This window comes from Amblyomma mixtum, chromosome 3, assembly GCF_055824585.1.
Source record: "Amblyomma mixtum isolate Tamu chromosome 3, ASM5582458v1, whole genome shotgun sequence".
In the NCBI taxonomy this organism is placed as follows: domain Eukaryota; kingdom Metazoa; phylum Arthropoda; class Arachnida; order Ixodida; family Ixodidae; genus Amblyomma; species Amblyomma mixtum.
In genome coordinates, this window is record NC_143014.1 from 159,112,446 (window position 1) to 159,184,534 (window position 72,089).

Genomic DNA, 72,089 nt, shown 5'->3' on the forward strand with positions numbered 1-72,089 from the left:
TACCGAACGAAACATTTACTCGGTAGAGTAGCAGTACACAGGTTTCAAAAGTAACTGTGTACTGAATGTTGAGAAATGTGTTTTGTTTATTTAAGAATACCTCCAAAACACAAGTTAAATTTCAATGTAAACAAAGTGACGCATTATCGAGGCTTTACTTCCTCAGGGAAAGCAATGGGTCGCGCGACCAAAACTCCGCTTTGCTTCGAAGTGCTCTTTTTAAAATTAGACTGAAGCTCTTCTGAAAGACATCTCCGCCGATGCTGAAAAGCCACTACACGTAGGCGGTATGCGGCACGGCAGGGTAGCATTTGATGAAATGACTGAAGGAAAGATACACTTTAAATCCATGTTCTGGTGTACGTTTCTAGTATGGTAATAAAGGTAGACGCGCATGGATTGCCTTTGAACCGGGCTGTGGGAGTTGCCACCATGCTCTGCTTTTTTTTTCGTTTTCTTTCTTTATATTTCTTTAACGGTGTTTTAAATTGTTTTAATTCGCCATTCTCGTTAAATTCATTTTTACTCCTACATTTATTACATTATCTGACCTCTGGTTTTGAGCCACTAATCTTCCAATCGCTTTTTGCTAACTTCCACCGCAGATTCATTCACATGACCATTGTTATCTCTAAAACCTAGGGTCTCAATTAGAATGGCTGTGCACCCATCGATATCCGGGTGGATACCACCAAATTTGAAAATAAGACGTTTAATTGTTTGTAGACATTTACCATACATTTCACATGTGTCACCTTCTTTGTTATACTTCTTTTTGTAGCTGCGAGTTCTAAGATACGCTGATCTAACTTCAAAGATACGGGTACTGCCTCTTGAGTTATCATAGAACGATTCCTTCCTGACTTGTCTTTTCCAATTTCGGTATAGTTCTACACTATGCTTCTTTTCCATTGAATTAATCTAGGTTTTACCTTCTGCGTTTTTTACCTGTCGTTTGGAGCTCTTTGTTTCTCCGTCGTTGTGCCCTGCATACTTGTTAGTTTCCTGGACCTTTTCCGCCATTGTAAGTCAGTGCTCTTTCTGTATAAGTATTTAAATACCTTAGCTGCCCACCTGTTACCGTCCAATTTCCTCAGACGTTCTTCATATAATATGAGCTCCCCGTGCTTCCAACGATGCCTAGCTCGTATCTCCCTGTGACTGCCTCGTTTGTAGTCTTGCCTTGGGCACCTAGTGCTAATCTTCCAAGAGCTTTCTGATTTATTTCTAATCTCGACTGAACTTCTGCCCTTAGGCACAAATCCTCATTCCCGAAAGTAACTCCTGGCTTCATTTTTTCTTTCCAAATGCCACTCTGTACTTCATAATTGCTGTACCCCCATAATGCCCTTCATTCCTGCACGTCAGCGCCCTCCCTGTTGTCTCTGGTCGACTTGTCGAAAGCAAAAAAATCATTGACTTGTGCTAGATTTTTGAACTATTCCACTGAGTGTGGCAGAAGTAAACTGCGACAACCAAGCAACTCTTTCTCTCATCCTCTCGGCCACTGCCTAGTGCTGAGTACCCGAGAAAGCAAGAAAGAAGGACGGCGCTGGCATGCAGAGATCTGTCAATCATCGCGTCCTAAAAGCTGCTGGAAACAACCAAAGAAACAGCGTAAATGCGCTTAACAAGTTGGTAAATGTTTTCTGAAAGTAGCATCTGCACGTGGTCATTAAAATTAGGAAGCCGAGAACAAGAACAAAAATTACGAGGAACTTTAGCGGCTAAAGTGGTGAAAGGCGAAAGCCTGAGTGCTGCATTCTGCTACGCGATTGTTCACTGCACATTTTGTTGGTGCATTAATTAACTGCCAATTACTGACGCTTAAGCTTCGCCTTTAGTAGTGGAACGCGACAGCGTGTTGTAGCGCTGCCACGGAGTCCAAGGAACGCCACCACCCGTTCCGCGCGATGCGTTGCCCTTTGAACGCAACGCTTTTTGAGGAAAGGAAATGGGGCTGTAATTCTCTGTCATCTCGGTGGACACCTGAGCCGCACCGTACAGGAAGGGAGGAAGTGTGAGTGAAAGAAGAAATAGGGGCCGTAATGAAGAAAATGAAAATTGTATTTGAGGAAAGGAAATTACGCAGTAACTGTCTCACATATGTCAGTAGACACTAGTCGAAAATTGCATTTGAGGAAAGGAAGTTGCGCAGTAACTGCCTCACATATTTCGGTGGACACCCGTCAAAATTCGCGCGTGGTGACGTCACGACAATTTGGACCAATCTGAAACGCGGACAAATACGCCTTGCTCGTCGGTAAATTGGTTTTTGAGGAAAGGAAATGTATCTGTCTCTCATATCTCGGTGGGCACCTAAACCTCGTCGTAACGGGAAGGGAGGAAGATGGGAGTGAACGAAGACACTGTATACACTAGACGCACCTTTGTTCATTCCAAACCATCGCGCTGGCATGGCGGAGTGTTAGCGTGCTCGACTCGCACTCCGGAGACCGGGGTTCGATTCCCAAGCTCGGCTAATTTCCTACTCGGTTTTATTGATTTATCTGGTCTGACTGGAAAGGTTAATGAGACTAATTGGTTAAGTAAGCAATTAACTAAACTCAGTCAAACTTACTTGGAGCATCACTATACGATCCCATTAATCGGTTGCATGGTTAGTAGCCAAAGTACAATTGGCCCCGTTTGAAATTCGCGCACAGTGACGTCACGACCGTTTCAACCAATTGAAAAGCGTGACATTTCTGTCGGCAGCTCCTGCTTACAACGATGAGGCATTAAAGGCTTCCGCCTTAATAAAAGCTCCGGTTACATTTTGTCAAGCGGCTCACCTAGCTGCAGCAGGGCGAGATTCTGAGCTGGTATAAATAACGTTGCAGTAGCTGCTTCAGAATACCCGTTTCACTCTGATGTGCTTGGTGCATAAGGGTCCGGATTGCTTTTCTTGCCTCGGTGTTTTTCTGAGTGAGTTCAAGTCGAGCGCTTAGCCGTGGTGAGGTTTCTGGCTGGGCCTAACATGCCTCGTAGGCGATCACTGAGGCTACGCCAGTTGTTTTGCGTCAGCTATGTAGAGCAGGTCTATGCCTTGGAAGTGGTCTCTGCTATGTGCAGTTTTATTTTGCGGCAAAGCTTTTGCCGCCTTTATACTCCTAGTAGACCCTTTCTCTCTTCCCAAACAGGTTCATGTCTACGTCTGGTGCTTTGACCATGGTGTTCATTGCCTTGGTGGTGCTTCGGAGGTCAATTTGATGTTTTTGGATCCATTCTGTGAGAGAAGAGGCAGGCCTCGCCTAGTCCGCTATCGCTTTGATTGGTCGTAAGACGTTGCAGGCTGTTAGGCGGACCCTGCGTTTCCGTTTTTTAGAAGCGGTGATCGCAAACTGAATTTATAAGACGTGATCGCTTCAAAGTGTTTCATCTAAGTTCTTCCAGGTGCATACTGCGGGCGTTCGTGCTGACGTGAGGTCTCAGCATGTGTTTCTGCTTATACTGTTGGGGCCCGAGTGGGTCAGTCTTGCTCCGTGAGGATGGGTGTAGGAATGTAGGGCTATTGCGAGTGCTAGTTGTCGGCCGTTCTGCTGGGTAGTCCCAGGGAGGATCGGCGCATGACTTCCCCCCGACGTGACGGGTGTGTTGCGTATGGCGGTTCATCTGCAAGCTGCGTGGCACAACAGGAGAAGGTGATCGTGTAAAGAGGAAGACGCTTAGCAGACGGAGCAAGAGAACCGATGCGCGGCGCGAGGCGAGAAGAAGACGATCGGCAGCTGAGGCAGACGTTTTTCATGAATACATTTTTCAAAATTCACGTTTAATCCTATGAAAATTTTCTTATGTATACCAATACACCTTGGCCAATCCCCCCACGTGGGTATGTTTTTTTTTTTTTTTATTCGAGCTGTTTGCCATCAGACATAATGAAAAAGGAGAGAAAGTTATAAAAAGGAGTGCAAACAAACCTCGCTTAAAAAGCGGCACAAGTTCGTGATATAGCGATTATCTAGAGTCCACTTGGTATAGTCGTCTGCAACGTCCCATCGCAGGCCAACCTTTCTTAATAAACGTCGTCTCACGGAAGCTGTAGCCGGGCAAGTCCACAGCAAGTGTTTTTCATCACACAGGTCGGGCGCAGCACCACAATGGGGACACTTGTCTGTCACTTCGTAACGTTTGTCACGCCACCGATGACGCACACTGTGCCATTATAAAGAGGTGAAGAAGAAGAAGAAGAAGCAGAACCGACGCGCGGCAAAAGCATCAACTGTTCCGGGACCGGACCTGCCCTTGCCCGCTCTAACCGGCCTTAACAACCAGTCATCTCTTGCCACTAAAGGCCGCTACATCTTGGTGGAGGCTGCGGGATTCCGTCCTGGAGCTACGTAACCGTACCATCACTACCCCCATGCCTGCCAACGCCAACCAGCCAGCCAGCTCCTCGCCGGCACCCGTTGCTTGCCATGGTGCGCTCCGCCAGCGCGACCCTGCCGTCTTCAGCGGAACGGACGATCACGACGTGGAGGACTGGTTGTCCTCTTACGACAGGGTGAGCGCTCATAACCGTTGGGACGACACTATGAAACTCACCAACGTCATCTTCTACCTAACCGGCGTCGCCCACCTTTGGTTCCAAAACCACGAATAGGACTTCACCACCTGGACCGAATTTAAAACCAGCTTCACCGACATCTTCGGCCGTCCGGCAGTACGCAAACTTCGCGCCGAGCAGCGTCTTCGCGTTCGCGCACAGCAGAGTGGTGAATCATACACCAGCTACATAGAAGATGTCGTCAATCTTTGCAAGCGCGTCAATGCGTCCATGGCGGAGGCCGAAAAAGTTAAACACGTCCTGAAAGGAATCGAAGACGACGCTTTCAATATGCTAGTGGGCAAAAACGTCACATCTCTCACCGATATATTCGACCACTGCCAAAGCTACGACGAGCTCCGCCGACAGCGTGTTTTCACTCGGCAGCCCTCTGCACAGACCGACACAGTAACTAGCCTGAGCATGACGACAGAGGACAGCTCGCTACTGCTCCAGATCAAGCAGTTTGTCCGTGAGGAGGTTGCGCGGCAGCTTTCGCTTCTTCCTACCGTTCCGAGTCCATCTAACCTAACTCCGACACTCCAGCACGTGATCCGGGAGCAAGTGTCCGAGGCCCTGCCGCCGGTTTCCTCCCAGTCTCCCGTCGCTGCGCCACTAACCTACGCCGAAGCAGTCAGGAGTCCCCGCCCAGACACATTCGTGTCGTACCAACATCCACCGCAGTCGACCCCATTTCGTCCTGCCCGGCCACCACCGCAACGTTTCCGTCCATGGCGCACACCAGACAACCTACCCATTTGTTATGCCTGCGGCATTCCTGGCCACGTGATGCGTCACTGCCGCCGCCAAGTTTCCTCCCCTGCTGCGCATACCGACCCTCGAGGTTACGCCTACGCCCCTCCCCAGCCTTTTCACCGCACTTCGCCTTCTCAGACCACTGGTTCCTCCGATTACAGACCCTCTATTCGCCGCCGCTCTCCATCTCCGCGTCGCCGCTCGGTTTCCCCGATGCGCCGTCGTCCCTCTTCCCCTTCGGAAAACTAGTGCCCGCAGTTCCGGAGGCAAGAACTGCGTGCTCGTCGCCAAGCTCAAGACCTCGACGTTCTCCGGCCAATCTGATCACCGTTTCTGTGGAGGGAACCGATGCTTTCGCGCTTGTTGACACCGGTGCTGCTGTATCTGTACTCAGTGCAAAATTGTGCCGCCAGTTACGAAAAGTGATGACTCCGCTATCTGGTTTTATGCTTCGCGCCGCTAATTCGCAAATTATCGCGCCTATGGGGGCCTGTGCAGCTCGAGTTACTATTCAGGACGTTCTGTACGTTGTTGAATTCATCGTCTTCGCATCGCCGTCTCACGACGTCATCTTAGGCTGGGACTTTCTCTCGCGACATGAAGCTGTCATCGACTGCACTCGTTCCGAAGTCGCCCTTCTTCCATTCGGCGACGCATCGGTGAGCGCTTCCACTAACCCGTGCTCCAAGTTGACTGTGGCTGATGACGTCGTGATCCCGCCGTGCTCTGCTGTGCTCGTCTCTGTTCATTGCGACTCTGCATCCAACGGCCCTGTCATCTTCATCCCGTCCGACTCCTTCGCTTCTCGCCACTGTCTACCCCTGCCATTCGCCGTCCTTACCGTCTCAGCCGGCTGCAGCGCCTTGCCCCTGTCAAATCCATTCCTGTGCCCCTCTAATCTTCTTCGCGGTGAATGCCTGGGACGTGTCCAGCCTTTCGCCTCCATCGTCGCCTGGGACCCTTATGAGGATGACCCCTGCCGCATGCAAGTGTCTTCACTTACTTCTTCCCCACCGTCTCCTGATCCCGCTCCCGAAGCCGTCTTTGAGCGCCCAATCGACGCGAATCTTTCGCCACCGCAGAAGACCCAGCTTGCGGCCCTGCTAAATAAGTTTCGGTCATCGTTTGACTTCTCCAACCACCGTTTGGGCCGCACCTCAGCTGTTACCCATCGGATCGACACTGGCGCCCATACGCCGTTGCGCCAACGCCCATATCGCGTCTCGGCCACCGAACGCCAAGTTGTCGACGCCCAGGTAAATGACATGCTACAGAGGGGCGTCATACAACCATCGCACAGTCCTTGGGCTTCCCCCGTCGTCCTTGTCACCAAAAAAGATGGCTCTATCCGCTTTTGCGTTGACTACCGGCGCCTGAACAAAATTACCCGCAAAGACGTCTACCCGCTGCCCCGCATTGATGACGCACTTGACTGCTTGCAGGGAGCTGAATTCTTTTCTTCTTTAGATCTACGTTCGGGTTATTGGCAAGTCCCGATGGCCGACGCTGACCGCTCCAAGACAGCCTTTGTGACGCCTGACGGGCTCTATGAATTCAACGTCATGCCCTTCGGACTATGCAATGCCCCTGCCACTTTTGAGCAGATGATGGACACGATACTGCGCGGCCTGAAATGGAAAACATGCTTATGTTACTTGGACGATATCGTTGTTTTCTGCCCAGATTTCCAGACGCACCTCGTTCGCCTGGAGCAAGTTTTGGGATGCCTCGCGGCAGCCGGGCTTCAACTCAATTTAAAGAAATGTCGCTTCGCTGCTCGTCAGTTGACGATTCTGGGCCACGTCGTGTCGAAACAGGGTGTCCTTCCTGACCCAGCAAAGCTTCGTGCTGTCTCTGAGTTTCCGAAGCCCTCTACGATGAAAGAACTTCGCAGTTTCATCGGCTTATGTTCTTACTTCCGGCGCTTTATCCGAAATTTCACTTTTATCATCGCACCCCTGACTGCCCTTCTTCGTGGCAGTAGCGACCTATCAAGCTGGAGTCCTGCCTGTGACGACGCGTTCATCACGTTGCGCCGTCTACTTACCTCTCCCCCCATACTGCGCCACTTTGACCCTGCTTCTCCAACTGAAATCCTCACAGATGCCAGTGGCGTTGGTATCGGTGCTGTTCTTGCTCAACGCAAACCGGGGTATGCGGAGTATGTTGTTGCATACGCGAGCCGCACCCTGACGAAGCCAGAGCAAAACTACTCAGTAACTGAAAAAGAGTGCTTGGCGATTGCTTGGGCGATCGGGAAATTTCGGCCTTACGTGTACGGCCGGCCTTTCGCGGTCGTCACGGACCACCATTCCCTATGTTGGCTGTCCTCCCTAAAAGACCCAAATGGCCGCCTCGCCCGATGGGCCTTGCGCCTTCAAGAGTACGATATTCGTGTGATCTATCGCTCTGGCAGGAAGCATAACGACGCCGACGCTCTGTCTCGTTCACCTCTAGCCAATGAACGTGCCTCTCCTCCCGCCATCGACTGCGCCTCCTTGTCATTGGACGATATGCCCAACGAGCAGTCTAAGGACCCTTGGATCACTTCTCTTGTACGTTATCTTTCAGACCGTTCTGTCGTGCCGGTACCGCGCGCAATCTGCCGTCAGGCTGCCCACTTCACTATTCATGATGGGATTTTGTACCGCCGGAATTACCTCTCTGATGGGCGCAAATGGCTCCTAGTGATCCCTGGACATTTACGCTCAGAAATATGCGCAGCCTTTCATAGCGACCCGCAAGCTGGTCACGGCGGTGCTTTTAAGACCTACAACCGGCTTCGCCTCCGCTATTACTGGCGCGGCATGCATAACTACGTACGAAAATTCGTCCGTTCCTGCCCCGATTGCCAGCGCCGCAAGCTCGGTCATCACCATTCGACCGGCCCTATGCAGCCTTTGCCTTGCCCATCCAGGCCATTTGACCGAGTTGGCATTGACCTGTATGGACCACTTCCCTACACTGCTACAGGAAACCGCTGGGTCATCGTCGCTGCAGACCACCTGACACGGTACGCCGAAACAGCCGCCCTCCCAGCTGCTACGGCGCGGGATGTTGCAGCCTTCCTCTTGCACCATTTCATACTTCGGCACGGAGCCCCGCGTGAACTGTTGAGCGACCGTGGGCGGGTGTTTCTGTCAGACGTAGTTTCCTCTCTTCTGCAGCAATGCAACATTACTCGCCGCACCACTACTGCCTATCATCCCCAGACGAACGGCTTGACAGAACGTTTCAATCGAACATTAGGCGACATGTTGTCAATGTACGTCGCGGCAGACCATTCTAACTGGGACGTCGTCCTCCCCTTCGTCACATATGCCTACAACACCGCTACGCAGAGCACTACTGGTTTCTCACCATTCTTCCTTCTATACGGCCGTGAACCATCCTCGCCGCTCGACACTATTCTTCCGTACCATCCTGATTCGTCGGAATCCACAACCGTATCTGAAGCCTCCAGACACGCTGAAGAGTGCCGCCAGCTCGCCTGGTCATTCACGTCTGACGACCAAGGGCGCCAGAAATACCGTTTCGACCACTCCCATGGCACAGACACTTTTCAGCCGCAATCCCTTGTTTGGCTCCGTGTGCCTTCTGCTGCACCAGGTCTCTCTACCAAGTTGCTGCCAAACTACCACGGACTCTACCGTGTCCTTGAGCGCACTTCTCCCGTCACTTACATCGTTGAGCCCGTGACGCCATCACCCGATCTCCGACGACGTGGGCGCGAGACCGTTCACGTTTCGCGTTTGAAGCCGTATTACGACCCCTGCGTCCTGTTGACTCCCTAAATCGCCAGGATGGCTCTTTTTTTCCCCGGGGGCAAATGTAAAGAGGAAGACGCTTAGCAGACGGAGCAAGAGAACCGATGCGCGGCGCGAGGCGAGAAGAAGACGATCGGCAGCTGAGGCAGCAGAACCGACGCGCGGCAAAAGCATCAACTGTTCCGGGACCGGACCTGCCCTTGCCCGCTCTAACCGGCCTTAACAACCAGTCGTCTATTGCCAATAAAGGCCGCTACAATCGCTATTCTTTTTTAGCTAAGGAAACGAAATAAACGCCATCTGCCACAGCTGCGTGACATCAGGAGAGAGTTCTGCGTAGATCAACCTCGTCTTGCATGAGAGCATGCAGTTGAAAACGTGGAGGTGGGTATTTAGGAGCACTGGTGGGCAAGGAAAGTTCTAGCGAACGTAATAATCAAGGAATACGTCAGCATGTAATTTACCAATACAAAATGCACACTAACTGCAGCCCCAGAAGTGTTGATTAGCCCGGTGTAATTAATACGAGCGATTGCGACAGCTACGTGCTTTGTGGGCGCTTAGTTTAACAACCATCGCGAAAAACGAGCTTCCACGTAGCACACCATTTGTTTCTGAAAAATCCTGAGCACCCGGTACAATTCATTGCTTCCGCGCATCGTTTTAGTAACAATATAAAAAACGGCGTACTAGAAGAGAGATAAGGACGAAAAAGTCAACACAAGCCATTATCAGGTAAGTCTCATTAAGCCTGAGGACATCATCATCATCATCATCAGGTAAGTCTGCAGGCAGTTTCACCCCACGTTTGCCGCAGGATTGTCCTTTCAATACTAATCGAGATAGAGATGAACGTTGGGTGGGGGATGTGTAGGTGGTGCACCCTGCTTTCGCCCGCCACTTAAATTCAAAGAAACCGGTGTCATTCATCTACATAGAACGCTTGGCCTGAAAGTATATTCCCGTGTTTTGAGCGAAAAATATGTTCCCCGATACATGCACATATCAGAGACTGCGACTGCCAGCAGGTCATGCCTTAGCAAGCTGCAGTACGATTTGCGAGAGCACCAACTGAGGAAAAAATGTTCAGGAGAGGAACTAGTTTTGTAAGAAAGACGCTGAGCAAGAAGAAACATAGTGGACGAGAAAACAATCTAAAAGGCATAAGCGCAAAGAAGAAGTGGTATGTAAGATTCATCGTCCCGAAACGGCGTGTGCGCTATGATGAAAATGATTTTTGCCAGCCAAAAAAAAGACGTGCATACAAGGAATAACAACACAGGACAATGGCGGTAACCGCCACGTGCCTGGCTGTTACTGAGCGATCTGTATTCAATAAAATTTTCAATTGTTATTCCAGCCTTTGTCCTGTGTTCTCCCTTGCGATCTCGTCTTTTTTTTTTTTTTTGGCTGACAAAAACCTTCGCAAAATGCCAACAGGACAACCGTTCGGCCTTGCGTGCGCAATGAGGGACGCCGTAGTGGAGCTCTTCGGAGTAATTAAAACCACTCTTTAACGTGCACTGACATTGCAACAGATTCGATCCCATGACCTTGGGCACAACAGTCGAACGCCGAAGCCATTGAGCCATCTCAGCTGGTCAGGGAATGATTATCAGAACGTAGCGGCCCCAAGTCATCAATGACGATAAAGCTGTCACTGTTACTTCTGAGTCCGCCGAAATGGAAAAGGCTGAATTGTTTTTCCGCCATGAAACCAGACGAAGGTAAGTTATCGCGCACCCGTACTTAATAAGGCAATGAATTGCAACTGCACTTTTTTTTTCTTGTATGAGTGCCCAAATAAGGGTGCAATGTAAAACAAAAGCATTTCTTTTTTCTTTTCGCAGCACAAGAAAAAGAAATCAAAAGCCGTTGAGGGACGGGGGTTGGGGGAGAAAGGCGTAGCAGGAGCAATGAGCGCTCCTCAAACACTTCCGATTCTAGCTTATGTCCTAGTCAGAATTTCCGAAGTCTACTTTTCAGTAAAAAAAAAAAGCCTGCATTAGTCTTGAAATTCCAGCGGCGGGTACGTGAAAAGAGAACGGAGAGGAGAGAAAAAATGCATTGCAAAGACTAAGCGGCCGCAGAAGGGAACAATCTTCTATGTATAAATATGACCACGGCCATACTTTCTTGTCCCCCCCCCCCTTATGTAATGCCCAAACCAGGGCCCTTAAGGGATAATAAATGATGATGATGACCCCAAAGGTAAACGGTGATCACACAACATAGTTTCTTTTTCAAGATTAAAGGGAAAAGATCCTACGCCACTATGTTAGGTATTGTGTGAGAATGCATCGTTAGAATTTGAGACTCCATGCAAATTAAAGCGCACGTTCTGATCAGTCAACTAAAACTTTTAAGAATTGTGATAAATTAAGAAGCGCGGTAATAACGGGCGTAACTGAATAAAATAACGCTAGGATATTGTAGCATAAGAGAGGCCATAATGAGCAGCTGAAGAGTCAGTCAAGCAACTTCAGAGAGGAGAAACCTTGCCTAAACCTAGACGACATTTATTGTAAAAAGCAAATGGCGCGACAAAAGACAGAAAAGACGAAGCGCCATCAGACAGTAGTTGGAAATCCTGGTTAAGAAAACAGGTGTCCTAAAAGGCCACTTCTTGTTCAAAACATAAATAACTTGGCAGATAAATTTTTTCCAGCTGAGCACGCAACACAATATTTGCGGATAAATGTCAGTTGTAGAGTGCTGTAAGTGCACGTTTCTGGAGCTTCGATAATTGCGCCAGCTCCGATCTGCGCACCGTTTTCAACGCGAGAAACAACTCGAGCGCGTGCGTGAGCCTATAGCGCGCTGGCGAAGCAATGAGTCGAAGTCGGGTTTATCGGCGGAATCCGATAATATATAGGTCAGAATCTTCACTCATAACTCTATGTACAAGTAGGTTGAATTCAACGAGTATAAAATGCATCTTTGTAAGGACCATGAATGGTGTCACGTTCGCGATAAAAACGAGCGTAGGGGCAACGTTCCGATACGCAGGCGCTCCTCGCTTTTCCCATCGCGGTGCCTGCTTCCTACCAGCGAGTGGTAAATAGGACACGAACCCGAGCTAGGCGTCACGTTCGATGAGATGAGCCCTGACTTAGCCTCCGCACACGGACACGCATGGAGGTAGCTCTGTTCCACCGATGCGAGGAGCTATCTTTCCAAGCAGAGTACGACCCGAAAGACACAGGCACGAAAAAAAAGAAAAGAACCGCTACAAGTCCGAACGCACGTTCTATTTTCAAACGTTATCAACCGCGAGTTCACGCGGAGACAGCCGATGAATACTGGTGGGGTAGGCAAATGTCATCCGCCTCGGGGCAGCCCGACGCTCCAGCGCGCAGTGACGACCGGAGCGGGCGCGCTGGCTCCTTTCTCGTTTCCCATGAGCGCCGGGTGGACAACAAGAGCTCGGAAGTGCCGGGGCTTCGGTTGCTGCATCAACGAGGAACAACAAATTAATTCAGTCCGCCTCTGCTAGCGAGCGAGTTGTGCACTGCACGAAACGCGTGCCCAGAGAGACAAATTGAGGCCAAGGTGGGCCAACCTGGCGGCGCGACACAGCGGGGCGCTAAATTGATGAAAAGAAGTTTGACAAGCGGGAGGCCACCCTTGGGGCCGTTTTTCGTCCAGCCGCCGTTCGTTTGCTCCTGCTGCGTTGGGTCCCTGTTTTTGTTTTCATATTTGGTTTCGTTTGGAAAGAGGAATAACACCCTTTGCGTCACAGAGTGGGAAAACAACAGACGACATCACAGCAACAGCAGGAGCAGCGAGACAGATAACGGCGAAGATGCAATCGGACAGGCGCTGTATACGAATTCAGGCGGCCAGATGTAAACAGTGCGACTACCACCGCCGCGGACCTCTAAGGATTCGATTACTGGCCGCGCGAGGATCCGTCCAGGGGCATCCATTGACCCAGTTCGCCAGCCGCGAGCGACACGCGATGAGCTCGGAGCCCCAACGAGAACACGGAATGCGTCGTTGCGCGGCGGCCGCGGTGCCGCAATTAGCAGGCCCGCTGGCTGCGCGTTCACTGATGGCGAGCGGCGGCGGCGGCGCACGCGCACAGGGACTGGCAGCGCGCTTGTGTAACTACAGTAGTGGGCCAATCCGAGAACACGCCTTATTCAAGAAGGATGATATATCTGCTTCGCTTTCGTGGGGGCCTACGCCCTGGAGGAGAAATTACTGATGGTGGCTCCGGCGAGCAAAATATGAACAGAGGAGAGAGAGAGCGGCGGGGAGGGAGGGGCGAAAAACGGGCCCGCGCAGACCGGCTCGCCTGGCGTGTGTGATGCGCCGTAAGGCATGTCCTGGTGTGCTCGTGCAAGGTGCTGAGGGGAGTGCTGCAGACGGGTTCGTATCTCGGCCTCGAATCTGCCGAAAACTGAGAGTCCCCACACACGGGCGTACGTGCAGCCACGCTGCCAGCAGCTACGCACGCGCTCGCCTTTCATTTATTTCTCTTTTGCTCCCTTTCTGCGCATTGTGTGTGCGTGCGTGCGTGCGTCCCACAGGTTTCATATTCTCTGGCGGGCCCGATGCGCGCTAAGTGGAAGGGTATCTGGAGCGTTCTGCGATTAGAGTCCTCGGTGGCCCGTTTGGAGCATTGTGCAGCCTCGATGAAGCGGAGAGTGGGGGCCAGCCAGAGCCGCACAAACAATAAAGCGCGATGAACGAGATCGAGGGCGAGGGTGCGCGCGGCCCGATGCTGCCGCGGAGGCCGCGCGAGAGAAGCGCCCAATCTGGGCAGGATTCTTTACACGTCTCGCGGCAGTTTCTTGGCCAAAGTACGACGAACTTGAATCGAAACAGATCGAGGTGCGCTGCCGCGTCGCCACTGGAGGTCGAGGTTAGTGGGAGAGGAGGAATAAAAATTGTGTAACAAAGTCGGACGCGGTGTCCCGTCGCTGCTGGGTGCGCAGAGGAGAGAGAGGAGCCGAGGTATAAAAGCGGCGGGGATCCGGCCTGTTGCGCATCATTTGAACTTGTGGGATTCTTGAATAGGGGATTGCCGCCGCCGATCGCTCCTGCTCAGACATGCACGTCCTGGTGAGTAGTCGTGGTCCACGGCGCCGAGTGGGCGCCGCTCGACCAGTGGTTGCTTTCACCTCAGCGGCTGTATCGACGTAGGGACCTCTGTCTCCTAATCGACTCGGATTGATTCGGCGTTTCGACTGTCGCATTTCTTTTGCGCAATGAGAATTGTCCCAGTCATGACCTAGACGAGGACAACTCTTTTTGCTCGCGTCGCGGTCGAAATTTGATTCTAAGTGGGTGCTGTAGCAAAGTGGGCGGGGTGTTTATTCCTGTTTCTCTCAAAGGCGGTGGCGTTTAGTCTGTTTAGATAAGCTGGCGTCTGTATTGAAACCGTTACGTTCGATTAGAGGCCGTGATGTGTATCTTGTGACCGCTGTCACGCTGTTCCGTTTCTTTCCTGTTGAAAAGATGTGTAATCACCCGCTTTTAAACTGTCCTTTGACACTCTGACATCGTGACTCTGTGACATGATAAGCAAAGCTGTTCACTTTCGCACTGCTGGCAAATATTATACACGCCATTTGAGTTTTCCCTAACCTGAGGAAGACTGGGCTGTCAACACACTTTACCTATTTGCAAAAAGAGTTCGCGGTTGGCACACTATTGGCGTTACCTGCCACATTTTAAGTTTTTTGCCGCTTACGGGTGTACAAGTGTGCCTGTCGGTGACTTTGCAACTTGAAAGCATGCCGGCCGTAAAAAAAAAAAATCATTTGCATTGATGCTTTTCACAGTCTGCGCGCGCTTAAATCATTCAAACGAAATCATACGATAGAACGATAGACGGCGCGTTTTGAGAACGAGGGGAGAGGGGCTGAAATTTGCTGGCGAACAATCGTGTTTACTACCTTGTCATGGACTAGACTATAAGCTCGTTTGCATAGGTGAGCTGGGCACGTGTTAGCAGGCTCCGCTTTCGCCCGCAGCCTGATTCAAAAGTTTTTCAGAATAAGGCAAACGCGTCACGTGGCCGGCGCACGCGAAAACTTATATTCTGCTTCTTAAGCTCTCGCTAGTTCTCACTCTCGAAACTGCTGGCAGATGATGTCCAGCATAGTTTTATTTAATCTTCTCCGGGCCAGTGCGTGCTAAAGAGACAGTGACACCAAGTTTTGTTCAGGCAAAAATGTTATCCCTAAGTTTACTGAGGTGTTTTTTCGTAAATGTCACTGTTATAATATAGCCATCGAGATATCTTGCCAGTGTTTACTGCTAACGAGCAGGCTACGCAACGTAGACCTTTGAGGGTGCGATTATCTACCCATTCCGGCCTCTGAGATCGCTAGTAAGACAGACTTGAATCGGAAGCAGCAGGTAGCGCTTACGGGAGCGCACTTGTTTTATTACTTGAAGTCACTTAGCAAAGCAGTCAGGATGACATTCCTAATTTCCTTGTAGCTTTCACCCCGTGATTTTACGTAAGGTGACCTAAACGTGAACTAAAGTGCCTCCACATAAGTTTTTTACTTCAATAGAAATTCACTACCCTTTCAATACGACGAATCTATATACTATGCGATGAAACAAAGTTAAATTTAGGCTTGCTGCAGATGAGTGCAGTCGTGCCAGCAGGCTGTAGAAACGGAAAAATTACTTGCTTTAACATAAACAACAATGTGGAAATAGTTGCGCAGACTGCTTTACTTAACCGACGGTTAATTTGTGTCGTATTTCCAACGCAGGCCAAGGCCGCTCTGCTGTGGGCAACATTAAGCCTTAGTCTAGCCGGTACACCTCGACTCGGCAGCAGAGCCTTGGTGCTTTTCAAGAATCTTCCCAACCAGAAGCAGACACAGCAGAACCACCACCAGCAGCAGCAAGTTCCGGGAAATGGCTTTGGGCCGCACATGGTCCATCCCATATACCCGGTGAATCCCATGTTCCCCAGAGGTCCAGTATTTCCCCCTCCGCCTCCCTACTTGCAGCCCATGCATCCGTTCCTGCCTTACGGACCGCACATGCAGCCAATACAGCCAATCCAGATGTTCCCCATCCACGGGCCGGGCCTACTCTCGGCGCCCGTTCCGTTGCCCGGTCCCCTCCACCCCATGGTGACCCCTATCCAGATACACAGCCTAGCAGGAAACACGGGCGGAAATGTGGCGGCGGGCCTCGCGGCAACGCTACCCGTGAACCTAGCCAATGCTATAGCCGGAGGAGGCACCATTTCGGCGGGCCCCACGTACCTGATACAAGAGCTGAGGCATCACAATTCGCCATCGACCACCACTAAGAGCCAGTCCAGCTCCAATTCGGGAAGCAGCAACCTGAACCTGCAGTCGCCAGAAAAGATCCTCTTCCTCAAGGACATCAAGTCATTCAGCGGTCCAGCTCCGGCGGCAAAGAACAACAAGAAATTGGTGCTGCCGACACAGCAGGACTCGTTCAAGAATCTTGGCCCCGAGATCCTGCCTCCCATCGTACTCAACGCTAACACGCTCGCCCAGCTGGGTCTCGGTGGCCTGTCCGGGCCAGTCACAGGCGGCTTCCTGCCCGACGGTGGGCCAGACACCTTGCCGCTCAAGGGCGGGAACGCCATCTGGTGACAAACTTAGGCCGAAGTAGGGGCATAGGGACTTCGTCGGGCAGCAAGTATGTGTGTCTAGTCTTGTCCCTGTCGCGTCCATGCAGTGTTTGTCTACTCGTCGATAGGTATTTATGGCATACCCTGAGGTGTCAGCTCACCGGGCCAAGCTAAATTTTGGGCTAAACTCACACAGGGAATGTCCGTGTGTTGCTAATGAGCAACTGATGTACAATAATTTAAGGATGTCTTATTGTCTGCACCGTCATTCTTTTCTACGAAAGTGGAAACGTACCGCGTACAGCGTGCGCAACAACGTGTCTCATCAGTGTAAGAGTAACAGTCGATATTGCGTGTTGCTTTCTGTGCAGGCGTAATTCCGTGTTTCTGTGTAAGCGTCATACTTATGTCCCGTCCTCATTGTTGAGACGTGTAGCGCAGGTCCTTGTCCTTCCCCAGACTCCCTCCTGAGAATAAGAGAAAAATATAAAAAAAATATTTTGGTAACTCGTTAACACGTCCCCAAGACCAAAATGCTTAATGTATATAAAAGAAATCTACTCATTCTTCATAAAGACATTGCGTAAAGAGCTGGACTCTAAAATTTTTTTACATTCAGCGTTGAAGAACTCGGTCGCTTATTAAGAGCTACTTTATAACAGGGTGTATATATTACTATGTTGTAAATAAAGGCTGGTTTTTAAGCAAGAACTCCTGTTGCCGATTGTGAACAACCCATTTGCGTGCACCAGACACGGCGTGGCCATTCCGCACAAGGTACGTCTTTCCTTTCTATTATACTTGCATGTTGTTACATTCGCGATTTTTAGGAAGCGTTTGATGGAGATAAAGGTATGTGACGGCTAGAAGAGGAGACCTCAGTGCCACAAACATTATAAATGACGGTATATTTAAAGCCCCCCCCCCCGCCCCCCCGGGAGGTATTATGTCAACAGGGAAAAAGTCAGTGCAGTGTTACCGTAAAATTATAGTAACTTCTGCGGCGTAAGGTAGTTGACAATATGCAATATATAATAAACGCGAAAGGTTAAATGAAAAAAAAAAACTCAAAGGATCTTCAGGACATCAACGTTCGCTCGAGACCTTAGGGAAACCTCAAAACTGTGTTGTACTTTACTAAAATTTATAGTGCTATACTAGATACAGAAAAAATGACACCTTGTGCTCATCATTTTGTTGGCGTTCATGAAGGAACTGGAAGACAAGCGCTGTCGCGAGAAAACATCCTGGAGGAGGGCATTTCAATTCGCATCTGGCTGATGCAGGGTGCCCTTTTCATGTGAGCAAAGCGTAAACAAATGCAAAAAGGAGGAGCAATGAAAAGCTGCGAAAATGAAATTGAAACTACGAAGTTGTCACTAAACAAAATTCGTTACTTTGTATTTCTTACCAATGCTGTAAGTGAGACAGGTTCAATTATCAAAATATTACAGCGAAAGCTGTAATAGCGTTGTTCAAAGCAGTTTAGTACAAGCCATTAGGAGGTACAACCGCAGCCGTGTGACATGTTATGTGTTATTTAGGTCGACACCCCCGCCACCACACAGCACGATTGAGGTGTCCACTGACCCAATGAGTTAGTTATGCGACTTTCACTTGTAGAACGCCGCAGATGGTTTAGACTGCGAGTAGGACAACACTGGGAACTAGACTGTTTGCCTCTTGCAAGCGGGCCCTGCTCTTGCAAGCGGGTCCGTGAAGTGTGCCGGGAACGCGATCGAACCGAAGACCGCAAGAGGAAGAAGGCCGAGTATGCACGTAAGCGTATAGACGCCAAAACAGGTATGTAAGGCTCTGCCCAACCGGGCAGTCACTATGTTCGGGTTCCGCCCGCAAATGTCTCCACAGGATGTCCTACTCCAACTACACCGGGAAATAATACGACCCACAGCCATGCAACAGAACGACAAGGCCGTTCTCGCCCTCGATCTGAAGGCGGCGTTTGACAATGTTAAACATGCTAGCATACTGTCTAACTTGAACACCACTAACAGCGGGGCGAAGGTCTTCGCCTATGTCAGAGACTTTCTCTCTGCGCGTCGGGCACTCCTCCGGATCGAGGACGAGGAATACGGCCCGTACGCTATGGGTACACGGGGTACAACACCGCAGGGGGCGATGTTATCGCCACTCCTTTTCAACATCGCCATGATGCACCTCCCCAGCCAACTGGCTCAGGTGGAGGGCATAAAACACGCGCTCTATGCAGACGATATTACGATCTGGACCACCGAGGGGAGCCTTGGGGAGATGGAGGACCGCCTTCAGCAGGCCGCCTCCATAGTCGATGCATATGCTGCCGACTGTGGTCTCCAATGTGTTCACGTCAAACCAGAGCTTCTACATGCTAGGGCAAATCCCAAGGAGCACACGCCTCTACACATCCTTGTCGGGCGGCCCCACAAGAGAAGTGGCAGAGCTCCGGATCCTGCGTCTGTTCATCAATAACAGGCTAAGACCGGACTCTACTACAGCGAAACTCAAGCGCATAGGCGAACAGGTAGGGCGCAGGATCTACCGCGTTTCCAATAAGCGGGGTGGTCTGCGGGGCAGGGACGGGCTACGGCTCGCCCACGCCTTCGTGACCAGCCGGATCCTCTACGTTGTGCCGTACCTACGCACCACCAAAGAAGAAGACGAGCGCATGGACACCATCATCAGGAAGGCAACAAAGCGAGCACTGGACCTCCCGGTGGTTACCTCCAACGCCAAACTGAAGGCGTTGGGAGTGGTAAACTCCTATCAGGAGTTGCGGGAGGCTCACCTCGTGAACCAATACACGCGGCTCTCGCAGACGGCTCCTGGGCGCCGCCTGCTAAACCGCTTACACATCCAACACACATGCATACCAGAGGAGACGGAGAACATCCCGGTGTTGTGGCGCCTTATGCTCTGCGTCACTCCGCTCCCGCGTAACATGGACATGACTTCACATGAAGGCAGACTACAAGCGCAGGTTTGCGCGCTTGAGAGGCAATATGGGTCTAAAGAGGGCGTCTACTACGTGGACATCACAGGGCTGTCACCCGCGGGATTATACACGGCTGCCGTATTCCACCGGGGAATGAATGTCGATAGGCTATCTTTTCGGGGCCCAAATTCAATGCGAGCGGAGGAATTTGCAATAGCTCTCGCTGCCGCCGACCCAAAATCGAGAACGGTTATCACAGACTCCCGCCGGGCCTGTGAACACTATCTTGCGGGGAAATATGACCTCTTGCCTCCCAAATTCTAAGACGGGCTTCCGCCGATCCAACTCGCACAAAGGTAATCTGGGCTCCTGGCCACCAGTGTCTACGAGGCAATGAGGCCGCTGATGCGGCCGCCCGAGCGCTCACACACCGAGCTCCTCATCTTAGCTCTCCTGGCTCAGAAGCTCATAAACCACTTCTGCGGTTCCGCGAAATCTTAATTCATTACTGCGACAGCCACCGCCTCTACCCAGCACCTGCTAAGGGGCTGAGTAAGGCGGAGGAGCGAACTCTGCGGCGCCTGCAGACAGGAACTCAGGAACTCTTCTCTGTGCTGCCATCGCCAAAAACTTTCATCCGAACACAGATGGGAGCTGCCCGCCGTGTAGAGAGATCTGCGATATCTTTCACATGGTGTGGGCATGTACTCAGAATCCTCACCTTCCCCCTTCCCGCCTCCCCCCCCCCCCCCCCCCCCCGAGGGGTATGGGAGACTCCTCAGCTACTCTGCACTGGAGTACCAAAGGACTCTAGTAAAGCGGGCACGAGACGAGGCCTCATCGTTCGGTGTCCCGGACTAAGGATACCGACCACGTGGCGGAGTCTTCTGATCTCCAAACTCTCTCTGAGTATTGAAAAAGCTTTTCACCACCACCACCATGCCAGTGAAACGTGCCTGCCACTCCAGACTTCTCGGCCGCTAATGCCAATCAGCTTTCGCTGATTAATGTGCTAAGCCGGTAAGCTTACATCCGCTATTTTTTAAAATAACAAATATACTGCAACAAAAACTTCAAATTAAAAATTTTAAGCCGTTTGCGCAGTTTGTATGTCTGCAGCCTTAATCTGGGTACATACTTTTCGGGGTCTGAAAGAAGTACGTAAATCTCCGGAGGATGCAAAAGACTGTGACCGATTACTCCTACTGCGAAGACGTGAGGCGGCGCAAATCTGAACTTGCCTTAGGTCACCGGAAATGCTGTTTAGTGACTGATAAAGTTACCCGCGGCTCCAGGTTTTCCATATCAACAAGTGTATTAGTGCTTCATGCGCTATATGTTCAGAACAAGCGCTACTGCTGTAGAGGTTTCGCATTTTGCGTGAGGTGCTAGAAATAATTTCAAACAACGTTAAATAAAAGGGCAATAAAAGCTGCTCTTGCTAGCTGTTAGCAATAGCCATAATGGTGATTAAATTTTTTTCGAGCAACGTGCGCCAGTTTTTCCCAAAGTCTTGGCTCAAGTAACGTGAATAACGTAAGGTACCCAGCAAATTATGGGGTTACTGGGGGTTTCATTTCATACACTAATACCCGGAATTAAAGCGGCCCATTTCTGACACGTTGATAGAAGTGCCGCATGTGCTGCCGGATGGGTTCTTGTGATAATGAGCTGGCAGAGGCGGGGACCTGGTCAGCAAATATGAAGTAGCTAACCAATAAAAAAAAAAAAAAAACACGTGCCCAGTGTTGCGAGCAGCCACATCTGAAATTCACAGATCTTTGAGAGCTTGCCCCTCATCGACCGTGATAAGCCGAAACATGGTGGTCGTCTGTCTCTTGCCTCTGGCTGGACTGAATTGAACGGAACTGAACGGCGATGTCTTGAGAGGCGATACGAGGTCCTTGTAAAAGCACAATATGTTACGGTCCACACAAATGGGTAAATTCCCTCATTTTCGATTTTCCTCCCTCACTTTAACCCTTAAATCACTGATTATCCCTCACCCCCGCCCTCATTTTCTAAAGTTCCCTGGCCTTCCTACGCCCTCACCCTCACTTCGTCAATTTTGTGCCCCTCCTTCGGTCTCACCTCACTTTGTCGGCCCTCCCCGACACTCACAATCAGCTGTTTTATCATTTGAGTTATTTTTTCTTATTGCCCATGTGTGCCGATGTTACTCAGGCGCACCAGGAGCAAGCGGTTGTTCTTTGGGTCCGGTTTCAGCTCTGTCAAGCTGCGTGGTTCTTTTAATCTTCGCACTCCAAAGTTATGAGTAGGCGAGAATGGCCGCATGAAATAACGGAGGGACTATAACACATGCTGTAGCCGCTCACTGGCAAGAGCAGGTTCTGTCTGGTACTCCTCATGGCAGCGACAAAAATTAACAGCGCCGGAGAATCGAGGTCGCGAGAATTTCTCTCGACGCTCTAAATAGCCAATCAGAGGCAACTGCAGGAAAGTTGCATCTAGGCTTCCTAACCGACACGAAACAACGCCTCCTGTTCACCAGCCGCAACCGCTTCCCAGCCCTTCAACTCCTCATGGAGTACTTCGACATTACTGGGCTGGCTTCGACTTTGTGAGCCAGCCTACGGACAGCAAACCTCCAGGCCCCGAACTGACGGCACCCTCTCGCACTCGTTATATCAAACCGCAGCCAGAAGCGCGTGCAGGCTATGCGCGTCGCAGGCCTCACATGCATTGCACGCACCGACTGTTTGCACACAATCTGCCCGGCTCGAATTTTTCCTGCCGCCGCGTCCATGTAAGTAAAGAAGGGCTGTCTAAAAGACCATCGCGCAAGCGCTAATATAGTTCTCGAAAGCAGTGCGAATAAATGCATCGCGGGAGCGACACGACAAGGACGAGCGCTGGCTTTCAACTGGTCATTTGTTTCGTACAGCGAGGGGCAAAAGAGAGAAGGCGACAAAAAATAACTGCAAAATGGGTGAACACAAACAAGAGCAAAAAAAAACAAAAACTGGAGGGGACACTTAAGCTCCGCCTTAAGGGTATAACGCGATATCCTAATTCCCATATATGCAGAAGGTCCTTTTCTACCTTACATTCATAGATCCCTGGGTGTGCATACCCCTCCTGGCGCAGTGGTGCAGCAGTTAAGCGATGCTCCACTGCCCTGCGATGACAGCTGCTCCCAGCGGTGGGCCTTGTGCAACCTAGGTTGCTGTTCCCGAGCGACGAATCATTAATTTAACTGCCGTCTGCCATGGTGGGCAGTTTGCTCACTATCCGATAGACAGGTTTTGATGACGCCGCTAGGTCACGTGATCCAAGGGGCTAAACAGCCTCCTAGATTGCTCTCTTGGGACCACCTGCCAGAGCCATGCCCGTGATTTTTTGCTCACAGTGAAGACGCCGACAATGCCGACACCGCGTTTTTTGGTGAACGGGGCCTTTAAGCTATCGCGTTAAAACTTCAGGGGGCACTTAAAAGGGCTCTGAAAGGGGCTCTACTAACCTTGTGGTATGCCTAGGAAGTTAAAGGATGCTACTAGGCAAATATCCTCGGTAAGAATTTTTTAAATACGTTTTGTGGAAGCTGTGCTACCTGTAGTTAAAATTTGAATTTCCGCGTTTTCGTGCCGTTCTCTCTCCTCTCGTCACTTTTGCACAATGAAATGTCGGCGCTACTCCACCGGCCTCGCCCATTTGGTTCTTCCGCCGGCTGCCAACGCGCGCGGGAGTTCCCCGGAGGGCGGAGCTGCCCGCCGCGACCATGGTAGCCGCGTGACGTCAGAATGAGTTAGCACGGCGAACCAAGGATAACCCTCCGCTGTCCACGCAACGAGCGCTGCATGACGCGTTGCGTGCGGATTCGGGCGAAAGCCTGGCACGACTGGTCGCCCCGAGGCGTAGAAGCGCGAATTTTCAAAAATATATTGTAAATGATCGGATCGCTTTTGAGGTTTTGTACGCGGCATGAACGCTTGGTGGTCTATACTCTACGTAATGCAAGCGTATTATAGCCAACCTCAAACATCCTTTTCATGGACCCTTTAAGCGGCGCCTTAAGGGGATGACGCAATAGCTTTCATGGCTCCCTTCAGTGGCCTGGGCGCCTCTTTGCGTATTATTTCGCAGATACGGTCATTCTCTATACTTTACAATCATAGATCGCGGGGTGAGCTCATGCCACTCCTGGCGCAGTAGTGCAGCGGTTAAGCGATGCGCCACTGCCCCGACAGGTGGCTGTTTCAAACACAGCCACCGGTGCCGCTTGTGAGAGACACGTTGCTCTTCGCGAGTAACCTCTCGCGAACAGTCATTGCTTTAACTACCAACTTGTCATGGTGGTCAGTTTGCTCACAATCCAGTGGGCAAGTAGTCCTCACGCCACATGGTGACGTGGCATAGGTGGCCGACCTAGGCTGCTTCTGCGTAGATTTTCGCCCGCAACGTCGGCGTTGTCCGACGGCGTCTGAAGAACGGGAGTCTTAACGTTATCGCGTTTATAAGGCAGGAAAAAACAACGCACGGAAGGCGGGGACAGAAGAAGGGAAAACGTATGCTCGATGACCATCACAGTTATCAGAAAGGTACGCCTTATCAAAAAACCCCTATCAGAAAGGTTATCAGAAAAACCCCTGTGAATTCTGAATACTTTTATTTTCAACCTTGAGTATTCGCTTTTATTCACGGAATGTCCAAGGCGATCAAACTCAGGTTTGGTGCTGAGCTTCTTTCCCTGTACTTTAAATAAAAAAAAAGTTGAAGGAATGGCAGCCCCAAGTCTCAACAGCAACCCCTGCACTCCTGGCGAAGAAACGCGAGAGAAAACCCAGACCCTCTTAATGAGCAGCGACTCAGCACGGTGCCGCCATGAACAACACAAAGCTGCCAAACACCCTGCTCTCTGAAGTGACCGCTACCATATAGCTGCTTGAGCCCCTGCCGGCAGCGTGCGATGCAGTTTCCTCAGCCAGGCGTGCGTATGGCGGCAGTGTGAGCGGAAGGGAGGCCGAAGAGCCTCTGATGAACACCCTGCGGCAGCAGGACCGTCTATCGGTGCGGTCGAACAGAAAGGTCGTCCGAAGAAGGTGTTCGTACCCTAGGTGGACTTTAGATAGTTCTTGTTTAGTAATTTTCCTTCAGTCGTCATCAACGCCTGTTCTGGAATCCGCTGCGCCCCGGACGGGAAAGTAAACGAATGGCCGCGGTAGGACCCAACTTTGCGACTCATCCTCAATCCGTGCATCTTGCCCTCCCTTACCCTCATCTCATCCCCTGTGCCCCTTCTCTCACCCTCATTCTAAAAAATTTTTCTGCCCTAACCTCCCTCACCCTCACTTCATCGGCTGAATTCTTTATGAGGTGAGGGTGAGGACGCCCTCATGAAGGTCAGCCCTCGTAAGGGTGCCTATGTCTGGTCACGAACGAAACACGGGAAACAAAACGGGTTATAGTTGACACCAGAAAGGCCGAATAGCACCATGGTTATTTCCGTAACATTGGAGCCTGACAGCTTCGTTCTCACGGGAACGTAGTCTAGCGTGTTCCTCTTTGGCGATTTCATGGCATTGTATTTCGAGATTGTTTCATTGGCGATGCTTCTGAACTGCTTCACGAGCACGTACAGTCTTTGTCAAAAGTCTGTAGCCCGACGGTCGGGGAAGGGTGCTTCTAAGTAATGTTCTAGAGCTTTGTAGCATCTGGTCGAAACACTTGGAGGGGGGAGGGCCAGCATTCACGCTTCCTTTAAAAACTTTAGAACGCTGTGGATGCGTAACAATCCACAGGGGTGTGCCAGAAGCAAATCCCCTTTGGGTTTTAAACTTTTGAGAAAGGCTGTAAATTGAAGTCCCATCTGGATCTTGCAGAGGGAAATTGGGTTGATGATGATTGTTGACGGATGCTTGACGTGTTGCAGATCCGAATTGCTCAATCACATTGCTAGAGCACACTTCTGAAGAGGTTAACTTCTAATAAAAATTAATAACACAAATGAAGATACAAGCAAGGAGAAAACATATTTACACTTGACTGACTCGTAGTTCTAGGCGACGAAACCAGCCCTCGGCCCTGCCGAAACAGCAGGTTTTAAACCGTATGTCCCCGCCCTCGGTGGGGAGAATAACCAATCAGGTAACTGCACAAACATCCACCCAATAAATTATTGGGGAAAGGAAAATATCACCAATCAACAATTCAGAAAGGACAACACAAGCAATGCACCGCGAACTTCACTCTGTACTCTTGTGCTTTCCCGTTGTCGATGCATGCGCTCACGGGCACGTTCACGACGAAGTTATCAAAGTTCTTTATCCTAGTAGAGTGTAAGGTGGGCCACCGAATGTTCTTCAATCTGAAGTCAAGAAGAAGAAATAGGCAGGGCATGAGATGCGAAGACAAGATAGTGAATGGTCCCTTAGGAAAATAGAGTGGATTTGAAAGAGGAGGCAAATATAGCAGGAGGTGGCAGAGTATTAGATGGGTGACTAAGGAAGTTTACGTCAAAAAAGTTTGCGGCGGTAATGTTGCCACAGCTGGCACAGGACAGGGTTAATTAGAGGTCATTGAAAGTGGCTTTTGTCCTGCGGTGAACGCAGTAAGGGTGATGAAAAATAAGAAGTTGGTGATGATGCTCAAAGGGCAATCTACTCTGTCACTGGCGAAACTTATCGAGGCGGCTGTAGTCTTGTAGTCCTAAGGCTATCAAGAAGAGACCCATCTGCGACTTTACTGCTCAGTTTTTCAGACACATCTTCATCGTCGCCTGCGTTGGCTTGCAATGAGCACCATGTTGGCGGCCGCGTGACCATGGGTGTGAATTTCAACAACTCCGACGTCGTCTGCGTAAACCGGCCCGAGGTTTCACTGACTGGTTCCGGTGGAAAACTGAACGTACCACGCATGCCAAGAGTGTGGGAGCACGAACACAAGGAGAAGGGAACGGCGGGAGAGGCGCTACCCACAGCCAGGTCTAGCGACCGCCCCGTTGTGTGCTTCCACGTGCATTGACTAATTATGAGATAATTGGTTCAAAAGTGCGCCTTGGTAAAGCTTACCGCGCACGCAATTCTTTTGAATATGGTTAGGACTTTAAGGACATCTACACAGTCCCTAATTTTGATTTTTTATTTTCTTACAATATGAGGCAAGCAGTCGAAAGCAGCGCTTGAGCGCTACACTAAGAACACAAGAACCGTTCACTTTGGTCAATGTGTGGCTCACAGACTTCGGAAAACTCCGAAGAATCATAGCGCAAGCCAATCACGGAAGGAAGTAGGAGACATGCAGTGCAAGAACGCACGCGAGGCACAATACTGAATGATTGTTATCACAGTCGGGTTGGAACTCAACACCAGAACTATATTTTGCAAAAACTAAACTGTTCAAATCGTCATCCTTTCTGAAGACTTTGGGCGACTGGAATAACCTTTCATCGCCGGCAGTAATCATTTCAGATAATTAAATGTTTGCAGCAGCTTTGTAATGTATTTTGAGTGCTGAGTTTGTACAGATCACATCAGTACGAAAGGGAACAAAGTTGCAGCATTCATTTCATAATTACTCCATAATTACGTGTGGGAAGAACTTTTTCTCGTCTTCTAATTTTTCTCTTGGCGTAAAAAGAGAAGTTGAACTGGTTGGTGCATCCTTGAATAGAAAGCAGCGCTGCGACATGAAACGAAGAAAACAAGAGAAGCGTACAATACACAAAATTCATTTTCAACTTTAGTAGAAAATTAACTAAAAATTAGTCTTTTGTACAAACTATTTGTTCATATTTATACTTGGGGGGCCTGTAATTTGCGTATTGTGTCATCCTTTTTTGTTCTACCTCCCTTGTCCTGCTCTAATGCTAGAATTGGCACCGTGGGTAACAAAAATAAAGAAATAAATTTCCGAAATTCTAGTTTATGAAAATTTCGGCAGTTCTTCAGTATGCATACAAATAAGCTCAGAAACCCCCAAGACTGTTTAGAAATAAAAGCAACTGGTTTTCTTCGCAAGAAATGCAGGACGATCGGAAGGAAGGGAGCTTTCTTTGTGCATTGTCTGTAACGCCCATGCTGTTCATTAAAGAAAGCGAACAGTGACCGAAACTAAGCAGCATTACTTTCTAATCAGTTATCTTCAAGCAATAAAATAGTGGCACTGTTAATTGCCTACTGATCAACACCCCAATTATAAAACAGACAGAAACATTCCCCTAGGCTCCTTGCTTTCGGTGATCGTTCGCTTCATTTTCTCATTTTCATTCCCTGTCTTGCTTCACGTTTTTTGGTATTAATGCATTGTGAAGTAGATAGGTTTAGACGAATCATACTGGCAAAACGCTTCGGGATGACAGTGCGCAGCAACTATTAAGAAAGTTTTGCGTATCTGTGATTACTCAGCGCCGTTATCTCACAGTGACTTATAGAAGCGCTATCTGATGAGCAGCGCACGCTGTTGGGTAGGATATTTTAGCATCCGAGACTAAAATACGGCGGTGGACTGTCACCTCGTCTGAGACTGAAGTCTGCTGCGGTGGCGCAACTCCTAGTCTAAGCAGAAATTCTGCCTCCACCAAGAGAGTACCCACAGAGTGAGAACCGAATCAAGTTTTTCCTGAAGTGCTGTTTGCTATGTTTGTTTCCGAGGATACTCACGCACAGGTTTCCTTTACAAGATTGTTTATTGCGATATGCTAAGGCGTTTCAGAGAGGAAGCCAAAGGAACACGGTACGAGGTTAGTCAAATGAGCAGCAGAGTGCATTACCACGACAAAACAAGGTCACCGACCGGTTTCACCGCGCAGTCTCTTTTTGGGGACAAACGGCCCCACAAGCTTTCCTCATTCACAAAGCACGCCCTGAAATTTGGTGCTGTAAGACTTTAATGCGTGCTAGCATGCATTCACAGATATTAGATGAGAATTTAGTGTCAATGAGATGTAAATAGAATATTCCGAAATGACTGCATCAAGCAACAATTCTCGAAAATTAATGCATTCAAAGAGCGGCATAAAATGCTGCAAAACGGACCCTGTTTTAATAGTAACTATCAGAATATGGCTTAACTAGTGTTTGAGTTGTGCGTTTTGAGAAGATTCTGAGTATTATTCAGCAGCGCCTAGTGTGCAATTTGTCCTTTCACCCTTATTTTACTCTATAATCTTAAAAATTTTTTTATTGCCTCAGTTGATTTCTTTACTCACCATGTAACTGAAACAGTCACGCCAAAGATATCACACGCATGCACGGGTGCCGAGTGATGAGAGCATATCCTGATGTGTGGACGCCAGGGCCCAGTGTTTGCAATAGGCATCAACGGGGCACATGACGTTCTATTGCCCCTTGGCGCGCAATTTCGATAATATATGATCATTAATATATATAATCATTTCGATAATATATGCGAAGTCCACTCATACAAATATACTGATTACGTGGTGATTCATTCGCTAAATTTCCAAACAGAAATACACCTGGAGTATGCAGGAGTGATGAAACAATCTTGTGACGCTGAATGCTCTTTCACGAAGATACCCAAGGTTCGAGAATGCCCACGGCCTTGAAAGAGAAATTGGATATATGTTTGGCCCGTCCTACATGAAACTGATAAAAGGCGAAAAACATTGTTTTTAGGTTTTTATCCTGAGCAGGTATTCGAAACCATTAACTCATAACACTTGACAATCTACACGTCGGCAAGCGAAGCAGCGTAGCGGGCTCCGGCGACATCGCTTGAGCCATGATGAAGGAGGGTACAGCAGAAATCGCCGGCTAGTCCTGTGTGCTCAAGTCATTGCACAGTGCGTCCCGCTTGTACTTTCCACGCTCCTAGTCAATGAAAGTGAACACAGACGGCACTGGAGAGCCCCGAAAACGCATGTAAAAGAAAAAAAATCAGAAGAGCGGTTTCCAAAAAGAGAGACTCTTGATATATTTTTCTTTTTTTTTTTCGGCAGACGCTTCACGTTTGGTCCAGGATCACTCACAGCCATTAGCTGCCTCCGAGTGCGACGGAAGAAAGCGACGAGCAGGCGCCATCCCCGAGCTCTCGCGCTCCGCCCTGGAAGTGGCAGCGTATCACAACTGTCCGGTTCAGTTTGTCTCTGCTACATTATGCATTCGAGGTGACGCCGTCGCGAAAGGAAATAACGGCGCCAAAAAATGCGCTAAGACGGGCGGCGGAGCATCAGGAAGAGCGGCGCGTTGAACAAGTGCGGCACACGCGTGAGGAATGAAGGAAGTGTGCACGTTTGACTGAATCCCTTCAATACCTCGCTCTCAGGCACGCCGGGTAAGGGAGACGTCACGTTGATGGGGAGCGCCTCAGATTTCCACGAGACACTCCACCGGGCCAGAGGCCTTCTCGAGAGGCCCGCGCGCAGCATCTGGGGGCGCGAAGATGAGGCCGCTCTGGGTAAGCGACGACCGCCCTTGTTCTGCTTGTAGCATATACAGCACTGCTTTGACTAGCCTTGATTTCCGATAGCCGGGCTGTGCCAACGAGCTGTTCATGTTTTCGCTGGAGTAATGCCGATACGCGGCTGCCGTTTGTCTGACCTCGCCTCTGTGCTTGCTGAAAACGCAGTTGCGGTGGCGCCTGAAGGGACTGAACATGAAATATGCTGAGTAATGCACTTACGGGTGCACTAACGCGACCTGAAAGAACCCTTTCGCTCATGTGCGCGAGAAAGTTTTCTTCCTTGTATGTATTCGCTCTCTAGCGTTTCTTTATGGTTTTAATATTTCATTCACAGGTTGGAAACCAATCCGCAGACGGTGAAGGAAACGTTTAGAGCTCCGAACTAGTTCTTGTTTTGCGGGATAAAAAACATGTAGTAGTTATCTCGGGCCATTTACATTTGCACTCTGTTGTCGGCCACGTAAAAGGAGTCTCGCTCAGCGATGGAGCTCTCTTTCGTGCTCAAATAAATAAATAAATAAAGCACTTGTGCTTTCATAGAAATTTTTGTAACGCGATTGGGTAAGAAAATACTAAGCACCTACTGTGCGAACCGCTGAATCCTACAGAACGAAGGGCAGTTGGGGATGGCTGATAATAAAAACTGTGCATTATTATTAAAATAGTTGACAGTTATGAAATTAGTTACATTTTGTGTCAGAATGGGTAGCGTCAATAGTGACATCTCCAGTGACTACTGGTGAACTAATGACGGCTCCAGAAAGCTGAACAAGAGCCAGGAGTCATTTCGGTTATTCATGTTTTTTCGCTATTGGATCCAGGGGTGAACTGTTGGTACACTGAGCGCAGAAATCCTAACCGGGAGCTACGCCTTGCAACGGTTTTCGAGCGTTCTGGCACTCCCATGCAGGAAGATAAGCCTCTATTACCAGCTATTTTAACTTACCTACGCACTAACTAGCGGCTCTGTGCAGAGCTCCTAACAAGGCTAACTAGCAGGCTAGCGAGTCTGCGCACAGTCATCAGGTATTTACGAGAGATATCATACACGACTTTTTTTTAAGTGTAAGAATTTCTCCGCGAACTAATGGTACTTCTCCACGCCCAGGTACCGAATATTTATACATCACCGCAAAACTAAAGTGCTCAAAGGGCAGGGAGCACATAGACAGAGTGTTCGTTTGTTTTCACCCTTTGTCGTCTGTCAGTTGCAGTTTTGCTCTAAAAAATGAAAACACTCTTAATCAAGAAAACCCTACAAAAACCTTAATTTCTTATTCTGTTTCACTGAACATAAAGGGTGATGAGCCCGAAGTTATCAGAAGTGCTCGGATTGTGCAGAATATTAAACCGAAAAATGCATTCCCGTCGTGATGCAGCCATTAGGCGGCGGATCTTGCGCACCCAAAATAGTGCCCATGTCCCACATTCAGTGAACCATAGCGGCAAGGGCAACGACAGAGGCCGCGTTTGTCACGACAGCACTGACGGACACCCTCGCCCATTCTAGCAATGGCTGCTTGCAATGCCAGCAATGTCGTCACCACCGCTATTAAAAACAAAAATGAGGCGGGAAAGTAAGGTTCTTCACTGGCTGCACCTTTTAAGATATTTCTCATATGCCGAAATTACTAAATGACATCTGCACACCACATCTTTGGCTACAGGGCTTTCAATGCCCTTAGAAAACTCTGGCTCACACTCCTCCCACTAAACCATAGTGCAAGATTATATTTCCTGCACCGATTACCGAAAGTGCACTTCTGGCCACGAGCTTCACTATCAATGAGATATTTTTTCGTATTAGGACTCATGTTCCCGTCTAGTTCAAGTGCATTTAGTCTTTCGCCGAAACGTTACCTCATTGCTCGCTGTTATGCCGTAGCGATGTGCGCCATTTGCATCGTGCTTGGCGCAATTTCTTTTAAAGAACAATAGAAATTTCATGCTAGAACGCTTCATTTACACCCTGCATTTTCAGAAGTTTTGACGATGCACTCCTCTTGAATGCTTAACTCTAAGCGGAAGACTGAGGCATGTGCATGTGCTGCACAGTACACGCAACCTGCACGTGCCTCATTTTTCTGCTTCATTACGACCGCCAGAAACTGCAGTTATTCTCCTTGCACTAAAATACTTTGTGATCCAACGCGTTGCAGCGGAAGCGCTGAATGGGCGTAGACCGCATCTAGAGCGCGAACTCTGTGCCTATTGGATAGGGACTAACAGATGTGCTCCTTTCATGTAAAGAGCGCATCGTGCCGCCGTCGCAAAGCTATAAACAACTTTGTTTTTGAACTCATATTTGTTACGACACGAATTGAACACCGACAGGCTATTTGAGGGAGCCACAACAGTCATTAGGGCAGCGGCGTGAATAACTGAAAGTTTGTTAATTGCAGTCGCTAGTACTTTATTTGCGAGGCGATGGTATGAAGACTTTGTTGAAAATAATTTATCGCTGCTTTATCAGAACTGGCATGCAGCTTCAGAATGCCTGCCTGTACTATTATTTTAAAGATAAGAATCCAAGGTTTATGAGCAACACCCCTCCTCCCCTCTCACTTCCCGTACAAAAATAGTCACACGGTATGTCACTGTTCAGTTTTGAGCCCGGCTGTTACGTGTCTCAACATATCGCATATTTGGAAGCTGTCTCACAATGTGGTTTGGAAATAACCCGGTGCTTATTGGGAGAATGGAATAAACTAGTATTGTGGATCGTCTGACACAAGTCAAAGTGTTCTTTATTCCATGAAATCATCGTCTTGAGACTCGTGAGACTCGGATAATCAGTGTTTGAAACGTTGGATGTACGTGAAAGATTTTATTCAGTGGGAGAGCTCGAAATCAGTGCCAAATGCAACGATTTTTGGAAAGCCACATGCAGTGTTTGGGAAAATTTTTCTCGGACTAAACGAAATTTTCAGATCAAAGTACGCAAGCTGTAGAAGCTCGCTCCGAAAAACGAGGGTTTAGTGATTCCCCCTTGCGACTCATGGCTGCCATACGCACGAGCTTATCAGCGTCCGGCATATCTCCGGAGTTTCAATTTTTTTTTCCGAGAGTTTCTAACAAGCCAATTGTTTTAAATTTTGCGCAAGGTTTTCTTTCTTTTTTTCTGACACTCACTAGCTTTTGATCCGACCTGTTTGTGCCCCACTGGTGGTTAAACACTTGGTTATGCATTCTGAACTTACTTTGTGTGGTTAACATAGAGTGAAAATATTCCTGCATGCCATCGGACACTGTAAGCATTGTTTGTCGAATTTTACGCTCTTCCAAGGGCTTAAACCCTTAGCTTAACTTACGTGGATCATCTTTTATATTTAGAGTGCTACTTAGGTCACTGAGTGAGTCTATAATTAAATATTTGCTCAGTGCATTCACGGTCGAAACATAAATGATAGCACTGAGAACTGGGACTACAGCTCTTTATTTTGAGCGTCTTCAAATTTCTAAAGACAATAGCTCGCCTCTCATGCAGCACCTTTTTTCTAACGAACTTCACTCGCATTTTAATATTGCTGAATGCTCTGAGACATTGATAGAACGACAGAGTAAGGTAATAAGCAATTTTTCATAAAGAGAACGCTTACAACCATACAAGCATTTTCCGACAAGTAGTGCAGCGTAAGATGTGTAACCACACTTCATGCATATAAACGGAGGAGAAAGAAATGCAGGCCTGTGGAACACTTAAAATTGTGGGTAAAGCAACCGTGACACTTGCTTGGAGTAGGCTAGCGGTTTGCTTTTCACTGCGCGGAGTGCGGTGAAAAATTTGCCGATGCTGGGTTCGAAGTCATTTGATGGAGCGTAAGAGAGCCGCGAGATCAAAGTCGGCGGCACGAGCTCAGTGGTAAGATGGCTTCACAGGTCGGCTGCCCACTACACTGTGTAAAGAAATCCTCATGTTCGCTCTGCGCCTGAGTGACAGGGGCTGTGTTGAACGAGAGTCGAGCCGGACGTACGGTTGCCGACAAAAGTGCATCGGGGGCCAACATCGCATAGGCACTGCTGAACCCGATAGCCGCGCATCGGGAGACGTATGTTGGGCATGTTTGTTCATGCACATAACGAGGACGCGTTCTCATTGCCATGAATGTGAAGTGTTGCTTGAACAGCTGCCGAGACGGGCCTGTCGAATGCAGACTAGGGATGATTGACGCAGCTTACTGCGTTGGCGGTGCGATCAGCCATAAGATGAAGAATCGTTTTGCGTCTCCCACATGAGATGTGCTCCATGACTCGACTGGCGAAGTAGTAGCTTGGTCCAAGATAAAAGCGTGCGCTAGGAGCCCGTGTTATGGAAGCAAACTAACGCATCTGCAGGAAAAAAAATGACGCAGTGCGCGAGAAACGTCGTCTGCAGAAACAAATTCCCAATGTAAGGCGGCGCAGCCATGCACTTTCGCCGACGCTCGCATGGGCAATAAACATTTGCCGCCCAATAAATTGTTTATTTGGCTAGTTGGTGAATTTTACTGATATCAAATTCAACAGCGTGAACTTAAGGCACACTGTAGAAACTCCTTCCTTCTAGTATGTTTTGCGGTTGTTGGCTTTCATGTTTACATTCCACATTACGCGTTCTTAGTTGGTCTTATTTTAGAAATTCAGCCCGTGCCACACTCTTTGTCTGTATGTCCTGGTTTACTGAAAGAGTGTTTTTGGCCTTTATTCTCCCATGCGTGCAACAAGCGCCCACAAGGTCATCACACCCGCTGAACTAAATATAGATAGCTGAGTTTTGAGTGATAGCACTGGTTTTACTGAATTCAGAAGACACTTTAGAACACTGGGAACTTTTACTCATCGTTCGTATAATTTTGAGAAGAATATTGAGTGTACTCTACACAACTGTGTCTTTCTTTATCCAGATAAAACTACTGAAATCGCCAACCTGATCACTAGGCTAGAAAATAATAGTTTACATGGTTTTGATGACATTGGCTGTGGCTCCACTCAAAGCTTCTTCTGGTCTAATTTGCGAAGTGCTATTGCACTTAAGAACTACTCAGTTATTTCAAAATAAGATAAAAATTGCCAAAGTTCATTCTAGACAAAGTCAACTGTAGAGTAACATAGGGCCAATATAATGCTGCTGCTGCTTCAAAAATATTTGAAAATGTCATCAGCCTTAAATTATCTGAGAATTTAATGAAGCATGTGCTTTTCTCTGGAAATCATTCTTGCTTCCAGAAGCGTAACTCAACTGAGTCTGTTTTGCTACACATGATAGATAAGCTAGCGCATAATGCAAAAAATGGAGTTATTTACTATGGGTGTTTTCATGGAGTTTAACAAAGCCTCTGATTCAATTAAACAAAAATATGTTTTTCGAAATTCTCTTATTATGGAATACTAAGATGAGTTACAGTTCAGTTTTTATGGGGTTATTTGTCGAACCAGTCGCAGTTTGTCGTTAGAAGGTACAGCGCCATCAGATTCAGAATTTATAAAAATAGACTTCCTTAAGCTTCTATGTGAGGCCCTATAAAAGTTTTTATTTATATTAATGACACAGTTCCAATATTGGGATGTATAAACATTCAGTTTCATGCTGATCCATCGAGCGACTGCTTTTTTGCAGATAGCTTGCCTTCTCAAATGTAAATATCAAACAAATGGTTTAAAAATGATTGCACAAGGCTTCGCGCCCACAACCTCAAATTAAACATTATTAGAACAGAATATATAATTGCACCAGCAAATAATAAACCAACCAGTGCAGCTAACACAATATCCTTCGAATATTCTTGACTACTGTTTTTCAGTACATAAATATTTAGGTGTTTTACTCCTGGAAAACTTTCATTGTTCTTTCCATGTACACTTTATAACAAATAAAACCGCCCAATGTATCAATATTCCGAGTAAATTTTCCCCTCTTCAGGCAATGCATATCATATATCAACAATGTTTTGCAACGGTCAAGTCACGTGTTGAATATCGTTTGCTAGTATGAGGAGCAATGTCGAAGACAAACAAAGAAACCATTTATCTCTTACAAAAGGAAGGCGTTCGCTGTATTTATAGACTACCTGTGTATGATTCCCTCTCAGCGTGTTCTATACAAAAGCAAACGTTAAACATTAAAGTCCTGTATGACCACTGTTTCTCAGAACTCATACATAATAAATGCATAGCAGATAACCCAATATCTGTAGCATATTTAAAAATTCCGAACCAAATTACACCTCGACGGATATAAACTTCATAAAACGTCGAAAAATACGTGGGTGCGGAAAGCAGCTAATTGATGACAAATAGAAAATATTTTAAACTATCACCATGATTAATTGATATAAAAACGGTTGTGCTTAGTACAAAGCCGTGAAGACATTGGAAGACGAAAATCACTCTATGCTTGGTGTGGAGATTTGAGGAATGTAATTAAATGCGAGTACGACCAAAAGCATCACATTTCACTAATAAGAAGCAGCCTCTATATTCTACATACACGCTTGGTGACACATAAGTTAAAAAATATTATCAGGTTAAGTTGCTGGGACTCGCCCTTACATCTAACCTTCATTGGGAACATTACATCGAACTTATTTATTCTAAAGCTGAAGGTTAATTTAATTTTTGTGCGGTGAAAACTGCGTAACGCATTTACTCACGTTAAACTCGGTGCGTATAATACACATATCTGATTTACCTTGGTGTATACAGATATAGTCTCGAGCCCCTATAAAAATTCATAACGAAAAAATTAGAGCCCATCCAGAAATTTGCAGTATGATTTGTATACTGTTATTTTTCACGACATACTCGAGCTACCAATCTACTCATTCCAGCAAATTTTTAAACACTGTAACAACATAGAGTCATTTCAAGATTAAAGTTTTTGTACCTTCTGTTTGGCAGCCACTTTAAAATATTAATTCCCAACACTTGCACCCTCATATCAGTCACCTACCTAGAGCTAATTATAGTAAAATAGCTCGTCAACCAGTCAGCCGTGTAAATATCCGCAACTGCTTTTTGTTTCAAACTGCCATTTCTTACTAGAATAAATTGCTACAAGATGCTGTAGAGTGTACGTCCGTATATGAATTTATTAGTTATAATGAGAACAATGACTTTTATGCTTAATAGCCTCCCTTTTTTGTGTTTGTGTTTTAGATGAGAAAATATTCGTTTTTGTCAGTGCGTGTATGTTTTCTGTTTTGACCACAAAACTGCTATGTAAGCCCTCCTGCACGGTGCCGAAAAGGCCAGCAGTGTGTTTAAATATATAAAAATAAAATTGTCCTCATTGTTCATTTTCAGGAAATAAAGCGAAATTGTACTGATTGATATATGCGCGACTTTTCTTCATTTCGCATCGTTATATTGCATGTCCTGTGCTGAAAATTGTGTGTAGTTTTTAATCAAATGGTGACATTTACTCCCCGCTGCTACGTGTCATTGTCTGTTCGCTTTGTAACCTCTTGGGTTTGATGGCGGGCTAGTTGGTGCATGAAGTTAAGTGAAGGGAACAACTCAAAAGACATGGACGTGACACAACAACACAGGCCTGTTTCACGTCCCTGTCTTAGGCTCTGTTTCCTTCACTTAACTTGTAACCTCTTTTTGATGCTGCATTACTTCTGACTTGTTGTGTTGCACGTGTTAACTGTCGCACCATACACCCAATGAGAGGACTGAGAGGTCACATTCTGCCCCGCTTCGACGGTAAAATAGCGTATTTCCTAAGAATTTCGGTAAAGGACTCAAGTAAAAAAAGTGCAGCTCGCCGCAGTCCTTTGTTAGCAGGAAGCGCGAGGGGTACAAAACAATGAGGTTGTGTGAGTTTCTTCACTCGAGTAAAAAGGTTTAAGTCGTAACGTGTAATTCTTAATGTTAACGACTTCGTCTTGTTTAGCAGAGGGGAGAGATAAGGTTACACGCTTTCATGTGATGAAAGCATTCTCTTTTTTTTTCCATGAAAAGGCGAATGCCTGCAAATGATCGACCAATTTGTAACGCTTTGAGAAGTACGTACAACGCTGATTAACTTCGTCCAAACATTCGAGAACCGCAGCTAGTAAAAGCTAATTGTATACAGGGAAAGACATAACACAAAACAAAGCCACACAAACATTGCACATGGAGTCTTGATACGTCTTAGCCATGCACGCAATGTCTAAGTATGTAAGTCGTGGAGAAAATTCGAAATGTAGAAAGGAGGAAAAAGAAATTTGATAACTGTTTGGTATCAAGTTGAGAAGGACTTGTTATACGTAACTCCACTTGGGAGTTTCGCGGTTTGTTGAAAAACCCCCAACGCTGAGACCATTACCTGGCGTATCATTTACTGCAATGAATAAAAATTCGGTTGCTTGTCCTGAATTCTACTAACGCGAGCTCACTCTCTTCAGTTTGCACAAATATTGGCTTAATTTTGTTTTTGAAAAAAAAAATGCGTTTGGAGCTGTGAGGTTTAAAATATAGGTGAGAAGCCTTAGTACCCACCCTACACCAACTGATAGTTGCGCGTCGACTTGCAGGGTGTCGTAGTGACCTGGAGTTTGCTGGCACTCTGTCCAGGCAGTGAGTCCCGCTCTACGGCGGCGCACCTATGGAACCGCATCCGGCAGATGGCCTTCTCGGGGAGACAACACCACGGCGGGCTGAGGCCCGCGACGAGCATGTTCGTGCTACAACCTAACTTCGGCGGGCCTTTCTTGTACGCGCCCCAGGATGGTCTTCCCAGGATGCCCTTCCAGAAGCTGTACGTGTACAACCGACCAATGGGCTTCCGCCACTGGCGCCGCGAGAACCGGCCCTCTATGCAAGGCCGAAAGCTCAGCAAGGTGAAGGTGGTGAAAAAGTTTGTGAGGCAACCGCCCATCGAGAACAATGACGTGGTACTGCTACTGGCGCCGCAAGCCATCCGAGCACCGTCGCCGCCGCCACTGCCATCGCCGCGGCGGCCACTTTCACGGCCCGCTGTGCAGGGCTGGACGCTAGCGCCGGGCTTCCCACCAAGCAACAGGCTTCAGCCACCTCGCAAGACACACGTTCCGAAGAGCAAAACCCGGCTGCGGCCCGTGGTGTACTTGACAGGGGCGCACACCTCGGATCCTGGCGCTCACATGGCGGCCGGAACCTCCATGAAAGACGTCACGATCATCCACAACAGCCGGAAGTACACCATCAGCGCGAGCAGCAAGGCGCGCCTCAAGGGTCACCCGGGTCTCGTCGTCCACGTGCGAGGCATGGGAGTCCACCAAAGGCAGTTGCCATGAGCGGCCTGATATAGTCGTGCGGTGCACGTGAAGACAAGAACATTAATTTGTCCCCCACTTTTTTTCTCATTCACATATGCACATATCTGTGTGATTTGCGAACGAACGTTTTTCTCTTCGTTTAGATCGCCACGACTCGCTAACATGCGATTAAATCTAGGCGCACTTTTCTCAGTGTTCGGCACAAACACAAGAAATAATGCAGTGAAAAAACAGTCGCACATTTTTCACGATCTCTTAATGCATTCGCGCATGGTTCAGATATTAAAAAAGAGCTCGTATTTTTTCTTTCCACCAACTTCAACGGTTTTCAGAAGTTTTAGAAAAAGTATGCGCCCAGTGGCATGTACTGCTCATAACCTTCGAATTACGTCGATAATTTCATCGCTTGAAGAACATGTGAAATGCTGAATGCAGCAAAAGCGCAATGATCGCGCTAGGCAACACCTCAATATGGCAGCAGAATAATGAAAAAATGCTTGGCTTTGAAACAACTGTCTGTAAGTTGAAGCGCATGCTGGTTATCTACACTGAGAATTGATGCTGTGAACTTCAACTTACCTTCAGCGCTGAGTCATGATATAAATAATAGGCTAAAGTACCTTTTATTGTATAGTTTCGTCATATATGTGACGTCCCAACACAGCGCGATGGCTATGATTGCCATCGAGAAAAAGTGGGAAAGCTTAAGTTATTAAATATGATTAACTTTTTAGCTATTCAGGCAAAACAAAGGCGGGCCCATTACATGTCAAAATAAATGTGCCGCAGAGACTACAGCTCTTAATTTGTGCTGCGTGGCATGAGATTAGACAGAATCAATACACTGAATACCAGCTCATGCCACACACATGGAACGACTGAATACCGATGTCAGGATGACAGCGTGAAGGCATTCGTATCAGAAGCGTCCAGGCATTTTAGTTGGAAGTACGAAAGTCCTAAAAAAAAAACGAAATTCTTTTGCCTAGAGCGTTAAAGAAAACGTACTGTAAATCATCGCCGTGACCCTAATACAGTCAGATAACACTTTAAATTATCACGTGTCAAAAACAAAAAGCTGCGTGAAGACACAGGTGTCTATCGCAATGCCACGAGTGTGACGATGATTAAGTGATTTGGTGAGGAAGATAGGAGGTTGGTTAGATAACTGGTGTTGACTCTCCGAACTTCTTGCTTCACCCCCACCCAACCTTACCAAGAAAATTCAAGGCTCGAACGGGTCGAGCGAGCAAGAGAGAAATCTTTTTTACTGCTTTCATTTCATCCGATTACTTCTAGGAGAATGATACCTCTCTGTGATAAGACAAGTGTGGTGTCTATTCAGTGTTTCAGTCACGCATTTTTTCAGTGCTCGGCAGGTTACCGGTCACCTGAGCCTCTTTTATCTGTGAATCCTCCTTGAAATAATTTTTGCCGCATGGAACTGAACGCACATGATTCTTTTGACCCGTTAGACTTTCGAAATGCCATGCAAGAATGAAATAATAAAAATATGCAGAACATGCACCGAGTCTATCAATAAAACGCAGCGGCACTGGGTTCTGTGCCAAATATACGTTGTCCCTGTATAGCGGTCAACGTTTGCTGCTTGAAAAGATTTCATTTTGTGACGCTATCATTTGTATCTTGCATGTCGCTCTTTGCCGGCGTCACTGCCCCCCGAAGACTATGAATGAGGTAAGAGCTTGCGTGTGTGTACTCTTAAAGCCGGAATGTCCAGATTGTTGATGTAATACTCCTGCAGTGTCATGTAGTCTATGGCATTGCTCCCATTTATCAACTCTGCAACTTTATGCTGGTGAGTGATCCCTTACTTTGTTCAGTGTGGGACGGAGCGCATGCGCTACACAGCCGTCTGGAAATCAGGTGGAAATACTTGACAACATGGATGCAATGGAAACGAAACAAAGGTAACTGAAAAAATGGCTGCCATGTTTTCAGAGGATGGACGAGAAGATCCGAGTCTCTCACGTGAACGAGGACGGCAGCCCCTTGACAGTCGGAATATCTAGACTTCCGATATTTCTTTCTGAAGCGCCTTCCTGACAAACATTTTTTTCCGTGGGGTAGCAACAGGGAAGGGACAAAACGAGTCTGATTTCCACTTGAATCATTATTTTTCAAGAATGCAACATTGGATCTGAAACAATGGATGCGTACGTATTGTGATTAATTGTGGCAATGTTCATAGCATAGGCAACATAAGCTGGCGGCTGTACTAACGTCGATGGCTGGCCGGGTGTCTGAAAGCTTAGCTTGCCAGAAACTCCATTGTGGCCTGAGTAATGAATACAAACTAAGTATTGCCCCTTTTTTTTTCTGTGCCAGGAAGGCTTGAAACTGCGCAAGTGCAGCGCCGAGAGGGAGTGCGGATCAGCTAATTTTCTTGTACGGCGCACTTAATATACTACTGTGCAGTATTTCCACTCCGTAGGCAGGAAACTTGTGCAAATATTCTCCACTGACCTTCAGCAGTGTTCCACATGATCCAGATGTACGATGTGCAGTGTTTTCTGTGACTACTATTTCATATGCAACTTCGTTTCGGTTAGGTGGAAAATATTACCAAATTCCTTCCATTTATCATTGGCAGCAAAATGTATATTTATTAATGTCGAACACTTTGCTTAAGTGCCCCAAAGGGGTTGGATCACTTTCTGGCTTTGCAGTGCTACGAGCACAAGCTGCACAGAATTGCTTGAGTACTTAAGAGAACTTCTTGCTGGGCTAGTTGGTAATTCATTGTAAAGTAAAGGCGCCAAAAACCACACACACACACAAGGCAAGAGAACGGAACAGAGCGCCACTCACAACTAGTTTATTTTGTAGAACCCAAATACATATATACACATAGCCAGCGCCTGCGCAAGGAACAAAATTACGCATCAATGTGATAACGAACGCTAAAAAACTTTTTTTCCGCTGATAGAGAGATACAAAAGTTTCGCTAACACACGCACTGCCTTTCTTACTGATATAGAACGCTTCAATCAGTTCTCTGGCTTTGATATTGCTGCTTCTGGCAAGGATCCGCACGGATGAGAAGCATGGCTGACAAGAGCGTGAAAGGCAGGATCTGATATGTTTCGGCAAATTTGGGCGCTCTTTATTTTGTTCTACGTTTCGTTAATGTTCCCTTATTCGCTCATTAACGCAACGCCCTGATTGTCCTATATAGGAACAACCGCACGAGAGGGGAATTTCATAAACAACGCCTTCGGCACATTTCATGAAAGGCCGCCCATGCTTAATACCACAGCCTCTTTCTTGTTCTTTTTTTTTATTTTGTCGATTGTCAAGTACTACCTGCGCTGGAAGCCCTAGTGACTCCACCGAGTGAGTCAGTGACCAAATGCATGCTTCGAATGGCTTGAGTAAGGAAGTACTAAGGCGATGTAGCTGCTCAAGCTGAAATAAAAGATTTATTGCCGGTGCTGACAGCTGCACGCATAGCATGTACACTCATAAAAATAAGGAATCCAAGTTTACAATGCACATATTCTAGTAGAAACGTCACCGCAAGGATTTACTTACAGATGAAGGAAACGAACATGCGGTCAGTCATCATATAGAGTCAAGAAAAAAAAAACCTAGAGCGCTGCTTACATGCCACATATAGAAGGTGTTTTGGAGATGTTCATGAATTCAAAAAGAAATACGAGACATCATTTAGCCTGTTTCTCGTGAAGCTGTTGTCTTGTGGGCTTCTCAGACTCCTACAAATCAGAAGTGAAGAAGCGAAGAAGCCAGGAATGCACTTCTGACGCCAGTTACATCGCCACACGTCTGATCGAACAACATACATCAGCCACAGCACGAGGTTGTCGTCCGTGGTTATGGCGATCGGCTGAGCTTGCTTCCATCCTAGGCGGGTTGTTTCTTCCATATCGACGGCATAATAAAACATTCAGAATGATTGGTTTCGTGACAAGGCGAATCAACTAGGAAAAAAGCACAGTATTCACTTGGCGGGTTGTAAGAGAGTAGCTTTCTTTCGAAAGCGTTGAGAAGAACTTCCTCATTACATTACATGTAATGCTGCTTATAACATGTGTTTATCTGAAGACGTATTCCTATCAGTCATCACGAGCAGTTCTTCGCGAATGAACAAGCCCTCCGTCGCGGCCCAATCAAAACTCATGATCCAAATCGCCCATTAAAACGCGCTGCTTGGTTTTACGGAGAATTGAAGAGTTGCTCTGGATCGCCGATTGGAATACGTCGTTAATCTTCTCTGGCATTTAAAGAACGAAGAAATTAAGGAATTTAAGTAATTCGGTTTCGTAAAGTCGCAATGAATAAACGGGCCAACAGCCGCAGCGATGGTTCGTCGACAAGCACGGGCACATTGCTTTGTTATAATCATGCCTCTGAAGCAGGTGCAGGGACAGCCGTCGTCGTTTTACGGCGTAGCGCGATAATTTCTTGCAGTCCAACGTGATCACGACTAAGTTCAAGAGAGTGTGCTTAGTAGCAGAGCGCTAGCAGTACAGCGAATTGTTCCGGATTATAAGCGCTGACCAATAGGGCAGTGGTGCAGCGTGTTGATCCTGGTGTAAGAGGAACATGGGGCTACGCAGGCGTACGATTCACCCGCTTCGCAGTCTGTGCGTGTTCACTTACATTCCCTTGATCGCCAAGCTTCCTGAGCTTGTGGCTCCGTCCTTGGTGAAACTTAGAGGAAAGTCATAACTTATTCAAGCTTAAGGCCCCTCGGCGAGGCTTGCTCCGAAGCTGAAGCCTTGCACTCATGGATAAGCTAACGTGAAACAACCTAGCAATGACCGGACGCCACCGGTGACGCCATGCAACTACAAAAACGTGAATCGATAACGAGATACAGAGCAGCTTACGAATGAAAAGAAGCGCAGCTGTATAAGCATAATCGCCATGAGGCGAGCTGGATCAGGAGGCATTTCGGTCCCTCTTATCTCCTCTCAGCTGCTCATGCAGGCTATGTCGGCAAATGCTACTTCGCCGACGGCCCCTTCATTAACAGTTCTCGTTGACGGTGTGCTCCCCGCGACTACTGGCATCGAGACACGTACGGCCTTTTTCACGCGGTGTCACAGACTTTGAAAAAGGTTCTGTTCACGCCGAACCCGGAGTTGGTGGCACCGCTTATGTTCAACACTTTGTTCTCGACAACGATAATCTGCGGCTACAAAATCATCGCAGCGGCACTTCAGTTACGAATCGCGGAACCAGCGACACAGCGGTAACCTTCATGCACTCTTTGCTGTTCATAACGGTTGGTTCATTTTACCATTCGCACAAGAATTGTGCATTGCCAGTTCCACCCCAAACACTGTATGTTGCCATGGCGCTCAGGCTATCTCGAACCCGGGCTCCGTTTGGTGGCGTGTTGAGTCTTCGGGCTGAGGAAAGGCTAAATCTTCGAAGTTTGGGAAAACGAAAACAAGTGGGTTTAATGGCACTTTTAAGAAACTTATCCACACACTGAAGAAAGAGAGTCAAAAATTTAAGAGTTGATAGCGTCGAGCGACTGGATGAGCCTTTTCGACAGAGCCCAGAGCGTCCTTTCGCACTCAGCACCATCGTTAAATTCCTTATGGTTCCGCCCCTCCATCAGGCGGAGGCCATTCCAACATAAGACACACTTCACCAAGATGGGCACCAATCAAATTTGCACAGCACTGTAGCACGAGGAGTCACTCGTTGTAGAGTCAACCCGTGAGAACGGGATAGGAGAAATTGCAAGTCGCTGCGAATTCTTGTAGTGCAGCAACAGTGGTGCAAGCGGCTCCGTGTTACCGAAAGCATATGTGGTCCTAGCGACGCCGTGGGCCTCAACTGCGGCAAGCTGTCTACGGTGTGGCCGGTTCCTGGCGGAACGGGTAATCGCTTGATGGCTCAGTCCCTTTATTTCCCCGAACGGGCGCCCTTGGTTCCGTCCGTCGTCGGTCACTGCCCTCGGGCGTCCTTCGCCGGCAAGCTCATCCCCAACCAGCGAAGCGTGAGAAAATACCGCAGGCACTTCCTAAGCGCGGCATCCTTCTTTGGGGTCCTCGTCTGGTCAAACGCTGGCCGCAAGCTGAGTCATGACAATGTTATGTTCTTTGGCCGACATCTTAGTTCTCCTCTGCCAAACCATGCAAGTGTGAAGTGTCGTTTTTCTATTTTGTCATTCGTCATTATTGCTTTTGTGTAGTGGGAACATGAATTTAATCCACTGCCGCGTCACTCGATCAACGCTGTAAACTGCTTCGTGAGCAGGCTACAATACTGTCCAAGCTGACAGCTAGTGCTTGAATAGAACCAAACGCAGTTTAATCCTGCCGTTAAAGGGAGACTGAAGCACTTTTTTTGAAAATCAGGCTGGCAGCGGCGTCCTATAGTTTTTCATGCTCTATGCTCGAATATCGCATCCAAATAAGGCAAAAACAAGCGCGAATTTCCTTTTTTAGCAGAAATATGCGGCCTGTGCCGCGGGGCACACCGCGCGGCGCGCCGCCGCCCGTGATTGGTCAAGAGAGGTCGTGACGACACTTTGAGGACTGGAGAAGCTGCCGATGCGGATCCGGCGCTGCGTTGAGTGCAGATCGCAGCTTTCAGTGGCGTTGTAAAAGCGAATATGGCGACTATTTTTTTACTGACCTCCAAACAAAAGGATACTACAGTTTGTTCATTCCACGTGTCACCTGAAAGCAAAAAAGACACGAGCAAAAAATTCTACGCCTAGCACAAGCATTCGCCAGCGTGAAAGACACGCATGCAGACCATGCGTAAAAGGTGCCAGCACAACCTCGGCTGGTATTCTCGGAAAGGAAGGGGTGCGAACAATACTCAAGTCAATTAGCACCACCACACGTCTCCTGGCTCGCCCGAAAGAGCGTCATCCTAAAGAAAAGGCCCAAAGCGCTGTGTACAAAAAATCCTATTCTCACTACCCGGCGTAGGTTGGGGCAAGAAAGTATTTCAAAGAAACGATGAAGCAGCACAAGCTGATGCCAAAATTAGCGAAGCGCAGTGGCCAAGCTCTGCGAGGCATGTGACCACAGGATATTGACGGAATCATTGTGCGCTGGAAACCAAGCCAAATACGCGCACAAGGCTGCTGCTTCACTCGTGGCGCGTTCAGCAGATGCCAGAAAATATTAATCGCTGCCTCGGAAACGTTCGCACTTCCGAGATTTGCAGTTTAGGTTCAGTGAAGTAGTGGCCAACTATATGTGTGTTTAAAAGCCAAGCTAGCTGCAACTCGCCCGCTGCCACAACTTGATGAAGAAATCGAGTAAGGTTGCGAGACATGGTGTTTTTTTGGCAAAAACTTGGTGGGCATTCATTTCTCTGTTAAATTTGCATCCGAAATCAGGACGTCGACGCTTTCATTTTAATCGCTTAGCTACGATTAAACGAGATGCCGCATGTGAAGAGCTTCGATGCTTGCTTGCTTTGCTTTAATGTGTTTTGCTTTGCTTGCTTGCTTGCTTGCTTGCTTGCTTGCTTGCATGGACACGTCGAACCGAGTATAAAATCACTAACCGAGCCTTGCTGAGCACGCCTCAGGTGGTCTGGCCGCACCTAAGCTGAGGAGAGCGACACATGTTTGAGCCTCTATAAGGTTTCTGCAGGGGCTAAATTAGCATGTTTCTACTTTTAGAAGAGGCGCTTCTTCGGAATGGTGACACGCCTCTCATGCGCGAGGAAATCAAAGGAACTGCGTCATGGTTCAGCCGCGACAGAAATCTCGAGAGGTCACATTAGGGACAAGCTCTGCATGTAGCCGCTCTTACGAAAGTGCTTCGAGCAGAGTAGGCTTGCTTTGGTCGGCTTGAATTCTTCGTGAAAGCAGCGAGTGCTTTCGCTGCGAGCGTGTGATCTTGCGGAAAACAGTGCAAGACGACACAGTCGCGGGCGTAGTTGTTCGTGGACACGAACGCAGAGTAGTACGCCGTGTTGAACCTGATTATCAAGGTCGGCTGACACGCTTTGTACGTCACAACGCACGCAGTACGAGGAACAACGCATGTAGCACGAGAAACAACGCGCGCTGAAAGCTCTCTCGGGTGCGCCGAAGTATCCCCGGCTCCTCAACGTGACGTCACGTTGGCCGACATAGACGACGTTTCCCTCTCCGCTGTTCTCCTCTCCTGCGGACGCGCGGGGCGCGGGAGATTTAAACATCGCGTTTTTAATTGGTGATTGCGCCACTGTTTTAGCCAAAACCGAAAAAATAATTTCACAGACGTGATCAGCAATGACACTACTTCAAAACCCTAAAAAATTTGCTGATTCGAAAACCGCCTCAGTATCTCTTTAACTGGCATAAAATTTTGTCTTCAGTCATTTAATAGAACATGGGCAACACGTGACATAATGAGGAAAGCATTACATAATCATGAAGATCAGCAACGTCACGATCGTACAGCAGTAGAAAGTGTCAGTAAGAGAAGTGATGATTTGGAAAATATGGACAGCTAAGTAATCCCGTCTTCAACGGCCTAAGAGACTAGAGCATTAGTGAGCCTGCTTTGAAACCGAAGGAACAATTTGGGAATCTGTGCAACACCAACCACTGTCGATCCACTGCAAATATGAAACAAGCACATCGAACCTGCCGAAATCGATTTGGAAAGAATCACCCAATAATTGTTCAGTTTGCTTCATTTAAGGAGCACTAATTTGTGTTCCCTGTAGCCCATAAGCTGAACGGCACGAATTTTAGCATTTCAGAATATTTTTCTAAATCTGTTCTTGAAAAGAGAAAGAAGCGTGAGTATGCATGCCAAGCAGTAACTCCACCAGGGGCAAAATCAGTGCTAAAGTCTGATACGTTGCAGTGAGGTAGTACGACTAGAAATATTGTTCAGCAATTATAGCCATGTGACTGGCGTCCGAGGTTTAGTTGATCAACTCTAAAAATTTCAAAGATAAAGAAGATAACTTTCACAGCTTCAGGTTTAAGGGGTTTAACGTTCCAAAGCGACTCAGGCTACGAGGGACACCGTAGTGGAGATATTCGGATAATTTCTACCTCCTAAGGTTCTTTAAAGTGCACTGACATTTCACAGTAGATGGGCCTCTAGCATTTCGTCTTCACCGAAATGCGACCGCCGTGGCTGCGATCGAACCCGCGCCTTTCAGGCCAGCAGCCGAGCACCATAACCCCTGAGCCACCACGGCTTTCACTTTCTCATTGCAACGGTCGAAGCGCCTGCCTTATGTCCAGAAACACTGCCAGTGTTCACTATGGCGGACAATGCAATACCTCCTGCTAGATATCAGTGCTTTCGTGGAGATCGTTGTCGTATGACACGCGTTCGTTTTGGTTTTCCTGATACTGAGGCCGAATAAGTTTTTTTTGTAGAATGCAGTTGTCCAGTCGGATGAGAATAGACGCTCTTTTGTTTTCGTTCTCCCGATTGTAAATTTAAGCCGCTTCTAAAGATTTCTGAAACTCTTGAATTCATATCCAGTGACCCCAATTTCGTACCTGTAGACGGTGATTCCAAACTGCCTAATATTAGCCTGATGTTCAATGATCCGAGAAGGAGAGGGCGAGGAAACTTATACTCAACGATTTTTTTTACATACTGGAACAATTTACACTCTTACGTGCATGAAGCAATGCAAAATGTAGGTATGGGCCATTTTCTTCATTTGTTATTGTGCAATGCACGAAATATTGTATAAATTGGGAAGTTTTACAAGGCATTAGGGACCATAAAATTCTATTTGCCGATAGATAATGAATCATTGCAAAAAAAAAAAAATAGCCCAAGGGAGGGGGTGGAACTGGTTTATGAGAGTTTAACGTCCCAAAGAGACTAAGGCTTTGAGGGACGCCGTAGTAAAGGGTTCCGGAAATTTCGACCACCTGGGGTTCTTTAACGGGCACTCACATTGCAGAGTACACAGGCCTTTGGAGTTAAGCCTCCATCGAAATCGAACCCGCGTATTTCGGGACAGCAGCCGAGCACCTCCATTGAGCCACTGCGGCGGCTAGTGAGGGGCATCTATATGACAGAGAACTAGATAAAGCCGTTACCTCTGCATTATATGCCTTCTTGCCCACAGTTGATAAGGTGGCAAAAGAATCGCCAGCTACACATTCGTGGACTACAATAAAAAAAAAAAACAATTCGAACTGCATGCAGCACAATATATATCACATGTTCTGTCGCATAAACGTGATCGGGATAAACTATGGTTTAATCCTCAGTTGCGCTCCCTGGCCCGCAAACAGGAGCGAGTATAGCAGTAAGACTTCACCCCATTATGTTACTCAGGAAACCAAAACTAGCATTTAAGGCTGAAGCCGCCTTGCCTTTTCCAACATCGGGCAAAAGTCAACAGCAAATTCTAAAAAAAAAAATTACCGGTATGTTCAGTGAAATGGGAAAGATGACAGATCTATCGCGGCTTTGAAATGTCATGCGACCATTATTCAAGACGACGACTCAAAATCTGAGCGTTTTCGTTGATAACTTCAGTCCGCCTTCGATATTGTTAAAGGGTCAGTCTACTCACCGAGATGAGTGTATAAATAATGGCATATTCTGGTAGTTGGCACCCTATAACATCAATAACGAGGGGTCTGCGCCCGGTTTAGGCAGGAATTTATATTTTATTTCGGCGTTAAAAGTCGCGTAAAAAAGCATGGTGGCGACCCCAAACGTTCATTTTGTTCAAGGAAGTGGTAGTCTTTTTTTGTAGAAGCATAAGTGAATATACTACGTACCATTTTTATGCCGCAATGTCAGAGAAACGCACGTTTTGTTCTAGTAAACTGTAGAAGGCGTACCGCTCGCTTTTTCTGTAAATCACATGAATATATATAGTTACACGTACGCAAAACGCAGGCACATTCCCACTTTTAGTTCCGCGTATGCTAGCAGAGAAGCAAAAATAAACTCAGCCTATAGTGGCGCCATCTGGTCGTCAGGACGGGAACCATTGCTGTAAACAAACCGACTCTCCACTTAAGCCTAGGAGCGGCAGAATCGTCACTGTAATTATTAAAATAAAGGAAATTTATCTCTTATATGTTTTCTTATAGGCGAGATGAGACGAAGCGAAAGACAGGCGCCCCATTTATGGCCAGTGAATGCACTGAAAAAGGCAGCAACAACGAGAATTCAGTCCGAAGCGAGAGGTCCGGCTTCGACGGGCGCCGCCATGTTTGTCGCCGCGCGGCGGACCTCCAGATGGTTGCCAGATGAGACTACCATCTCATACAGATGTGCTCCCACATTAATAAATCCTATTTTAAAATGTTCTACCGCACTCCTTGGCACCACAGCTGGCTAAACGGTAATTTGAGTTAAGAGCTATCGGTTGCCGCAAAGAAAATATGGTCGATAAAATTCAGTAGACTGACCCTTTAAGACACGAACTCTTGATACTGTCTGTGCAATTCAGTTTGGAAATATTCCCAGCGTCACCTTTTTCTGTAGCGGGTTTCCGGCAGCCAATCAATAGTCTTAAGTTGAATAAGACATGTCGCGACTCTGTATCTGCAACTATTCGAGACGTCCCTGAATAATGCTGCTAAGCTGCTGATTGGTGATTGCCACGGTTAGTTTCAGTGCATGAGAGTGGACTGTGCAGTGTCATGCGAAACTGTAGACCGGTATTCCTAACAAATACCCTTTGTAGAATAATGAAACATGTGCTTTACTTCTCTGTAATGACTCACCTAGAAAAACCACAAGTTCTGAACCCTAGGGTACATAGATTCTGTCGCTGATTTTCTTGCACCCCTCATGTCGTAGAGCTCCATATGATTTAGCTTTCGCCAATGAAAGAAACTTTCTGGTTGATTGTGTTTTCCTGTAATCACCAAGTACTTGAATGCCGTTGCACACGATATGTTTATTTTAAACCTTTGAGCATACAAATTGAATGATAATGTTACGAAATAAATAGGCGAACACCATGCACTTGGGCAGCGGTCAGTGGTTCCAAACGTTTATTCTTCAAGTTCTGTTTCTGTCTCTCCCGGAGTGCTCAAAGACTCAAACCTCTGACGGCTTTTGTTTTGCTTCACGTAAATGATGTCACAGGGGGTATTACATCATCATTTCTTACGTTCGACTATGATTGCGTTTTGCATAGCGTAATTAACAGTCTCAGTAGTTTCACAGCCATGCAAAATTTTAGGCGTACACATAAAGAGATGGCGCTGAATGCGAATAAAATGTAGCACCTTTTCAAGAACGTGTGTCTGCCATCCCCGTAGGTATCCAATTCATAATGTTGCCTTTATTCTCTCACGGGATTCAGATATTTAGGAGTCTTTTTTTTTCCTGAATTGCACTGCACTTGTCACATTAACTATGGGACAACTAAAGCAGCTGCAGTTCTAGGTTTCTGCGACGAACTTTCAGTCACCTGCCATCCGACATGAACCCGCAATTCAATTTTACTCACGTGTTGTCACTGCATGAATATGCCGCGTCTGCTAGCAGCTATGAACTTCTGAACTAATACACAAGCTCGAAGACAATTTTAAAATGGGTAGTACGATTTGTTGCAGGTAATTATGAAAGAAGAATCAGCATTATTACAGTTAACCGTGGCCGTCAGTAGCGAGAGTTAATGATGTCTAGGCAAAATCTCGGATTAACGTACAAAAACCAGCACTGATTTATAGACAGAAATTCTGAGCAAGTGCATTTTTCAACGGGAAGTTGTTGCTGAACGCAAGTTTTTCATATACCGTAAAATCAAACTACAATAACCGACATATACACAGATCGCCCCTCCGCAGGTTTGCGTTTTTTTTTTTTGCCGTTAACGTTTTTTGCTATCGTCAAAAACGTTCCCCGTTGGTTTTCTATGGCAGCGACGGACAAACTTTAAAATAAAGATTTCGCTGCGAATTGGAAGAACGAACCCTTACCTTCAATATTTCCATAATAGTACCTTACAATACCCCACAGTTACCTCACAATTAAAATTGAAGTCCAAGAACCTTGGACAAACAGAAATACGTCAAATTTTGTTGATACCTGAAAACTCAGTCTATTGACGCTTTCTATCGTGCTGTTAGCTACTAAAATCCGCGTTGAAAATTTCGTTAATGCCGACGCCGGCAGAAAATAAATATGTAAAATAAAGCTTAAAAGCATACCTTCGACGAGCCTTGTCAAATGAAACCTTGTATCTACCGCTGATTACTTGCTAGTAACGCATTTTTTAAATTTCTTTCTTACGCTCTACAGCTTTTGCAAACGCGGCTGCTCGAGCGTGGTCCCCGCAGGGTCATTCCACGCGCCAGGAGACGTAGGCAGCATTCCCATTCCGATATTGACCTCGTTGTTAGGTATTGTTCTCGTGGTTAACGGAGTCACAGGTAGTTTTTCGTCGTCGTTTCGTCATTTCAAGTTGCCTAGTCCATGACTGTACAGTACACTATCATCCTCAGTAACTTTCACTGAGCTTAGCACTTGAGAAAAGGGACCGACTACCTCGATCGTAGCCGTTCGTAGGGCACGGCACATTTTCACAGTGCTCCTTTGAGTCAACTTCACTGTGTTTTCATTCACCGGTGCAGTGCAACGAAAGCGCTGTCAATGAAATGCGTCGTTCTCTTCGATAGCGCTTTGAAAATTACGCGTAGTAACTTGTCGTATTTCAGAATGCAAGCCTTAAAAGCGCGAGGCCACTGAAGAAGCAGCAGTTATGCGCCCGTGCCAATCGCAGCGAAAAAATGTTTGCCGAGCTGGACGTCGGCGCACGCGAGCCAGCAATCATTCAGCATCGGCGGTCAAAAGTAAAGAGGGGACGGGCCGCGGAAAGATTCGTCCTTCAGTTCAAGGATAACGTATGGTCAGAAACACTTGCAGCAAGTATAAGGACCATAACAAAGATCACAGGCCTGTTTGCGCAGGCAGCGGTTCAAAGGCGTGGACGTTCCTTTTCCCGTCGCGGCTTTACAAATATTACAGAGCTGAACGGTAAATTAAGAACACAGGGTTTGCCTCCACTCTGAACGTTTTTTTTTTTTATCTTCGTCCGACCAGTTCCGCTAGAAAGGTTACGAGTCCTTGATTGAGAGAAAAAAAAACTCGAGGCAGGAAGCGCCACAAATTATTGTCGGCAAATTACATACAATTGAAGACGAACTCTGCAAGCACGTATAAGTTAAAGCGTATCGAGACTAACAGCTTTATTTGCTATGTCCGCTTCCTGAGGCGCATCGAATCGCGCATTAAGAAGTCGTCTGAAATATACTATTCGTTTTTATAATACAAGTTAGAAGTGACGTCAAATAATCGCAGCCCTTCTCCTGTCCTCGCGAAGAGCACACAGCTTCAAAGTGTGCCGTTGTCGGGTGCTTCTGGAGTACCTGCAACGTTTAGGCAGCCTGGATGAGAAGCTTGCGATTCTCCCTGATGTGAAGAGTGTTCAGAGACCATGAGGGAGCATCGAGCGGCTTAAGTGCCGACCTTGCCTAATGAAGACGATTGACCAAATATGAAGCATCCGATCGTGCTGAAAGCTCCCCGTCTGCTTGCTTCCGGGGCATCACGCAGTGTCGGCAGCTGAGCATCGAAGAACAGTAACCTGCCGGCCCAGCGCGGTCGCTGTGAGCGCCCGCACGGGTTTCGAGCGTTCAGCGCTTATTACGTAAAACGTAATGAGTGGCCTTGGGCAGGCTTTTTCCACTTCAATCTGCGCGCCGAGTCACACAACGTAGGTGCAAGTGGTGCATCCATCTTCTCGAGTTCAAAGTACGGCCAGCGAGCACACAATGGAGAGCACGCTGTCAACGGACACTGTCTAATCGACTGCAATTTGCATGCAGATTGCTGCGCGCGCTACACAAAGCGAGCCGACACTGAACCCCCCCCCCCCCCCCCTCCCTCCCCTCCTCACGTACGCATACGCACAGAGAATAGGCGAGAGAGCTGCCGGTCGGTGACTTACACTTCCCCGCGGAGGTGATCGCCGACACAGCACACGCGCGCGGCCGAGACTTCTCGGGGCGAAGGGTCACAGCGCGAGCCGGCACCGTTTCGCAAGGCGGTTCGTACAACCGCGCGCGCGGATCGGCGTGGCCACCATGGGACGCCCATCGGCGACGACCCTGCGCGATAAGTGGCCTTGCGCAAACGCTTCGCTGGATCAATTCAGAGGAGATACATGTGCGTGGCGCACGCAACGGGTATGGCCCACTTTGGCTTTACATCGCGCCTATGGGTGCGCTGTGCGAATGCGGCGTTTGTCGGACGTCGCACGCGTCCGTATTGTTTCGATGGGCGATTTGTCTGTGGGCCTTCGTGTCGCGCTTGCGCCACACGCGACGTCGAGGTTTTATAGATGTTTCGGAGCTCGCTCGCGTGTGCACCGAGTGCTCCGGGTATCAAATCATCTGTTCAAGTGCGGGCGGTCGGCCGCACTCAGTGGCCCGTAAGGTCAATGAAGATTTCATGGCGGCATGCGTGTAGCTGCGACTTCCGAATATAAATGACCGGATTCAGAAAGCTCTGCACAATTTGCCAACACGGGTGGGCAAGTCGAGAGCGCAACTTATGTACTAATAGATTTGTTTCTCCGGTGAATACATTTTGGATGGCTTACATTTATGCCGTCAGCATCGAGCACGTGCTCTTCGTAGCGCCCGGTGGTTAGAACACTCCGCACTACATAATTGGAAAATTCCTTTTCATAAGCCGGTTCCTGAAAGTTTGAGACGCAGCGACAGAGCTTTATCTTCGGATCATTTTCAAGGCTTTTGTTGTCCGGAAAAAAGAGCAGGCTGAATGGAACATCACCAGCGAATGTGGAGATTACCAGAACCAAAATATGCGCACATGATGGACCAGGTACATCCTTGGCACGCCGGCTGCTTTGTGCCTGCCACGTGGGACCAGAAAGAGAGTAGGATTTAATCGTGAAAAGTGGCGCATCTTTTTATACTGAGAAGCTGATATAGAGCTGCTGCGCTGAATAGACGACAGTAGTCAGTCCTCGGAGCGACGCAGAAAAAAAAAAGAACCTGACCCCAGTTTGTGATAACGGCCTGTGGCGGTGACACTTGTACTACATTTGCGACATGCTTAAGGTGAACGCCTTTTGGCTCGTACTGTCGGCCAAAATTCTTGCACACTATAGCTGTCAATCAAACTGATGACGTCATCGGTGATTCCTAATGCTCATGCGCTTGACGTCTGGCAACTTTGAGCCACACATGACATAATTCAGCGAAGATACATCAGTAGAATAATTCAGCCAAATGCATCAGTAGAATGACAAGAATTGGCAACAGAAGCGTAGTCATTCATTCGCAAACGGCGTGCAATCAGCAACAGAGGCAGTCAAATCGGCGTGAAAAGGCTTTCGCCTCGCGCAATTTAGATCGTCAAAGTGCCCCTATAATTTTTTTTCGCATTTTATGGTATTTAAAGGTCCGTTTTCAGTGAACAGCAGCGTCTTTGTTATTAGAATGGGGTAATCAGTCGATATGCGCCAACATTTAATTTTTCATGAGCGTCCTTTTAAGGCCTGACAAACCAGAAGAAATTGAGCAGGCGAGAGTGGGGAATTAAGGGGCTCTGTAGACATAAGTATTAAAGCCAAAAGTCACCGAAACCAAAGGAAACATATACGAATGTTTGTAAGTTGTTTCTTTAATTTGTGGTGTTGATCATAGGGAAATTAGTAGTGTAATGCCTTTATGTTTCAAAAATAGTTTATTAGAACGCAGAAAAAAAAAATTGGAAGTTCAACGCTCTGTACTATCTTGACCAAATGTTTAGGGGAATCCCCCAAGGTGGAGTAGATTTGTAATAAGGGAGTAATTACTCATTGACTTCTTCTTCTTGTGTTGTGTTCGCGCTGCTGATACATATGGATCGCAACCAACTAGCCCGGCAGATGGTGTTATTCATATACACATGCCGCCAGTGGGATCCCATATACGTATGCTTAATATCATAACGAGGGCCTCGGCTCTGGTAGTCTTGATACCATAGGTAGCTTAAGAGGGTTCTCAAACAGCAGCCTGTCGCACCATTCGATAATATAAAACATGACAGTCGTGGTAAAAAGTCAGGGGGCACTTCGACTGTCTAAAGTGCGTAAAGGCGAAAGCGTTTTCCGCACCACTTTGATTGCCTCTGTGGCACTGGTGGCGTCACATATAATTGAGTACTAATTACTAAGTGATGACAAATTATTAATTAATGGTTAATTACTGATTAATGCCTTAATACTAATTAACTGCTAATTACGCTTAAGCTTCGCCTTTAGGAGTGGAACGCGACAACGTGTTGTAGCGCTGCCAGGGAGTCCACGGAACGGCACCACCCGTTCGGCGCTCCCTTGCCCTTTGAACGCAACGATTTTTGAGGAAAGGAAATGGCGCAGTAATTCTCTGTCATCTCGGTGGACACCTGAACCGCATAGTGCAGGAAGGGAGGAAGTGGGACTGAAAGAAGACAAAGAAGGCCCGTAATGAAGAAAATGAAAATTGTATTTGAGGAAAGGAAATTACGCAGTAACTGTCTCACATATCTCGGAGGACACCCGTCAAAATTCAGGGGGGCACTTTTTTGACCTAAAGTGTGGTCACTGATGTGTGGTTAAGATGTTAAGCTTGACCTCTAAGAGTGGAATGCGACAGCGTCTTGTAACGCTGCCAGGGAGTCCATAGAACGCCATCGCCCATTCGGTTCTACGCCTCGCTCGTCGGTAGATTGGTTTTTGAGGAAAGGAAATGTATCTGTCTCTCATGCCTCGGTGGACACGTAAACGTCACCGGAAGGGACGGGAGGAGGATGGGAGTGAGCGAAGACACCGTATTCACTAGACGCGCCTTTGTTCATTCCAAACCATCGAGCTGGCATGGCGGAGTGGATAGCATAGTCGTCTCGCACGCCGAAGACCGGGGATCGATTCCCGAGCTCGACCAATTTCCTACTCGGTTTTATTTATTTATATGGCCTGACTAGAAAAGTTAATTAGGCTAATTCGGTAAATAAGCAATAAACTAAGCACAGACCCACTTACTTGGAGCATCACTATACGATCCCTTCAATTGGTTGCATGGTTACTAGCCAAAGTACAATTGGCCCCTTTTGAAATTCGCACACTGTGTCGTCACGACTGTTTCGACCAATTGAAAAGCGTGACAGTTCTGTCGACAACTGCTGCTTACAGCGATGAGACATTAAAGGCTTCCGCCTTAATACAGGACGTTCTGTGCCCGTCGTTATGGACGAGGATGGCGCTGGTGAACACTGTCAAGGATGGATTACACGCAACATAAATACCCCTGAAGATTCCGCCGCCAATATATGGGATCATGGTTTGGTTTGGATTATGGGGTTTAACGTCCCAAAGCGACTAAGGCTATGAGAGACGCCGTAGTGGAGGGCTCCAGAAATTTCGACCACCTGGGGTTCTTTAACGTGCACTGACATCGCACAGTACACGGGCCTCTAGAATTTCTCCTCCAAAGAAATTCAACCGCCGCGGCCGGGATCGAACCCGCGTCTTTCGGGTCAGCAGCCGAGCACCATAACCACTAAGCCACCGTGGCGGCATATATAGGATCAGTCGGTGAAGCACCGTACGCAACATACGGAGGCCCCGGGTTCACATCCTCCTGGCGGCATTTGGTTATATTTTGTTTTACTTTCTATTAGTTTATGCTTCAGCTATAAAATGAATGCGCTATTAATTTCGGATTGGTCCACCCCACAAATAAAAAAAAATAATTTTGTTATGATTTCCTTTGTTAATGCGATAGGATTTAGCTAGGTTGTCCTCTCAGAAAAAAATTTATTGCTTCTCTGTACCGATTGGTCGAGAGGGTCGTGACGTCACCAATACCGCGTGACTACTAGTGGGCCAATCATATGGCGCAGCCGAATTTCAAATCTGGGGACCTCAGAAATTTGGAAGTTCGCCCACTCCCCAAAATTGCAAAGGACCCCCAAAATGTTGGCAGTCGGCCAGCCCCCGAAAATGGATTAAGGTGGATTACTAGTCAGATTAGGAAAATTCCATATGATAATCCAACTGAAGGTACTTGAACATTCTAGAAGATGATGACTAGTACATACTATATCAGGGGAACGGAACGGGTTTCACCAAGAGTTTTGGCGACAAATCGCAACAATAGGATTAGACACTCATTGTTGGCGCCATAGCAGGCAACCTAAATGTTGTCGCATTTTCTTATTTTGAGAATGTGGTTAAGGAGGCCCCAAAGTTTCTAGGTTCGTTAATACACGCAAGAAGAGATGACAGGCGAACACGAAAGAAAATTATACCTCAGCAACGTATTTATAGCCTATTGCTTTTAATTAGAGAAATTAAACAATTCTTTGGTAATAACCTTGAGCGGGGCTACGATCTAATACGGTAACGTCTAACTTGCGCTGAGGCATTCCAAAGAAGCATCAATCAGCCGAGAACTGGCGCGCCTCTAGGACTGCGAATTAGTGTAAGTTTGGTTTGGTTTATGGCGTTTAACGTCCCAAAGCGACTCAGGCTATGAGAGACGCCCTAGTGAAGTTCGTTAACGTGCACTCACATGGCACAGCATACGGGCCTCTAGAATTTCGCCCCCATCGAAATTCGACCGCCGCGGCCGTGATCGAACCCGCGTCTTTCGGGTCAGCAGCCGAGCACCGTAACCACTGAACAACCGCGGCGGCTGCGAATTAGTATAGTCTTGAGAAAATGCGGGAGACAGCGCTTAGAAACGGAACACAAAGGAATGTGATAGACGACTGTGCCAGCAGACAAGCAGTGTGGTGTTACTAGAACCTGGGCAGCAAAACGAGATACAGAAGAAGTTCAGAAGACGAAATACAAAAATGGAGGAGAGAAAGGTTCTGTGTAGCCTCCATTTCTTACGCAGCCACTGATTCAGAAACGACAAATCTCGGGGCTTTAGAGCCATCGAGGGATAACCGACAGACGTGCCACCGCATGGATATATGTGTAGGATTTTGATATGAGGAGCTCTCAGCGCTTTTTATTGGATTGGGCGGTACCGCTAGTGTTGTCAAAAATTGCGTCACGGCCACAATCAGCACAGTGAGCGGCAAAGTGGCTGTTCGCTGTCCCGAGTGCGGCTGTGAGATGACGATTTAGCTGCTAGCGAATGGTATGTACCACACAGAACACGTATCCCGAGAAGCTGCGATAGCTATGACCCCCCCCCCCCTCTTTTTCACGACGCGCCGCCAGTGCCCTGCCCTATTTTTTCCTGTGCGGCACCCCGTCCTCTCCTGCAGCGTTGCACTGTAGCTGCGTACCCTCACCCTCCGCGCTGAGCCTCAGTATTCCTTTCGCCCTCTCCGCACAGCACCGCAGCTGCCGGATCCCTGCCCCCCCCCCCCCCCCCCCTCCTCCCCCCGCCTTTATAATAAAGTGCTGTCGCGTCGCTCTCGCCGCCTACAGTGCGGTGCTTCAGCCGCTGGTGGGTCGCACCTATTTTCTTTTCTCCAATCCCCTCCTATTTCCATATCCTGCCTTTCCCATCTCTTCTCCTTCTCTGCTCCCCTTCGTTCTCAAATCCCTTCTGCCTCCTTACTGTTGCGGACGTCCACGCCAACGGCACCGATCTAGGAGTTCCTCCCATTAACAGCTATCGATGAAGTCAGGAGCAGGGTACATAAGCTAGCTGCAAACCTATAAGCTTGTTTCGCGATCCACAGCATTGGCTAGAGCGGTGGCGGTAGTTGTCAATCGGGGTAGGAAATGTGGCCGTGCGCGGCTTTGTTCGCAGCGCGATGCTGCAGGCGTCTTTCCAAAAGCATATTTGTGGGTAGCCCACACATAGAAGTTTTGATCCCACTGCTATGCGATATAACAAACGAAGTGAGCATGGGAGAGGGCAGCCTGGGGTGTGCTTTGCCGACGTTTTGACAAGAGAACTCGCCGCGGTGGCTCAGTGGTTACGGCGCTAGGCTGCTGACCCGAAAGACGCGGGTTCGATCCCGGCTGAAGTGGTTGAATTACGATGGAGGCGAAATTTTAGAGGCCCGTATGCTGTGCGATGTCAGTGCACGTTAAAGAACCCCAGGCGGTCGAAATTTCCGGAGCCCATCACTAAGGCGCCCTTCATAGCCGAAGTCGCTTTGGGACGTTAAACCCCAATAAACTAAACCAAACAAGAGGATAGGTCGATGGGGAGGGCGGTAGGGTAAAGGACACAATAAAGAGTCTATGTGAACTACTGGGAAGGCCGGTGTAATATGTTTTCCTCTTGTGGTGATATTTTTTATCCGACCAGGTGCAATACTTTTTTAAAGAATGCCACTGCCGGAATATGTCCCATAGCGCAAGTATTACGGAAGACAGCAGTTTACACGTAACGGAATAAAATATGCAGTGGCAAAGACTTCATGGTAGTGAAAAGAACTTTGGCAGCGCAGCGGTTAAGTACCCGTTCCTGGCTTTAGCGGCGTCAGCGTCTCCTGTAGGAGGAGAAAGAGCAAAAATAAAAGAAGAAGAAAGATGAGGAGGAGGCACTGGCGGGGCGCAACGAGCCCGTCCAAAGGCGGAGGACGTTTGCGTCTCCTCCACTCTCACAGAAGAAAAAGTGAGTGGGTGAGTAATTTTCTATAAAGACTGGGCTGACACGAAGGCCTATTTATACGACAACGTAGAAGATTAACTTATGCCAGAGTAGGTGAAAAGAGGTTCATGAGGTGCAACGGACTGCAGAATGGCGCAGCGCGTGCAACTGCTGCGCTGGCCACAACAATTAAAGCACAATTGTAGAGACCTAATCGGGCGGCTGTCCCAACAACCCGCACAACTGCTGCTTTTCTACGCACGCCCTCCCCTTTGTCCAACCTTTGCCCCAAGTTCCTGGCGGGATTGGCTGGCTTCAGCGTCCGATTGGATGGACCAGTTCATCAGCGCATTGCTCACTCACGTTAAACCTGAACCGAAGCTGAGGCGCCGGACCCTTCGCCTACCGCACAGGTTCCTTAAATCCTTTTTCTAATCGCCTAGGTTAAGAATGGAACATAGAATTTTCACCACCTCACCGGCACACTGGCCGCTTGTGAAAAGGGCATGCACATTGCCAGCAGCCCACTGGCCTATATAAATGACCCAGAATGTGAAGGTTCCTTCAGTAAAGGTATTGTCGAGCATCGGGTAAAAGGCACGCACCACTTTTGTACACTAATGTAAATACGGCATCGAAGAAGATAGAAAATAGGCATATACATGTGAGTAACGAGGAAGTGCAGTTTAGCGTACGCGAAATTATGGTGTTCCATGCAATTTTTTGCATACTTCCTGCAACGAACTTGCACGCTCTCAGCATATGAAGCCAACCGCCGCAGCAGTGGTTCAGTGCTTATGGTGATCGGCTGCTGACCCGAAAGACACAGGCTCGATCCTGACCGTGGCGGTCGCATTTTGATGTAGGCAAAATGCTAGAGGCCTGTGTCTTGTGCGATGTCGGGGCAACTTAAAGAATCACAGTTGGTCGAAGTTATGCCCTCCACTACTGTGTCCCACATAACCCGAGTCTCTTTGGGACGTTAAACCCCATGAAACAAACAGATCAAGCCTAACAAATTTGATTAAAAATAAAGTGGTTTTTACGAACGTTGAATGCAGCTACTATCGCCACAAGAAGCTGGAAGATACACGTAAGCTCCGCCTTAACAGTATGAAGTGATAGCGTTAATGGGTTAATGTCAGGACACTCTTGGCGCTGTGGTGCAGCTGTTAAGATACCCGCCGTTGCCCCGGCAGGCGGCTGTACCTACACAAACCACCACTGGGGCTTGTGAGACCCAGGTTGCTCTTATCGAGCAACCTCTAACGACCAATCTTTAATGCGACTGCCACCTGCCACGGTGGGCGGTTTGCTCACAATGCGGTGAGCAGGTTGTCACATGCCATGGTGGGAAGGCTGTGATGACGTCACAAGGTCACGGGAGCTAGGTGGCAGGTGGGCCGCCTGCTTTTCCGCTCATGACTCCGACGACGACGACGGTGATGATGATGATTTGTGGAGAACGGGAGCCTTAACGCTATCACATTAAAGGTTTACGGGACGCGTGTTCACGGTACGAAGTTTGCTACGGCGTTGCCTAGCGACCCAGTCTCCTGGTATTGTTACCAACGGATGGAGCATGCTGACGCCTCATACCGTCAGAAACTTCAGAATATTGGCTTAAATGACTGAGCTGAAATAATTTAGCACATACTCACATACAATAAACCTTTGGCGGCGATAGTACAGTCTTGACAAGGCACTAATTGGGGTAAAAAAAAAGAATGCCTCAGACTGCTAATGTTTGCCATCGTAACCTAAAATAATTCTTGATCAAAGATGGAGAACGTTGTACGTTGGCTTTTAATAAAAAAATCGAATGAAAATCGTGAACGGTAGTGAAACTGCACCCGTTGATGGTAGACATGACTTGTGCATGCATTCCTTGTGACTGCCTACCGGCAGCTTTGGAGCAATGACAGCTTCATTCTTCTCTTTCCGGAAAGGTGAGGAGGAGAGCGATACAAAAGCAGCGCCAGCTCATACAAGGGATGCACGGTGGGAAGCTTCTTAACCTTCGCTTCCTCAATCGCACTAAAAAACCTACGCAGTGCAAAGTGGAATCTCCGGCGGCTGCCGGAATCACGGGCCCGTTCCTTCCATTGTTTTCTTCTGTAAACACTCACCGAAGGAGCGTTTGACAAGCACAGCCAAATACGGAGCCAAGCAAACGCGTTTAGCCCTGTTGACACGTCCGGAAGAAGTGACCGAGGAGGACCCCAGCGAGGAGAGGCGACGACGCCAGCTGAAAGAGCAGGCCTTCAGCGCTCGCCCTCTCGGTCGTTGCATCAGCAGGAGCACTCTCGTGGACGTTCGAGAGGAGGATGCTGAGCGGTCTCTGTCGGCCGCTCTTCCTGCCGGGGGCTCCAGGGGGCCGCCTCGTGACGGCCAGATTACGCGGCGGCCTTGGCGCGTTGGCGGTCGTCGTGGGCCATCCTCGAGGAGTCCCCGAGGAGCGGGACTTCGCCATCGGGGTCACCGCTATAATCAAGAGGCCCAGCCTCGCGGGTCCCCCCTTTGTATCCCAGAGCTGTCTGCCTCTGTCTACCTGGCCGGCTCATTCTGTTCACTTAGCGGGCCAACACGCCTGGCCCTTCCCCTTTTCTCCCTCCCCCTCGCTCTTCCATTCTCGTTACGACTGTGCACTAGCGTCGATGTGTCTCGTCTTTCCTAACGGAAAATAAATTGGTGGCGCAATGGCGCGGCTCGTCTTGAATGCCCGCAACTCGGCTTTTGTTGCGCCGAGTGCGCTGCGCGGTCTGGACGTGTCGGCTCGCGGCTTGTTTCGCATGCACGAGCGGTCTCCGGCGTGAGTGGCTGTTAACGGTGCTCAGGGCTGACGGGACGGCTTCCGTACCCATAACGACTGCCACTGATTTTTCCCCGCCTCTTTCGCAGTCGCCGCACTCGGCCGGTACGGGAAGCACCGAGGCGGGTCTTGCGTCGCGACGGAGGACAGGATGTGCGTGCCGTGGTTACAAGTTTCCCACGTTAGGACTCGGGGTGCAATAAAGAACTTCGCCAAGGTTTCGGGGGCTACCTCGCAACGCTCTTGTGTTCTGCTCTCTTAGCCGCATTCTCACGCGGGGTCGAAACTGTGCTCTCAGAAGAAAAAGAAATGGAAAGGAAGTGCTGCAAACAACGTCTGACAAGAGAATAGGCGTGTTTGTTAAGGAGAACTTGTTGCACGGATGCTATTCTTTTTCTCATTAACAGGAGTATCGCAGATGCGTGCACTGTAAACAAAAGCATTTGGCGTTGAGGACATATCAAGGAAGACAGAAGTGTGAGATGTTTGATGCCATAGGAAAGGCCCCCGAGTATTAAAGGAGAGTAGAACAGAAAACTGGGCGAGTTGGTGAAGGTTCAACATTATGTACAGTGCGAAAAACTAAGACAGGGGAAGAAACACGCAAACAAACAAGCGCTGTTTGTTTGCGTGTTTCTTCCCCTGTCTTAGTTTTTCGCGCTGTACATAATATTGAAGGAGAGCTGGTGACTCGAGACCTTCGTCGCTGAAAGCACCGGCAAAACATGTTTGCCTTAAATGGGAGGGTGAGGAAGGCGAGAGGGCCATTGTTACTTATGTGAGCAAAGGTTACCAACAATTCTTTCTTGCTAGAACTCATTTCTAAACGAGCCTTGCCGCACAAAAATGCAAAGATACATGTATTAGTGTTGGTCCTAAGTGCTGGGGAAACCGCTCTCTTTGTGACTTCATTTGCATAAAAAGTACGGCAGACAAGCACAGAGTGCCTAAGGAGGTCTTGAAGGATTCATTGCATACTCATGCTGCTACATCAGAAGGATCTGAGAGCATGGAAACGATCGAGGCTCTCAAGCTTTTCAAAAATGGAAGTTTCTTTTTTGTCGATAACTATGCTACCTGATTAATAGCGCTGCACAGTAGTGACTGTAGCCTCACAAAGTATCCTCATTTCTATAATGAATCCTAATAATTGTTCGTGCTTCAAGAAATATCCGGAAAATGCTCACGGGACTTTAAGTACAGAATATTTGTTCCTATGACTGACACAGGGTGCGTTTCGTGCAGGCGAACTTTTAATCTTGTTCCTCAGAAGAATTAACGTTTAACAGAGATATATCACAGGAAATAATTCATCTACTTACAGTCTCACAATTTCTTAAACGCTCTCCAGAATTACAGCGGGCTGAGAACTTATTGCTCTTCGTCTTTATTAATATTGCACATTCCAACGAAGCAAACATTTGAATATTTAAAATCCTGAACAGGCTTTCTGAAGTTCCGAAATACTGAACATCTCTGCCTCAACAAAATGTCAGTGAACTGGTCCAAATAACGGTATGCAGAATGTGAACACTATGTGCGGCAGCTATGAACATAAAAGTGATTAAGTTAAGTGGAGAGATACATCAACGTCGCTTTAATCGTCAGAAGTTCACCGTGACTGTCCGAAACACTTCCGAAGGAGCCACCTCCGATATGGTTATTCTGTTTCGGTTCATTTACAGAATTCTTGGACAAAAATTTTGAATATTGAAATACAGTACGCTACTGTTATCGAAATATTAAAGGTATTTGACCCTGTCCTCCGTAGTGTAGCAAAATCTTTTTTTTAAATTTTTCCATTGCTAGCATCGAGCAGGTAAGACTGCCGTAGAAAACGAATGGGGAACGTCTGTGACGATAGCAAAAACATTAATAGCTCAAAATGTGTCTGCTCAGTGAAGATCTACATTGATAGTTCCAGTGAAATCTTACAATATATGAAAAAAATTGTGGTCATAAATTTTTCCCGTTGAAATATTATTTTGCCCAGAAATTTTGGGCATGGGGCCACAGGGCAAGGCCTTGGAGTAGGATTTTGTGATGCACAACAGGCACGCCTGAGAATTTTTTTTGCAGGGATATTTAAATTTCTCTTCTTTGTGTGACGCAGTACAAAAGGTGAGGCGTCGCATCCCGAAGCAGCACACGGGGTGTGAAAGGGCTCCAGATTAAATTCGACCACCTGGGTTTAAATACGTGCACTAACATGACACGGCAAAAAATCTGGCTTCTACGGCTAAGAATGGATCCTAGGATATTGGGCTCAGCAGCCAAACACCATAACAATGATACACCATGGCTTGGAACGTTGAGAATAAGGTCTGCATGATAAGGTTGTGTGCTTTACACAACGTTATACAAATTTAAGCGGCAACTTGTACTTCTGATTTCGAACTGGCGTTTGAAGAGGACATTTATAATGGTGGTTATAGTTCTTTTTATATGATTAGAAGCGCGCACAGGATACAGACACTTCCCGCCAAACAATGGTACAAACTGCACGCAATATAGAATTGGCCTAAATGTCTGCTCTGAACACGTGGTTGCTTAAAAAAGTAGGCCAGCATAAATTTCAGCCCCAAGGAGTATAGTTTGTAGCTGCCGAGCTTCACAGCATTGTCAGGTAGTCGGGACAGCTCCTAGCCAGTGCCACTCAGCCTTGGCACCCGTGGTGCTTCACTGGGAGGAGTGCCGTTTTTTGTCATAAGTAATCGCACAGATGATGAGCTGGCTTTTTTGACAGGATTTCTGTTCCAGGCGACCCCTCGTAGGCAGTCAGCGGCCTCTCGATGTCTTTCCGAGCACAAGTTGCGAAATAATTCAAGTTTAAACAGTCAAAACTTGTGGAAGCGGCCGAAATTGAGGGCCATTTTGGGAAAGAAAGACGAATCCTCGAAGAATCAGCGGATTCAGTTCCCTTCTTCCGGCGGTTCTAAACAGAGCAGGGATTGAGCTTTCCTTTAATCACTTCCATGTTTGTTGAAAAAAAACATGAAAATTGTTCAAAATTTACGTTTTTGAATACGGCCACTCGAAGTCGTGTTTTAGACCAGGTCATAGGCCAATACGCCCAAGCGTACCATATTCGTTGCACCGGAGCCGAGTGGTTGAACGCTGCACCGCACGGATTAAGAGCTCCTCAGGTCAGACGTTTACTATCATGTGCCACGCGGTTTGAAAAGTGAACTACACGGCTGTACCGAATTGCGTGTAACGACATCGAGCACGATTAACGGAATCGCTTCGCTCATAGCCTGACGCGTCCTTTCCTTGTTTAGCGCCGCTGTGAATGAGCGCTGGCTCTAGACCAAATTTGCTTTCCTTTCGACATCCGTGTGACAGTCTCCCAAGCGCTACTCCTGACTCAACGAAAATAACGGTTTCTTTGACTTGGCGTTTCTCCGCACAGTTGTCACCGGCCGGAACCTCCGATTATTGCGAAGGAAATAAACATCCTTGTGGAAGGGCTCAGCGATATCTGTGCACAGCCTATTCATACTCGACGTCTTGGCAAGAACAGCGTGACAAGTGCTGCCATTTCTGTTTAGCGCCGCTAAGGCGGTGTTTGCTGCGGCTGCTAAAGAACGAGGAAATAAATGCTAGCCATTTCCTTGAGATGTGTATATTAGCCCTTCATTCGCGCTCTCATGTGCTGAACATCAATACAGGCATTGAATGAGCGCACTAATAGAGCTGAAAAATGGACACGCCAGTCTCTAAGTGCCATGCACATATTTTCCCGGTGACTGAGCGGATACGGCATTCTGCTGCCAAGCAAAGTATTGCGCGTGAGAAAACCGCTTGTGTACTAGAACGTGGAATTCAACTGGAGAAGATGCAAAAGTTTTTTTCTTGCATTCGTCTCACACAGTGGCCACCAGAAAAGCTGGGCGTTGGGCATGCTGTCGGTGTAGTGTTATTGATTATACATAACCAGTTCTCAGTGTCCAGAAAATCAAACTCTTCCAGTATTTCGCACGGACTTCCGACACTGGCCGTACCTACTTGATTGCTAAGCGAACCTTTCTTTTCTATAAAAAAGAAACGTTTGTGATATTTTTAAGCGAAAAAGAACCGTGATTAGCTATAACATTCAGGCTTTTTTTAAAATAAAACAAAGATTTGCGACGAAAGAACTACAGCCACTGTTGCCTGTCCAGAATTCCGTTGGAATTTTTCATTTATCAGAACAAGACATGACTATTGCCCAGATTGCTCTTGGCGAGTGTCATTCCACGGCTGATTGTCTGACATCAATGCTTGAAGGTGGCGAAGAGAAACGGTAGTTCGATCAAAGTTTCCTATCAACACTTGAATTCACTATTTTCTTTGACAATTCGGTCATGATGAAGAAAAACGGGCTGATAAATTTTGCCTGCTGAAACAAAGCGAATATAAGAAACTGCGCACTATTTGTGTTTGTTGATACTTGCACTTTTTTTTTTGAAGATAACTTCATAAAAAATACAGACCGGCAAATGCTGCTCCTTGTGAAGATTAAAGGGTCTTTAGCAGATCTTTAGGCGGTTGCAAAATTAACACTACTGCTCCTAAGTGCCGTTTCATCATGCTCGCGAGTTTCTAGCGCATGCACACGGGCTGCGAGTGCAGGAAAATAGGAAAGCCTGTCTTTGCCGGGGTCTCGCCTGTGCGTCCTATTTTGCGTGACTGATTGCATTCGTTTCTCGCGTGACCACTGGGGAGAGCCGAGCTGAGCTTGATGAATGGAGAAAGTGCCGCAACAACTCGACCAACGCGCCTCAGTGCTAGCCAAGTTAATCAGGCCACTTCTGACAGCTTGACAAAAGGCTCGCACACTTTTCTCTTCCCCGGAGCGCTGAATTGAAGGCGATAGCTTTATCACAACCTCACTCTAGAGCCCACCTGCAGTGCAACCTTCTTGGCAAGCAGCCAAAAGAAGAAATTCTTTGTTAAATTAAGTTACGAAGGTGGCACTGCTAGCCCCAGAGAAAGCTCCTACCTATACGGGTGTTAGTACGAAAGACATGTTCACTATCAGTGTATGCAGTTCTCCTTAAACCACATTCCAGTGAGTGGCCACGAGGAACAGCCAGTTTCAGAGTAAGAATTTGTCACTTGGTTTATCGTGCGCCGCACTGTTCCCATCAGTCCAGTGTTTTGAGATGAAGAGGTTCAACGCCCTTCTTCCCTCGCGTTTGACGAGCTTGTTCCCACTGAAGTGTGGAGTGGGGACATGATGTTTTCATCGCACTTGCGTACCGCAGAGTTATGAAGGCGGCGGAGCTCGCCTCAGACAAAGCGCATACTGGGTGCGTTGCACAGCAGCGAAGTGTAAAATGCGATATAATACCATGAAATATTGCCTAATTCATCAAATAAAATAAATATATAATGGGTTCGTATTGTATTTCTTTCCTGCTGGTTACTTTTCGGAAGAAAAACTGCGCAACCTTAATATCTTCGGACGCGGTTCTTTTCTACGCGAAGCGAACTACAGAAAGCAAAAGACTCTTTCGCCGGCAAGTTGATTCATTATCTGTACTTAGTTTATGTTACTGCAGTTGGTCCATGATCTGTCATGTCCTCTATGTTCCTATCTCCGTATGCATCAAGCAAGCGCAATATTCTACAGGTGTAGAAAGCATGGATTGCAGCACGGCGTCGTTAAACGTGTCTCGCACGACGCTGCATTCTGGAACGAGTTGGTAACGACGTCCTCACGAAGCAGCCAAAGGTGCTCATACGCATTAGTTAGAAGAAGGGTTGCGAGTCTTTCTCTCTGTCACGAAAAGTACTACGGAGAGCTCAGTCGTGCTTTCAATAACGGTGAGCCTTCTAGATACTGTCATATGTGGTAATCTTGATGGTTAACCTCCCCGCCTTTCCTTCTCCTCCTCCCCCTCCTTGATGGTAGACGTCGATAGATTAGCGGTGTCGCTGTGGGTATAGTTTAGGACGCTTGGGAGCTGAGTGCGAGTGCCATTACGCGCTCACATTATGGATTGAACGTTTGCGCATGAATATTATTTCCTTCCCGCTTAGCGGCTCACGGTGCGAACTTCGCAGGCCTTCGTTAAAGCCTTGATTACGAGCGTTCTTGCTGTTCAAAGAGACCAGCCTTAATCGTGAAAATGATGATAAAAAATCCCGCCGTCGTAAGCTCTGTCAGTGAATTGTTCTATATCGTTGGAGGTCCAGATCTCTAGATGGCGAGAGGATGTTTGGTTCGCACCCTTTCGAAGCATAGGCTTGCCAGCCAGAGGTGCTATTAAGTCACTCCAGGTGGAGCATCAGCTAACAGGAAATACTGGGAAACTTTTAAAAACGATGTTGCTGGTTCTGCAGTCATAAAAGGAAAAGTTGTGTGCGCAAAATAAAAAAATCTCCGTAAAAAAAAGCGCTTGGTGACTGTGGACGTGACATGAAATAATTGGCTTTTGCAAATCAAACACTGTCCTCTGGAGTATTGCCGAAGGCACACTCTGAAAGATGCATGCCTTACGTTCATGCCGGCAGCTTGCTGCGGCCTCCATGCATGAAAAACAAGATAACACAAGAACTATCCCGAGGGGGCGTAGAGTAGCGAAGGGTCGAGGGGGCGTAGCGTGGATCAGCAATTATGAATGGCGCAGGTGAAGGGTCTTCGCGGTGTGTTATGTAACAATGCGTAGCCTGGAGCCGGTTTCTAAGCGGCAGATATCCTCTCAGCAGGTCGCGCTGCTAACACTACCGCAGAAGTTTTCTGCAGATGTTTCTCATTGTGTTCCTCTGTTCCACGGCCATTGAGAACAGAAATATTTGTTTCCTCGAATATTGTATCAGCTGCTTCCACTTAGGTGATTACTACGCACGCAAGAATCGAGTAGTTGTAAGAGAAATCAATAGGATTGCTTCACTGTGTATGCTGTAGCCTGTCCTAAGGTATCCATTACTGAAGGTTCTGGGCACCAACGCAGAAACTGATGTCTACGCGTGGGATGAAATCGGTTAGCACGTACTGCTGGGCGAAATGGTTCAACACTTTTTAGGAAAAGGCGCCCAAAGGCAGAGAACAACACGTGAGACAGACACGTAGGTGTCTGACGTTTACTTTTGGCGTCTTTCTTAACAACATCTGTATAGGAAGGTGAACGGCAATGCAAAGCGTGAAGGTGATGACGGGTCACGCCGTGCGAAACACGTGAGAAAGTTTTAAGATTTGGAAGGTCAGGTTGTGTGCAACATTCTTTGTACTTTTGGTTGCACTTACGTGTTGCTGATGCCCAGCAATTATGGAGAAAAACATTTTTCAAAGGTAAAGAGTTTGCGAACGCGATTCTTTCAGATATGGTAAGATTTCACTATAACGAACAGTATATCCGCAAATCTCCCGTCAGCAGGCTTACATTTTTTTGGTATTAACGTTTTTACTATCGTCAAAAACTTTCTCCATTGGTTTTCAAGGATGGATGTTGGATGGACGTGAGGGATGGAAAAATTTTAAAAGAAAAATTTTGCTATTCATTGGAAGCATGAGCCACTACCTTCAATATCTTTATAACAGTACCTTGCATTATTTTAATATTCAAAATTTTTGTCGAATAATGTTGTAAATGGAATGTTACCAGACAGTTGCCAAGAGTATGTATGTACACCGTTGTTTGAGAAGACAATTAGTGCCCTTGTCGATAGTAACAACTACAAAAAATGAAGGCGAAAAGCATTTAAAGCATTCTTTATTGCTAACAACCCAGAATGGTGCATTAATGCTGCACGAATTAACCTGACCTCGCAGTAGATTAGGTTTTCAAAAGGATTCATCGCTGCAAGCTCAACAGCAAAACAGTGGCGAGCATACACGTTTCCAGTGATGGCACTCCTTTCCCCATTCTGAGCTAGCTGCCCAAATTTGAAAAGATATTCCCAGTTGGTAATTGTGCTGCACCATTTCGCTTTGTGTTATAAGTTCGTCCTTCTTCGTTACCTTTAGGCGCATTCAAGTTGCTATGCAGTCCTAATTAGCTCTTTTTCTAGCACTGTTAACTGCAGATCTGTGCCAGCTAAATTTTTCTGCACCCCGTACTGCTAAGTATAAGAAAACGATTAAATACATCATCATGTATAATACAAATGTGAGCATTTCTTTTCAGTTCCGCAGGAACGAGCACACTCATTGCATGACTCACTCACCAAAAAGCGAAATGGCGCAGGAATGTGAACAACGCACAAATACAAGAAATCCACCAATGAAGTATAGAAGACAAAGAGCAGCAGGAACAAACGCAAGCGATACGTTGTATTGGTCTGTCGTTCCATAATGCAACAGTGCAAACCCAATTGGATTTCTATCGGTTTTTCTCTGTCCGAATTTTCCCTAAGGTTCATCGCCGGAACTCAGGGTAAACATTTTTAGTTCTCTTTCCACCAATGCAGTTCACTGAAAGCTGTGTGTTTGTAGACAGCAAGCGAATGCATGAATTCGAAACCGAACTGTTCTAAGCAAACTTTTTATTCAAGCTAGCAGACACGCATGTAGTGAACCTCGATGCCGAATATGTGGCGTGTGAGTAAAGCATAACCGGCGCGACAAGAAG

The 72,089-nt window shown here is 47.5% G+C and overlaps 2 protein-coding genes across 2 annotated transcripts; both read left to right on the plus strand.

The window, feature by feature from the left end:
- The first annotated feature begins 14,039 nt into the window (after nucleotides 1-14,039).
- LOC149352503 (uncharacterized) lies at nucleotides 14,040-17,363 on the plus strand. Its single transcript, XM_089577177.1, has 2 exons — nucleotides 14,040-14,139; nucleotides 15,810-17,363. Exons 1-2 carry the CDS (start codon nucleotides 14,128-14,130, stop codon nucleotides 16,671-16,673), a joined length of 876 nt encoding a protein of 291 aa, XP_089433303.1. The 5' UTR covers nucleotides 14,040-14,127; the 3' UTR covers nucleotides 16,674-17,363.
- A 12,327-nt stretch (nucleotides 17,364-29,690) lies between these two features.
- On the plus strand, nucleotides 29,691-40,717 carry LOC149352504 (uncharacterized). The gene is made up of 2 exons (XM_089577178.1): nucleotides 29,691-29,960; nucleotides 38,468-40,717. Exons 1-2 carry the CDS (start codon nucleotides 29,946-29,948, stop codon nucleotides 39,206-39,208), a joined length of 756 nt encoding a protein of 251 aa, XP_089433304.1. The 5' UTR covers nucleotides 29,691-29,945; the 3' UTR covers nucleotides 39,209-40,717.
- Nucleotides 40,718-72,089: the final 31,372 nt, after the last annotated feature.